This window comes from Ammospiza caudacuta, chromosome 4, assembly GCF_027887145.1.
Source record: "Ammospiza caudacuta isolate bAmmCau1 chromosome 4, bAmmCau1.pri, whole genome shotgun sequence".
Classification (NCBI taxonomy): Eukaryota; Metazoa; Chordata; class Aves; order Passeriformes; family Passerellidae; genus Ammospiza; species Ammospiza caudacuta.
In genome coordinates this window covers 66,796,206-66,867,806 of record NC_080596.1, presented here as the reverse complement: position 1 = coordinate 66,867,806, position 71,601 = coordinate 66,796,206, and the positions used below count along the sequence as shown (strand labels likewise).

At 39.4% G+C, this 71,601-nt stretch overlaps 2 protein-coding genes across 4 annotated transcripts in view; one reads left to right on the top strand and one right to left on the bottom strand.

Moving 5' to 3' along the window:
• Positions 1-15,460: 15,460 nt before the first annotated feature.
• CCDC149 (coiled-coil domain containing 149) lies at positions 15,461-69,688 on the top strand. Of its 3 annotated transcripts, XM_058803571.1 has the most exons (14): positions 15,461-15,686; positions 23,814-23,975; positions 24,509-24,547; positions 37,467-37,574; positions 43,013-43,129; positions 44,501-44,673; positions 46,134-46,206; positions 47,542-47,626; positions 48,843-48,987; positions 55,409-55,485; positions 56,826-56,858; positions 60,476-60,583; positions 65,524-66,108; positions 66,792-69,688. In XM_058803571.1, exons 1-13 carry the CDS (start codon positions 15,639-15,641, stop codon positions 66,105-66,107), a joined length of 1,752 nt encoding a protein of 583 aa, XP_058659554.1. In that variant the 5' UTR covers positions 15,461-15,638; the 3' UTR covers position 66,108; positions 66,792-69,688. The 3 variants fall into 3 exon arrangements, with proteins under 3 accessions (XP_058659554.1, XP_058659557.1, XP_058659555.1); XM_058803574.1 differs by lacking the exon at positions 56,826-56,858 and having other exon boundaries at positions 65,527-66,108; XM_058803572.1 differs by lacking the exon at positions 56,826-56,858.
• Positions 69,689-70,378: 690 nt separating this feature from the next.
• The window catches only part of SOD3 (superoxide dismutase 3), a 1,481-nt gene continuing 258 nt past the window's right edge, over positions 70,379-71,601 (bottom strand). The window contains exon 2 of the mRNA XM_058803870.1: positions 70,379-71,295. Within this exon, the coding sequence (XP_058659853.1) occupies positions 70,554-71,279 (726 nt within the window). The 5' untranslated portion in view covers positions 71,280-71,295 and the 3' untranslated portion in view covers positions 70,379-70,553. The remainder of the gene's footprint in view (positions 71,296-71,601) is intronic.

Sequence of the window (71,601 nt, the reverse complement as noted above, 5' to 3'; positions counted from 1 at the left end):
AGCAACATGTTTTAGTTCATGTACATGAATGCACACGCTATGCTGGAGGACTAAAGGCAGGACAAAAAATACCACATAGGCTTCAAATACCTGGAAGCAATTTCACAACTTCAGAGAGCAGCCTCCTGCTCTGGGTCATGAGTGTGGCTGCTCCCTAGAGGTTAGACCACATCTTTTGTAGAGAATCTGATAAACTGAGTTCTACAGGTAAAAGTGAACTTGGAAGTAATTTAATCAGAATTATATTTTCTCCTTGCACTAATTTTTAGTGCTTTTTCCTTTATTTTATTTTTTTCCTGGAAAGTATATACTACCTCCAAACAGACTAGGTAGTATTATGTTCCTCTGAGAGCTCACTAAAATCGGGCCAGTTCTTAAGAAATTATTGGCAGCAGGTAACACTTCCAAATTATTTATTTCCATAGCATTTTCCATAGCAAAAAATAATTTTGAGTGTTTTTTCTTTTCCTTAACAAAATGAGCTATTTTGATAGCAAAACTATTAAAAATTAGTACATATTCAAGTTTCTGTGAAAGCATTACAGCAAATCTACCACTGCATGTGTGTTCCTCCTCAGCTTGCAGAGCCATGCCAGCCTATTTGCTGTAAACAGTAACAGCATGTTCTAACTTCATACTGGGAAAAACAGAAAAAGCATTTTCAACAGCAGTCTGAGTAAGATTGTAAACAACATAACAAGCTGTGAAAAGACTAAAGTGATGCTCTCTTGCTGAAAAAAGACCTCTAAACACAGATGAGCAAGGTAAGGTTCCTGGGTACCAATATGGCTAGAGCAGATAAGGGCTGAATCTGCATTTCTCTGCTATGGAACTACACATACCTGTGAGATGCAAGGCATGCTTTTCATGGATATTCTGATTCAAACTAAACATTGTAACCCATTCTTATTAGAGGCAAGTAAGGTAATTTGGACTAGTCTCAGGTAATTAAGGTCTCTTGTTCAAGTGTTTCACTTGAATGTGTGAAATCCAAGGTTCAAGGGACCAAGGAAAAGTCTTCCTGTGTTTCAACATCTTGTTTTCATATGCCTCTAAACACTTGGAAAATGTGAGCTAGTAGAAACTCAGGATTCAGACACAGACAGAAAACCCCTCAATGTTGTGACTGTGGTGAGCAGATGACAGGGCAGCAGGGAAATATCAGATATTTTGATTGCCAATGGTGTTGATATCAAGACTGATTTCTCTTTACTGCAATCACTTTTAATAGAATTTTTAAAAAAATTCTGTACTAGTTATTTAGAGTCATAGCTAAGCTGTTAGTTTTTGTGGGGAATCTGGTGCTCGTGGTGATAGCACTGGACAGTCAACTATGTTTTCCTGAAAACACACTTGAATAAATCTTTATACCAACAGAGCTCTAGGATCAATCAAGCCTTCACATGCTGTCCAAATGAACCATATTTTCAGACCTTCTGGGCTTGATCCGAAAGAAAAACAGTGCTTCAAACACCTCAGATGTTTTGGGAGGTAAATTCAAAACTCTCACTCTAACATGGGGTCACCTTTAACAACTTTATTTATGGAAGAAAAATTCTCTCTGATCAAAAGAATGGTCCTGAAATCTATAATGGGATCTGATTTGTGTGGTTTGTTTTCTTCTGGGATTTTGAGACTGTTGGTTCTTATTTTTTCATGTGCTATTGATTTGTGTTCCCTGACAGAATAAGCACAAGATTCGTTTACATGAATAACCCCTGAGGCTTGAAATGCCCCAATACTCTAACAGAACACCTCATTTTTATTTATTTATTGTGGCAGTGTATTTTTCCCCACTGGTTACTAACTGCTCTCACCCTAACATTATGCCAGTATAAAACCTGGGAACTGATTTAAATCACTACCTTAAAAAGAAAAGACAAATGGTAGCTGTACTGGCAGGCATGAACCCAACGGGAGACGCATTAGGGGAGTTCTTTCCCACACGGCCTCTTGCTGGTGTGGTACCCATGGTCCAGGCCACACACACCAACACAGCCCTGCTGCCCACAAGATGTCTGTGGGAGAACATCTCAGGTGCAGCCTGCATGGGACAGGGCAGCTCTTTGCCTTTATGTAGATAAGCCGTAGGGTAAATGCTGTCCTGTGGACTGCTCAACTTAATGAAGTTTTTCCATCCTTTTATCATAATTTGCTTTCTCCTGTATCTTCTTCTACCACGCTGAGTTTTTGTTAAATCCAGAAAAAGTATGATATATGTGGAATGGATCCTTGGGCAGGGAATGTTTAACAGAACTGGTAATACTACTGCTGCTCACTTGGAGCCCAAAAATTATGAATCAGACCCTTGAAAATTCACAAAACCCTACCCTTGATTCGGTGCATAGTTTGCACTGTGTGCAGCTTGCTCTTCCATGCCAGGACCACTCCACATGGGCTGGGAGCTGAGTAGCTTTGTGTCCAGCATTCTCCTGAGAATCTGCTCTCCTCAGGTTTGCTGTACTGCTTTCTCCTGTTGCTTGGGAGGTGTTCAGTGCCTGCACTCAGACTTGCTTGCTGGCAGCTAATGCCCTAGTGCTTTGACTCTGCCACAGGAATGTGCTTTCAGGTCAGCTTGGTGTTGTCCAGGTTGTTTCTGCACCCTTTGTAAGTTGTTGAGAGGCTGATTCTTTTACCTGTCAGCCTCTGCTCGGCTGTGTTTTAGTCTCTAAAGGATTAAAACCACCATTATTCTCCCAGTTCCTCTGCATCATGCCTGTCCTTCATGCCTTGTGTGGCTTGCTGAGCAGGCATTCCCTGCTGAGCCACTCTGCAGCTGCACAGCAGCACCTCTGCCTGACCTGCTCCATGTGCTTGGACTGGCCACGCTTTGCCTCACATGCCTGAACACACCCTTGCTGCTGTGAAAAGAGGGCAGTCCAGCTCCCACAGCCAGAGCATAACACACCACCAATATGTTCATCCTGGTGTATGAAGGCAAGAAGCACCTCCTTGGCTTTACCCCAGGTAATAGCTTCCTTTGCTTTTTAGCCCTTTAATTTTCCTTTATTTCCTTGCTGGTGTTTTGGTTTGTTTTGTTTTGGTTTTTTGTTTTGTTTAGGTGGAGCCAGTATTTGTCTTCAAATACTGGTTCCCATTGTATTCTCAGATGGATGTTCAATGCACTTGGCTTAACTCAAGCCTATACCTTTTACATCCCTGGCTTTTTATGGTGGATATTCATCTTGTTTGGTCAATTCTTGTGTGTTGCTGGGCTTGTAAGGGCTTTTCAGGGATGAAGAGACAGACAAGAATCTTGACTCTATGATTAGAAGGCTGGATTTATTATTTTATGATATATATTACATTAAGACTATACTAAAAGGAATAGAGAGAAAAGATTAGAAGCTTGCTAAGCTAAGAATAGAAAAAGAAAAAATAAACAAAGGAGCTCTCTCTGATTCTGTCTCAGAGAGCTTGACTTCTGATTGGCCCTTAATTGTACACAAGCAACATGGGCCAATCACAGGTGCACCTGTTGCATTCCACAGCAGCAGATAACCATTGTTTACATTCTCTTTCTGGGGCTTCAGCCTTCCAGAAGAGGGAAAAAATCCTAAAGAAAGGATTTTTCACAAAAGATGTCTGTGACACTTGTGCTGGCTTTAGCTGACATTTTTTGAAGTCCTGCCTCATACGCCTGCCCCATTCTCACAGGGAGCAGAGTGAATTCTCTTTGAGAGCCATGGATTGATCTGCTGGACCCAGCTGTTGTGCATCTCTCCTGGGAAGGTGATGGTCCAACAGCACCCTGACAGACCCATGTTTGTCACACACACCCTGGTGAGCGTGGGGCTCAGTCTGCTGCCAGTTACTCCTGTGGTCTGACTTCATCCTTGGCTTGTGTTACTGGAGGTTCATGTAGGATGTGCTGTAATGCCTCACAAGTGCTCTGCAATGGCCTCTGATCCAGCTGCACATGTAGTTCATGCCCAAAAATAACTGTCAGACTTAAGCAAGAGACAGTGGTGCTCCCAGTCCTTGTTTGAGAGTGAGATTGGAACCATGGGTTGGCCAGTGGTGGATCTGGGGATTCAGGGAAAGCCTCTCCAGTCTGGAGTTTTATAGTTTTGAACTAGTTCCTCAGTCAGGCCCTGCTCAAAGGCAGGCAGACCCATAAAATAAAGTCAGATACAAAAAGGGCTCATCTAGAGTGAAAGAGCAGAAAGATAAATAAATACAAAGAGAGGGACAAAAGTACAGTGCAACAAAAACCACAGAGATTTAAAGTAGACACATTGTAAAGAGGGAGAGGATGGGAAAGGGAAGCTGAAATCTAGAAAATTACTCAGTAGGCTAGTAAAGAGCATGTTCTCAGATTTTAATTGCTCTAGAGTTAAGATAATTAGAGTTAAGATAAAGAAGGTGTACTTGCCACTTACATAACAAGCTTTCTTTTTTTTTTTTTTTTTTGGCTTTTCTCTTAGATCTTGCAGATCTAGGGATAATATTTTCTGTATTACTTGTGGGCTATCTCTATAGCACTCAATAGTATGTAACCATGCCACAGAATGCAAAAACTTTAATAATTCCTGTCTCAAAAAGAAGAATTGAAGCCTTGGCTTTTCTAAGGTCAACCAAAAAATTCTATTTCACTTCAGTGAGAATTCAGGATTTCATCTCAGTCATGAAGGTTGTTCAATATTGAGAGTTCTGTGAACTTCAGGTCATCACCAAAGCCAAACCTTGGGATTCAGGTGGTTTTTTCCCTCGAATCTAATGTAAATTGGCAGGAGTTTCTCCCACTGCTCATAAAGCAGAGAGGCTGTTCCAGGGTTAGTAAAAAATAAGCTGCAATTCTTCTTACTTTGAAGAAGAATTTTTCAGTGTAGTGTAGCAGGGGTAGGTTTCAAAAAGGTGACTAGAAAACAAGCATTTGTACACAGGACTTTCAATGAGGACGTTATCTCCTCTAATCCGAGAATTCTCTTTTTTCCTGGCTTGGGGGAGCAGCGCTTTACAGACAAACACAAAGGCAAAACAGCCATGTGCTCTGAATAACTTACATTCAAATTAGATTGACAACATAATGAGAGCTGAATAATGTTATATTTGGAAGTCATTGATAGAAATCATCCTCAGCTCGTATCTTGAGAGGATAGTAGGATGAGTGGTTATCTATGCCTCTGCTACTCTGCTTCTTCTTTCACAGTCATTTTCTTTCCTCATCTTGCCTGACACTCTTCAAAATAGCCTCTTTAAGACATGAAATTTATCGTTATTTAAAAAAAAAATCTTCCTAACTTTCTGGATGGACCCTTATAATGCTCTGATAATGTTTTAGAGTTGGTGTACTCAAATCCTCACTGATTTCCAGGATGGGTCTTAAATCACACATTATATACTCTTATCCACCAATACTCTGCTGGATTTACAGTTCCAGTTAAAGTTAGATCTGTGAAAGAAGATGACATCTCCTGCTCCCTATCTTTTTAAAATACCAAATCGATTTAAGGGTTTAACTTATTGTTATAGTTTATCCTGAACCTTCTGAATCAGTTCATTGTATTTTAGCTGTAGCTATATAAAATTCTATACACTGAAATTGTTTGGCCATACTGAGAATGTCTATGCCATGATCCATCACTGCCACTAACTGCCAGCAATTAAGAAATCCTCCTTTATTCTCCATTCATTTAAGTGAATCTCTAAAACTACTATTGAACACCAGGAGTACATCTTACTAGGTTTTAATTTTTTTCTTCTTCTTTTAAGGAGCACTTAATATTTACCTGAAAGGCATTTCATTGTTTAGTGTCTTCAGTAGCTGTCAAAAGAGACACTGGGAAGACCCAATGAAATACAGACTTGTAAGACTGACTGTAGTAGTGAGCAAGATAATGGAAACATTTATAAGGCAGATTACAATTCATTTAGGAATGTGATTTAATAAAGGGAAAGCTGCCTGGTTCTGCTAAAAGAGGATCATGTATAACAAATGTATTAGGGTCATTTCAAAGCACTGCTGAATTGATAAAGATGAAATCATTGACATAATTCATCCAGATTTCAGGAAAGTATTTGTTACAGACTGTACAGGAGATCAATTTACAAGGTCAGAAGGCAGAGCATAGGGGACAACTTTTGAAATGGAATACAAATTGGTTGAGGCTCAAGAAACAGATGGTGTCAGTAAAATGAAACAATTCAGGGTGTGATGAGGTCTGGATTTGCCTGAACACGAATGCCGGGTACCACACGATTCAGGTCCCAAATCATTTGTTGTGCTACGAATGTGGGCATGGGCAGGTCTGCACTGCCTTGGAATGAGGAGACTTGCAAACCACTCTGGGCTGATTGATTGAAAACAACCGTGAAAATGCAAATCATGGTGGAGAAACCCATGCAGTAAATGCACTTCTCAAGTCCTCTATGGACAGCAGAAAAATGCCTAAAATTCACAGGTGATTAACCACTTCTACCTGCTTTTTAACACCATCTGTGCACCTTGTTAAATACCAAATTGAAACAGATACATTTTCCTGGTATGTCAGAATCTACCCAACCACTAAAGCTGAAAAAAATTACATTGTGCTGTTAGTGAAACCCATGCACAATGCAGAATTGAAAGCACAGAGGTCACTCTCCATAAGCAAAATGTCCAGGCAAGTACCTTTACAACAGTCTTTGATTTCTTCTTACTGAGTGGATTTTTTTCTCCTTGTTTTATGAATAGACTGAGGAACAGCCTAGAATTAAGTACAAATATGACTGAGAACAGCAAGCTTAAAGGAGGGTCCTAAAATAGCAATATTCCAATAAAGACTCACTGTCTGTGTACACAGATTGGCTCAAACGTGAAATGAGGGACCATATAACTCAATACACTCTGTTAGATGCTATGTTATTGCTTCTTTTAAAGGAGAAAGGCTATACATCTTAAAGTTTTGAGGGGAATTAGGCACCTCGTAGCATTTAAAGTTCCACCACGGAACTTAGCTTCTAGCCTTGAAGTTGCTTGAACAGTTTGATGCTTTTGGACCACACCTCCAACAATGAAAGCGTTAATTAATTTTATTTATTCCACCCTTCAAATGTATTTCTAAAAACAAAGATACATCTACTTAATGTGAATATTTATTTAAACCTTGACGTCTGTGCCAAAACTTCACGCAGAAAACTCTTCATGCAGGAAATATTTTTGGCAAAAGCATGTAGAGTTTGACCTATTCAGCTGAGATCTCAGTGTCTTTGTCTCCTTATTTTTGGATACCACACCAAATTACTAGTACACACCCACAAAACAACTTCTTGTGCTCTGCTGGCAGGTTTCAGGAATCTCACTTTTAAAAGATAGTAGATGTAAACCAGTTGGCTAAAGAAAGTACCAGAGATATGCATGACATGTACAAATTGATTGAAATCCCGTTTTATCATTCATTTCAGTATGTTTGGCTTAAATTGTGATTCAGAAGGTGTTTCATAATTTTTATTTGTCTCTACAAGTTGCCTCTGGAGAACAAGGCAAGGGCCAGGGAGAGACATTTCAGCTTGTGAATTCTGCCCACTGCTGAATACAAGTCAGAGCCCTCAGCCACTACCTTATTTAGTTTTATGGAGTTCCTCTTGGTACCAACTGTTTGATGCCTCCACGATTTGTCAGAGTGAATAAGTAAACATAGCATCCACACATCACCTCTCACTAGGAGTAGGAGATTATATTTTAAATTGATTCAGTTACCAATAAGCATGAAGAAAAAAAAAACATTCTCAGTGAAAGTTAAAATAAAAAGCAACAAACCAAGAACAAAAAGGAAAAAAAAGGTGTGGAGGGATAGAATGCAAGAAAATAAAGATAGTGCAGAAGGTAGTCTCACACCCGAGGAGTTGCAGCTGCACTAATCACCAAAGATTAGGAACAGGCCTGTCCTTAATAGGCCACAGCTGTGTCCCATGAGTGCTACAAAAGAGTGGGTTAGCTGGGTGAGAAGAGGGTTGGAGTTTGTTGGCTGTACTGTGAAGAAGGAGTCAGTGTCTGTGAGGAGCTGCCCATGAGACATCACCAAGAAGATACAGGACTTTTGCAATAAGATGTCAACAAAAAGGTATGAAATTCAAAGGTAGATGAAGCAGTAATAAACAAATTAAATTCATAGATCTATTTTCACTGGAATGATAACTTAGTAAGCTCATAATCTAATCAGTTAAATGGATAAGTCAAGTGAAATTCTGGAGTCATGCTACAACTTTTATATCTCTAGATCTTGTCCAGAGCAGTTAAAGGGGAAGCATATACTTGCAAAATGCTCCTAAGCCATGGGTAGTGCTAGGTATAAGAGCACTTATCTGACATTGAACAATTAGAATTCACAAAGGAAAATATGCAGAAAATACTCTCTTCTCTCCATATGAGAGAGCAGCAGGGGCAAAGAAAAGAAGCAGTCACTTTAGAACAGCACCTACTCCAATGGTTCTTGTGGTAATTAGAAGGTTCTCTTTCTTTCTATTTGTTTCAAAATGGGAGTATATAAACAGACCCCTTAATTACTTGTTAAATCTGTTGTACTTTTATAACTAAGTATTTATGTGAAGAGAAGAAAGTTATATCCTTTCTACTACAGTCTTTTCTGGGATGAGAAATAAGGCTTCAGCTTCTTGATTCAACTGCTTTTACTAACTAGATGAGTTTCTAGGGAGGCAAGAAAATGCTCACCATGCTCACCAAACTTCACTAAAAAAAGGCTGAGGCCGAAGTCCCAAAAGTCTGTGTAATTTGAACATAAACCAGGTGAACTTAGCTCAGTGCCATTACCACTCAAAAACATCCAGTCAGGGTTTGATGGGAGATTTCCTCAGAAACCCAGAAAAATTTCACACCATAGCTGAGAAATTTTGGGTTTTTTTCCAGACAGACACTTTCAAATGAAAAATGATTTTGCTATGATATTCTTAGTAAGTTCTGTTTTAATTCCATTTTTTGCTCTTTGCCAGTGGGCTTTCTTTCTTTATTCTCTCTAAATTGACTAGAAAGGACAGGATCAAGCTGGCTGTACTTTGTGTCCCATCTTGTTCTTTGCTTACAGTCTGCTGAGTATTGACCACATATGTAAAGTGGCGGTCCTTGTGCTGAAGAGTCTGGCATGATCACAGCAATAAACATCACTACAATGGTCTGACAGCTTTCAGGGATTTGCTATACCCCACCAGTTGAAAATTGAACCTAGAGGTCTGAAAAATCATATGTCAGATTTGATGGCAGTACTGGGTCACTCTCCAATTTCGTAGTAGTAGAAAGTAGCGTGAATTTACCACCTGTTTTTTTAGTAAAATGAACTATTTTTTATGTTTTTCTAGTGCATTGAGAGGAAAATAAAATGCAGTACATGTTTGCTCAGCATCCATCAGTTGTGCCTGTCTGAGTCACTTGACAAAATATCTTCTCTGATCTTATACACAATTTTTATTACTTCAATAGCAAGAAAATTTTAAGGAAAATAATAATAATGCAGGAGGGCAGTGAGAGACTTTCAAGTCTCTCTTGAGAGACTGTCTTGACAGGAGGAATTTGATGCCTCTGGGAAAACAGAATTCATTTACACTAACTCTAGTCAACTGTAATGACAAGCCTTAAAACAGGCTCTGAGATGTTGTACTTGTTTTCTTTACCACTATCTTTTAGTTCCTACTGAGTTTTCCTTATTCTTATGGTATGGCAAGAGCCACAAATTCTGCTGGTGAACATAACTTGTTATTAAACACTGAATTGGTTATTTGCTATAACTAGGACAGACTACAGTGCCAAACTTTTCCAATACAGCCTGGATCAAACCTATTTAATTCTATAGATGTTTTTAGAGAACTTAGAGCCTTCTTGTCCAAGTTGGGTTTGATGCCACCCAGAGCAGAGCCTCATCCACAGCCTGGTGCTCCTGGGGGACTCCACTGAAGACTTGGTGTCAGGCTAAGTATGTCCACAAAAAGAGAGTGTTTGAACTGAACAGTTCCATGTAATGAGTGTTTGCTAGCAATTTTTAGGGGCTGGTTACCTGCTTTAACACCTGTGCCCACCATCCAACCCATTTTTTTGAGCATTTCCACTCTAGGTAAGCTAGGAAGAACCTAATCAGCTATTTTCCAATGAAGACTTTGGTATTTGAAGGCCAAAGGCTTCTCTAGACAGAAGTGTGCCTAAGAGCTAGACACTGCAATGTCATCAGGCTTTGGAGAAATCGGGCTTTAAAACAAAGTTATTCAAAGCACTTACATATAAAATATTACTACTAGAAAATCTCTACAACAGAACACTCTTGACTTTAGATTTTCAGTCATTCAGAAAATCTAAAAGTTAGGACAGTTCTCTTGTGTTTGTTCATTTCCAAAGGAATTTTGTTTCCAAATTTGCAGTCTCTCCTCTGCCCCACCCTTACGACTTCCCCTCAATTCTTTCCATGAGCATCCTGCCCACTACCTGCACTCCCTGCTCTTACCTGCTGCTTTGCCTTGGTTTTCCCCACTTCTTTGGCCAGACCTCAACACCAAGTTTCATCCTAGAGTTGGTTTGTGCAGATCATTGTCTGTTCCTGTCTCTTCCCCAAAATTCTCTTTTCTCCACTCTCTCTCTCTCTAGAAGAGAGATACTCTACTCTGAATCCCTGTATTCAGTTGCACCAACAGTCATAAGACAGCTTAAAATAAGCAAAAAATAACAAAGACTGCCTCCAATTTTAATGCTACAGGAAGCATTTAATTCACAAAGGAAAGCAATATATTGAAGGCCTGAAACCACTGAAAAGGAAAAGAGAAACACCATCATTTTAGTGATCTTTGTTGTTTGCCTAAGATGTGTCCTTCACGGACTTGACTGGCCACAAAAGGATTCAACACAAATTAATAACTGCTAAACTGCTTCTGATCTGCAGATCATATTGTCCTGCTGACAGATCATGCATGGTGAAGTAGAAGAGCTGATACAGGATAGTGAAACCAGCAATGAACCTGAGAAAATTGAGAAGGTGCAGCTGGAATATAAATGGACAAAAAGCAGCCTCTAAAAAAAGGAAAGGCAAAAGTAAAGGAAAGAGAACAAATATGGGAATGGACAAAAGCTAAGCAAACACAGTATGCTTCCTCTAAAATGTGTGCATGAACTTTTTAACATGTGGTTATAATCAGATTAGCAAGAACATGAAAAAGAATAATGCCAGTATAAATTAGCAAGAGTACTAAAATGAATGTTTGATCTTTGATAGGTTATATTCTCATTCAGAGGTATTTAAACCCTGATTAAATGGAACCCTGAAACATCCATGGAGAGTCAGATTGAATCATCCTTCAGGAGACAAGCACTACATGTTTTCATTACATTTCAATTATGTAGCCTGTCCAGATCTTAAGGATTTACACTGGGTTTTTACTCATGTATTTCCTTACAGTGGACATAGATATAATGATGGAGTTAGTACAGCAGACAAATGTTGACAAAAAGAGGCTGCAAAATTTGAAGCAATCCCTTCATTTGCTCACCCATGGATACAAACCCAGGCTATTTTCTTTCTTAATTTATAACAAAGATGCTGATTTCTGAAAGCTGTGTTTTAGGAATGTTGATTAAATCTCCTACAAATGAAAACTGTTGTTTAAATCTCTTACATGTGTTTACCTGAGTACTTGCATCAATGCAACACAGTAGCTTACATCTGATTCTGAATGTGTAATTTGTCCAGGCCAAAAAAAAGTTTTTTTCAGAAAGTTTGGAGCTTTCTTAATGAAATGTAGAAAATGCTTAGAGAAGTGGAGGGTAATCTGGTGAAAAGACAGATGAAATCAAGATACTAAGGGAAAGATTGATCACAAAGCAGAATTGCAGAGAAGGAAGATGAAACACTAGAAGCAGATAAGTTTATCTTGTGAATGTATAGAGGAAGAAAGCAGAGAAGATAACAGATCTAGAGACTAAGACAACGGGATGGTAGCTGAAGAGGAAGGTTGAGAGATGATTTTTTGTTTCAGGCATTCACTGTGTTCTTCTAATACCAGCAAGGCAATGGTGCAAAAGCAGTTACTGCAGCAGGCAGGAAAAGAAACAAGACACCCTGTTAGTTTTGCAATTAAAACAGCAAATTAGTACCCTGCAATTTTGCTTACTGGTTTTGTTTGAAACTTCAGTTTTCTTGGGCAAAGCAATCGCTACTCTCTTCAGTTTCCTAGTTATAAACTAGGGTGATAGTATTTCTCTTCTGTCATCTTCCTAACTTGGTTGCCTGAGTTACGACAGGACCCCTAGCTCAATCTGTTCCTGCCTAGAGGCTGCAGAAATAGCCTGCTTCCAACTGGGACCTACGCTGGGGTTTTGCACTAACCACGGGTAAGTAAGGCAGAGAGGAAAGAAAAGTAAAAGAAACTGACAAAAGTTTTGATATCAAGAACTGAAAGGGACTACTAAAAAAATACATATTTGGGTCCTTTTATTTTCTTTCTGATCCTATCAAATGTCCTCAAGGCACATTTCAGCTCATTTTTAATTTATTCCCTTGAATCTTACTTTTACTTCAAAAGAAAGTGGTTATTCTCATACAAGAGTTTGGGCTTTCTGAAAAACACCAGCTCTCATCAGCCTTTTGATAAAATCATAAGAGCTGAAAACATTGAGAGTTCCTTTTGTTTTAATAACCTTTCTTGAATATTTACTTCTCATTTGAATATTTGTCATCAATAAAAATTAAAACCTTGTGTTTGTGAGGAGTGTGAGCATATTTGGGATTAAAATGAGTGACATCCCTCAAAAATGAGGGCTTTTGAAGGGGTTATCTTTCTTAAAGCAGTGCTCTCTCTGCAAGAGTATTCTGAATCCACCATGCTACACAACCAAGAAAACAAAGGAGAGAAATTCTGTAAATGAGAAGCAGAACTGGGAAAAAGATTCTATTTCGTCCATCTTCACTAGCAGTTGTATAACTAACTATTAACAACACTAAGAAAATGTTTGAGTTTCTAATATAATTAATTAACAATTCTTTTAAGCAGTGGTTTAAATTATAGTTCTCATTAATTTGATTTTCATTATTTTCTATTTGCCTGTGCAAATAAGGGGCTGTTTTCAGAAACAGTTTGCTGAGAAGTCTGCAAGGAGATGCAGGATTGGAATATATCACACACGTGACAATATAAACCACAGAAAAATATGGACAAATAGCAAAGACCAATGTACCCTCTACAGCATTAAAGTTATAAAATGCCTACAGATGAGGAACAGCTAATATAGGAGAAAATGGTTCATAATTTGGAAAAAATATCTATGCTAATAATTTGCAGGTGACATGTATGGACTTTGCAAATGTTCCATATTAAAGCAAGCTGCTCTCCTGGACTTTTTTTTCCTTTTTAATATGGAGATAACTGTAGGTGGATAGCACATAAGTAAATAAAGGTAGTATAGAAAGTAATCTTACTCCCTAAAGAGTTGCAGCTGAGCCAATTATTAAGGCTTAGGAGCAGGCCTGACTTTATCAGGCCACAGCTGTAGCCAATTAGCAGAGTGTTATAAAAGAGTAGGTTGGTTGGCTGAGGGGAACTGGAGTCAATGGCTGCTGTGAGGACAAGGAAGAGTCAGCGCCTGGAGGAGCTGCCTGTGCGAAACATCAAGGAGGTATGAAACTAGGAATGTGGAACCCTTGCAATATAATGACAACAGATAACCACAGGCATTTATTAAAATTTATAGTCTTCCATTCAAAGATATTTCCTTTTGGATTTCAATATGGCCTATGTTTCTTTCTATATAAGCCATTAATTAAGCACCTGGAACAGAAATGTTCTCAGTGGCAAGGCTGAGGCATCACATGCTTAAAGGGATGAGAAGTTGTCAAATGGGTCTCTCCAAGCCATTTTAGAGAACAGAAGGACATTATGCCTAGACACCAAACCACAAACAAATCTTAACAATGGGTAAATTGTGGTAAGGAACAAGGCATCCATATTTTATCATGTTGTCTTGTGCTGTTTGTGGTGTTATTTAAAACAAAGAGTATTTGTGGGTTAAACTGCTCGAATTCTCCATGTGATTACACTTGGACTCTGCCTGGAAAATGTAAGTCCTGGGGATACTTGCTGTGTTAGGAGCACGATAATGATTGCACCTGATGTGGTCTGTGGGGATGTTGTACCCGTGGGAGCTGCGGAGGGCACGGCTGGAGCAGAGGCATCAGAAAGGGTGAGCAGTGTTATAAATAAGAAGCTTGACTAGGCCCATATTCAAGCAGCAATCAATTTATTATTTAATATGGTAAAGTACGAGCAATACAGCACTGGGTACAGTGGGGGAAGTTTTCCCTCCAACTGCACACCGATAATTCATGGTTACAGGTATTTATAGGGGTACCCATCAGTTTTTTCCAGCAGTTTCTATTTCCAATCTTTTACTCATCAGCAATTTTTATTCCAAATTATTACATCACAATTCTATACACTATTGTGATTTTAATTTCTCAGGATGTATCTCAAAGGAGTATCCCCAGATGGTGACGGTCCAGTTTCTGAAAGAAGGAAGACGAATCCCATCTGGTGGGGTCCAGCTCCCCAGATGTGTGTCCACCTTTTAATTGCAGAGACTATAAATCTCAGAGACTATAAATCTCATAACAGTGATGTCCAGCTTCCCTTTGGTCGAAATCATAAATCCTTAAGGTGATGTTCATCTTCCTTTCTCAAGCTGTTTTTCTCTGCTTCAATAAGGTGTGAGATAAGCACATTTCCTTTATATATATTCCAAAGCTATAGTTTCAAGGATACAAGTAATATTCTAAAATTATACTTCAAAAGGTTATTAGTGCAGAGCTTTTTATGGATTAAATGCAAGCAAAAAGCAACATCTTTAACACCTTAATTCCAATGCTCCTAAATCAACTAGGGTTAATTGCAAACAAACGATAGGTTCAAAGGCCTTTTTCCATGCTTTATTTTCCTCAGTTATTATTAGAATTCACAGCTCTCCCATTGTCGGGGTCCACACATTTCGCATTCACAAATACACACATCGCCTGTTTGTACCTGACACGAAACACAGCTTTGCATCTCCCAGCAGCGCTGTGTGCGCGCCGTGCTTGGGTTCCGGTGATGGAGGAGCGTCTGTGGTAACCGGGAAATAAAGGAGCCAGATCAAGTCCTGGGTCATGAGGTTATTTACACCTCAGTAAACTGAGCAACAGCGGAGATCTGTGCCCAAAGTGGGCAGTGTTCTACTATCATGTTTTGAAAAAGAGGTTCCCTTGTCCTCCCGCTGTGGTTTACAATACACACCCAACACAGGTGCTTACATAATTCTGTTACACACATATATAATACTAAAACCTCCCTGCTGCCGCTTCCCTCACGGACCAGTTCTCACAGAAGGCTGGCTGTCCAGGGCCTGGGATGGCAGCAGTGCCGAGCTGTCATGCAAGAGGCGCACGTAAGGAGAGGAGGACCCTTCTGTGGGACAGCACCCCAGACGCTCCCGCAGAGCCCTCGGCAGGTGCCGCTCGGGCCCCGCCGCTCTGCCCCGCGGCCCGGCGCCGCCGGCAGCTCGGCCGTGCGGTCCCGGCGGCGCTCGGGGGGCAGGGCGGGCCGGCAGAGGTGGCCGCAGTCCCCGCCTCTCCCGCGGCTTGCTCGGCGAAGGCCGGGCCGGGAGGAGCCGCTCACCGGCGCCGCGGCCCGCCGGAGCCATGGGCTCCCACCGCAGCGAGAGCGACTGGCAGGGGCTGCTGAGCGAGGTGAGGCGGCGGGGGGGCCGCGGGCCGGGGCGCCGGGCAGCGAGGAGGAGCGGCGGGCGGGCCCGGCTGCTCCCCGCGCCTCGAGGAAGTGCCGGGGCCAGGGGCACAGCCGCCGGCAGGGGACCCGGCCCTTGGGCGGCTGCGGCAGCGGGCGGGGGACGCCGAGCTGTGCCGGGCACGGCTGCGCCCTGTGGCCACGTCTGGCGCCGGCCCTGCCCTGCTCGGGCTGCCGCCGCGGCCCGGCGCTGCTGCGGAGCGCTGCAGGAAGGGCCTGTGAGCCGCTCCGTGTGTTAACGTGCTGGGGCTGCGGAGAGCGGCTTCAGGGCGCTGCTGCTGCGGCTGTGGCTGGTTTGGAAGCGTCGAGGATTCCCTGAGCTGCGGGGGCGGCCGAGGCCTCGGGCCCGGAGGAGCGGCGCAGCCCAGCCCAGCTGCGGCACCGGCCTCGGTGACCGGGCTGCCCCTGTGCCTTGTGTGCTTACTTCACTTCAATCACATATGAAGGGGTTGTGAGACCCATGGTGACATTTATACTCTGGGAGAAAAGAATGTAATAGCACCTGTCCAATAGCCTCAACAGGTGGAGGATTTTCCAGTTACACGAATAGAAACTTTATTGTCCACCGCATCCCCAGCATCCCCATTAAAACATCCAGAGCTTTTTTAGGTACATATTTTCACATAGGGTAAGTTAGCAAACTCAAAGCAACTTGAGGTCAGTATAACTTAAAGGAGTATTATTGAAGACAAATCTGTTTATTTGCCAAACTCATGAAGCAGGCTGGCATGCTGATTTTTACATTGCATTACTGCAAAACCAGTAATTTTGTACTTACAGCTAGCAGATTAAACTTCTGTGCAAATGGCATTGGCCTGAGTAAACCTGACTGAGTCTACCGTCCTACAGTATGATGCACACAGGTGAATTCCCTTGTTTTCAGGAGGGCTTTGCCTCCATTATGCTAACTGAGTGTAAGGCCTAAAGCCCTGACCTGTCAAAAAGATAAATATTTGAGTTTAGGGTGTTGAACCTGTCACTGCTCTTGGTGCTTTTCAGTGGGAGTTTGTATGGACCCAGATCTGTGCTAGCACAGTACATCCAGAAATGGAGACTGTCTGTGAATACAGGACTTCTAAGAACACAAAATGATCCAGGAGAAAGTGAAAAGTGCACTTTTAGTAGTATTCTGGTTGTGCAGTGTTGAATCTGACATCTCACTTATCCAATGGAGTTTTATTTGGGATGGGGGTGATTTCAGATGGGAGGCAAATCATGAGGTGTGTTCAGAGAAAATGTTGCTGTTTCCTGCTTTAAAATGTCATTTAGAATTACTTTGGAACTTTTTTACTTTTTATGTAGTTAAACCTAAAAACTCTATCGTAAAATTGAACACCTACTTCAATTTAGGGGCTTCTTGATTTTAGTAAAGTTTAATGACTGTGCTAAGCTGCATTCTTGTAGATACTTAAACATACATATAATTTCTTTTTTTCAGGAAAATTTAGAGGCATTGTGACTTATATTCCACCTTTCCTTACTTTCTCTCTGTTTCCACAGCAGGCTTACAGCCTGTTGTTCTGGGTGATGTCAAGATTTTCTTCTTTTGCCTTCCTTTTTCTTTGGTTGTTGTAATTCACTCCATGTGTTTTACCCATTAACTCCAAATCCTAATAGGTCTGTGAGAAAGTGGCTCTGACTTCTGAAGTAACTTGTGATAAGTTTTTGAATTTACCATATCCCTCAGTGGTACAGATTTTCTCAAGGCTTCCTAGCTTCAGTGTCTGCTGGGTAATTTTTTTCCCCTGTGTATTTCATAAAAATCTTGAAATGCTTACAAAGTACAAGGTAACACAGGCAAGAAAAGACATAATAGCTCTAAACAAACACTCTCCCATTGCAGGTGGTATACAGTTAAAACATAAGATGGGGTTAAAAATCTTGGTGTAAAAGACCAGAAGCTGATGGATTCAGACCTGTGGTCACATACAAATGTTTTCATTTGCATAAGCTAAATCTTCCAGGTTTGAAAGGTAGGAATAATTGGAATACTTGTCAAAGTAACTGTAACTTTTAAAACTATGGTGCTACAGGTGTTAAGAAAAGTGGTAAGGATGCGTGTTTGGTCCTCATGCACAAACACTTGTACACACAGCATTTATTTTTGTAGGCTGCCTTTTCATTTTTCATTAGAAAAGAAAATAAGAAAAGTTTTTGTCTGTTTTAGTCTTTTTCTGTATTTACCCTTCTTTTTCCTTTTGACTGTAGTTCCATTTCAGTGCCTTTTGCTCTCTACCTTTTCACATATATTTTTCTAGTTTTATTATGCTCACCACTTACTTCTTGCTTGTTCTTTTGCCTCCATATTTATGTATTTTTCCACTTAATTTACAGCCACATGTATTTCAGGCCTAGTGTGCACCTGGTACCCTGAACAATCTTTGCACCACGTGTACCTTGAGCATTCTTTAATGAATAGGATGACGTGGGTAGGAATACTGGGACAAAGCCAACTTAGCAAACACTGAAGGAGCATAAAAGAGTCATTCTTTCCATTGGTAATCTCACAAACTGGATGCAGAAGAACTCACTTGAGGAGCCAGAATCCACATTTTACCTGTTCTCTAGCTTATTTCATGTATTGGTGATGGATGTATGGAGATATATATCTATATACATATATGAAAGATTAATTACTCTGTTGAGTTACCGTATGATTTTTCTGCTTGGGCTCTTGGTTTTTATCTAACATTTTTGTCACTCAGTGACCCACGTTTAGAGTATTTAAAAGCTGGTGTAAAGTTGTAGGGTGAAGACTTGATCAGTAACTGCTGGTTTGATGCAAGAGACTGAGCTGTAGCAGGAACTTTCCTGCTGGTGGCCCAAGTCCTCCATAAACCAGATCTTCATAAATATCAAATTACTATCCCAAGAGTACATTCCATTCCTCATCCCCATCCCTGGAGTTGTTCAAGGCCAGTTTGGATGGGATTCTGAGCAACCTGGACTAGTTGGAGGTGTCCCTGCCCATGGCAGCAGACAGCACTAGAATTAAATCCAATGTCAAAATGCTTCTCTTTCATTGTCACCTCCCACACATTAGAATGTTTAGTGTATGCTGTTTACAGCTACTCATGTGTGACTGTGCCTCCTACAGCTAGTTTGCAGAGATGTACTTTCTGTTTAATTTTTCATTCACAAGAGGCTGTTGCTTGGTTATTGACTGTGCATGGTCTTCAGCAGCACAGGAGGTGATATGCTTCTCTCTTGAGCTCCCTTGCCTAGTAATTTTGGATTTACCAAACTGTTGAGCAGATACCTAGCCTGCTTGTAATTGGCAGAGCACACCTTTCCCATTGGTTCCACAATTTTTTATGTGGGCAAGAGAGAAGAGGAAGGAAAACTCATGAGATTTTCATGTTTGTATTCTCTCAGTAACATTCTGTGATGTTTCCTTCTCAAACAAAGCATGAAATGTAATTTGCCAAATCTCTATGAGGTTTTGGTGCCACTAGTTTAACAGCTTTACTTAATGTGCACAAACACAGGGGCTGTAGGGAAGAACAAAGTGGAGCAGATACTCTAGGGTCTCTGCTTGGTTGGGTTGGCATTGTAATGCCTTTGACATTTGGAAAATGAAATGAAAATACTAAAAGAGCTTGCATTGTGATTTACTGTGCTCCAAAATTCTCTAGAGCTGTGGGAGGTGCTGTGAAGACCTACATGCTGGACTTTTGGGCAACAAAACAAGTGTTTGCTTTTCATGTGTCCATGTTTCAGGTTGGTCTAAGAGACCTGCAGGGATGTTGTGAAACTAACAGAGAAATTAATAATGTTTGATGCACAGCATACAAAACTTCTGAGGGCTGGGCCACATCACACAGTAGTGTTAACTGCTAAATTGTGGTATTCCTGAATGGCTGGTGAAGATGGTGTGGGGTAGCATTGCCATCAAGACAGACATGGTGTTCTGAGGAGCTGCTTGTATCACTTGTGTCATCAGGAAATGATACCAGTCTGCATTGTGTTTCAGCAGCTGGGAGGCAGCCAGGCAAGCTAGAGCTGGGCAGCAGGAAAAGCAGAGTTGATACGATGGGATAAAACCAAGGTCACTGCATTATTTCAGGTTTTATCAGAGATAAATCGCATCAGGAAGTGAATGGCAATCAAATGGCCAGTAATTTCTCTAGGTCTGAGTGCTTGACTCTTTCAGATAAGCTAACAGTTTAATCTGAAGTCAAGGGGAACAACGTACAGAAACACAGTCAACAAACATCCCAAACAGTGAGATTGCAGTGCATTTTGGGACCCTTCGGTTTCTACAACAGAATTGTCTCCAAGACTACAGTCAGGAGAAATTTGATAAAACTTAGGGCAGTTTGGTAGCAGTTGGATCTCTTGTTAAAGGTGGTGAGTAGACTTTCTCAGAGAGCATGGTAGATTGTAGGCTTCAAGGCCCAATGTAATGTAGTAGCCTTGAGGACCCAAGGCCCTCAAGTGTCAAGAGAAGACAGAATATGATCCACAGTGATTCCAAAGCATAGGCTGGAGATAGTATCTCTGCTTCTACTCTCAGAAAATTAGATGTTTTCCATGACATTAATTGTCATTAAATACCAAAATATAGGCCAGTAATTTGTACAAATTTTTTTAAAAAGTCTGATAGAAATTCAATGTGTTTGTTGGTTTAAAAAAAGAAAGTCTAAAACCTTGACCGTGTCCCAGCTTCATCAGATTATTAGACCATGTCTACAGCGTCATTAATGAGATCTACCCAGATTTGTGACTAAAAATAGCCATGGACAAATAGTAAGTGTTCGATGTAGAGGGTCACCTTGCAGCAGTTACACTCTGCTGTAATGTCAGTCTCTTTTTACTCAATTTCACTAAAGTAGTCATCTGGCTGTAAAGCAGTTCAGGCAGTAATGTAGGATGTCATATATATCCCTTTAATTATTATGTTCTTCCTTGTAGCAATTATAATTTACTTTATTGCAGATAACAGCACATTGGTAGATAAAAGCCACTAGACAGATATGAAAAGTTGTACATTGTAACTTTTAGATTGAATGTATAGCAGCTGGTTCTCATTTAACTTGTTTTTTTAAATTCATAGATTATTTTCTACCAATAATTAAAAAGAAACAAAATACAGTAAGAATATTTCATAGTAAGTATGGTGCATAACAGAATTCACTTGTTTGTCTCACTGATAACACCTGAGATGTGGGCTTTCCTTCAGTTGCAGGGGAAGAAGTCTCTGCATGAGTAAATGCCAAAAGCCTCTACTGAATACTTTTTTTCAGACTTTTTGAGAAAATTTGCCTTATTGCTTTCATTGCTCCAAAACAACTTGTCACTCTCCTGTGTTCTTTTTGACAGCATATCAATTTTGTGGCATTTATTTGTCTATATAAGGGAAACTGCTGATGGGACTCAGTTATTTCCCTGACTAGAACCATTTCTGGTATACAGCTGTTAGGTCATTTTATGGCCATTATTGCTACACTGTTTTTTAACATTCAGAAAGAAATATATTGAATAACCTCTTTGACGTCCGTCTTTGTGAAATTTGGTTTTCCTTCAGTAATGGTAATGGCAACTGCAAACATAGCCCTGTTTAATAATCAGATTCTACAGAAATGCTCTGGCTTTATTGTTTCTTGTACCGTAAGCCCATGGAAGCAAATTATTATGTTATAACTGATTTTATTCTATTTATTTGAGAAAGTCCATATGTGTAAAAGGCAAAAATTACTTCAAAAAATATTTTATGTGGTCATTTTTGTTGTAAATTCCAAACAGTACATTGAGGAGAGATGCCAACATCATCAGTATGTAGTTCATCTAGTTAAAACAGATTTTAAACAAGGAGGCCATCTTTATTCCTTTTCATTCAGACCCTGAACATTACTGTCCCCACAATCTGTTTATGATTCATTATCCTCAGGCTAACAGGTAATGGGGAATTCCCCAGCCCCTGCCAGTGCTGCTGTAAAAGGTGAAGCCTTCTCGTATGCTCAGAGTGTGTCTTTTGTAGAGGGCTGTGACTCATGGCACAAGCAAGATGTGTTTGCTGCTAGGTCTGTATTTCCTGCTGGGTGAGCACTGGGTTTTACAGTGTAATCCACATGCTCTGGTTCACTCCTGACTCTCAGACACGGTTTCATCCAGCAGCACTTGAGGCAAGGCTTGCAGGCACCTGCAGGACTGGAGGTGTGTAAGGCAGTTTGGCTTCTTTCCACTCACACTGCGTGCGTGGTATAGGGTGCTCCACTCCACACAGGTGTTGGCTGGATGGGCCAGTTTCATTCTTCATGGGATTCTTCCTGGTAAAGGAACAGGACAGGCTAGTTGGTTCAGGGATTTGGCTGTTGGGTTGGGGTTTTTTTAAGTGATTGTGAGGTTTGCTTTTACTCATTTTTGTTTGCAACTACTCTATCAGATTGTTAATATTTAAAAACAATTTAGCAAAGGCTTGCTTTAGAACTACTTAGACGGGATGAAAAGGGAAATAAAGAAGAGAGATTGACAAATATTTCACTGTAAGGGAAGGCATTACTTTATCAAGTTTGAAGCAGTTTACTATAATCACTTACTGACAATATTAAAGCTTAGCTTCTCATACCTTTCAGTCCTTTATCAGGGGATTTGACATTTGTGTAAGGTATCAGTAAGGACATAAGTACATAGGTACACTTGCCTTTGTTGATGCCAAGGCGTCATAATCCAGAAAATTTATGGCAGGATTTCAACTTCAGTATTGCCAGAAATAAAATTAATCCAAGGTGGAAGTGTCCTTTTTGAGAGTTCAAATCCTTCTTGGAATTGCTTTTCTCATTTCCTTCCCACTTTTTTGCAACTAAGCATTTACCATTTTTGGAAAAGGTTGTCTTTACTAGTATACCAAACTCACTTTTTCCTTTCTCATTGATGTGAAATTGAGGTTAACAAAGTTAATTCCAAGCAAGGAATACATACAATACCTACAAAGAATGATTTTTGTCCCGAAGAGCAGCACTGACTTGAACAGTATGGAAGTGCTGATGTTGTTGCTTTGTGCAAGAGCCCATAATGACAAAGTATTCTTGTCAGAGGATATAATGAATCTGTAAATTGTTTTCATGACTGCTATGGTATTTGGTCTCTTGCAGACCACATTCAGAAAGTAGAGCCAGGTCATATGTCAGTATCATCAGAAATGGAAATAGACACTTTGGCATGGGCAGTGACAAGTCATGGGTAATAAGAATCTGTTGATCAAACATCATGTTAAGTGAAAAAAGCTACCTGAAAGTTCTGACAGGTAACATTGAGGATGACATACATGTTACTCTTCCTTTCAATGTGGAAAGGCAATGAGGCAGATCAGACTAATGCAGAACAGCTAAGATTTGTGTATTCTGCTTTGCTTAGTACATGACCCCTTCACATGAGAAGTGATGGCTGCAGGGGAAGACTCATCTCTGCCTTCCCTCCCCTTTTAGGTGTTCTTGCATTCCTGCATTATTTCCCATTTTTTTGCCTCAAATGAACATGTGCCTGTAGTATCACAACATAATTAAGTTTCTTTACGTGTAGTGTTAGGGCACCTCACTGTAATTGTTTCATAGTCAAGGCAAATTTTGGTTCTCATTCCTGCAGCCCCTTCTGCTATAACATAGCTCCATTTCAGTGTCCAGCTGGGAGGCTGAGTACACTGCTGGTAGTGGGGAGAAGGATGGCAGTGGAAAGTGAAGCAGGAATGAGTGGTTGCTGCCTGGGGGCTGGATATTGTGAACACATGTAGAAAAGGGATTTTGCAAATGCTTCTTCCTTCTAGCAGCCTTGTTAGGGCTGCTGGGCAAATTGCAAGGTTCCTCATGCTATTGCATATAAGAAAAAGAATGAGAAACTCAAATTGATAAATATTTCTAGTGGTCAGGTGAACATATAGCCTTACAGATGGATTTCAAGCTTTCTATCTGGGATATCTTCCCCATGATTGTCATTTATAAGTCAAGACAACTTGTGGCAGACTTTGATCTTGTGCAATCTTCCAGCTTTTCACAGAAGAACTTGAGCCTCTTGTATTCAGTACTGGCTTGGGTAGAAATGGCTTGTTACATGTATGGGTTTTTTCTCTTCTGCAGTACCTGGTGTGCAAAAGGAAACTTGAAAGTAAGAAGGAGGCATTGCTCATCCTTTCCAAAGAGCTGGACACCTGTCAGCAAGAAAGAGACCAGTACAAACTGATGGCCAACCAGCTGCGGGAGCGACACCAGTCTCTGAAAAAGAAGTATCGGGAGCTGATTGTAGGTTGTTCTTTATGAGGACTGTATAACTGGGGGACAAAGGTGAACCTCAAAAAAAAATTGGAAAGAAGTCCATAATGGCTGCTGTAAAAATGCTTAGGTACTTGTTTGCAGTAGTCCTGCAGTTGCACAGCCCCGATGGTATTATTACTCATTTGTTCTGCAGAGATGGGGCAGTGCTTGTTATATAGGACAGAGAAACGCAGTGCATGCTCTGAGGAAATTCGTTTCAGTGATAATTCCATTTAAAAATTGACTGTGGTATTATTATTCCACAGCAACTTAATGTACCAGTATGAAAATTAATGCGACACAAATTTGTAATGAACTGCTGTTCTAGAAATGTAAACAAATCTTCAACTTTAGAAATGTTTTTATGTTAAAGTTAGTATTGCTAGTATTAATCAGCAGTATTTAAAAAAAATTGATAACATTTTAGTTAAAATACATGTTCTACAATTAGATTTGCAGAATTAATATAGTTTCTGATTTCAGGAATAACCTGGCAAAAAAATATATCTGTTTATTTGTAGGATGGGGATCCATCGCTTCCACCTGAAAAGAGGAAACAGGTAGGAATTTATTTTCAATTGATGTTATTTATCTGCTACAAAAATATATTTGTAAAAAAATAGATATTAATTCAGAGATCTGGTTAAAAAGCAAGCATTTCTGAATATTGAAAAGCTCAGTCTTTAAATTATGGAATTCTGCTTTTGTCTACACATTTCACTGTGAAATACCTGAACTATAGAATGTATGGCTATTGCTTTTGTGTTCACCTGAGACTGAAATCGGTCAGTGTACAGAGACTTGAGGTTGTTCTCCTTTCTGTTTATTCCTCCATATTGAGTCCTAAAATGGATTTGTGACTGGACTTCTCATACTTAAAAGTAAGCTGGAAATGCATTGTCTGCTTTCCATAATTGTTAATTTATTGTTGTGAGGGCTGTTTTCCATTAAGTATTCTCCCAGGCCACTTGGCTCTATGAGTTAAAGTGGTAAAACAATGATAATTGCATTTTATTATTCCCCTGAAAAACTTTTTGCTTGCTCGCATGCATTTTTGTTCCTGGATATCTACATAGTGTGTCCCTGTTGCAGAATGTTGGTTGTCACATCTTAAAATTATCTTAATTTTTAGAGAAAAATGGCACCCAAAACTCAGTGCCTGGAGCAGGGAGATGAGGACAACCTAAAAGAACAAAATTGTTGCTGTAATTGCTAGTTTTGGAAGTCTTTTAACTATGTTTAAAACATGGTTATTGCATTCTTTTAATGGATCAGAAGTTTTACTCATAACCCTTTCCCTGAGAGTTTGCATGTAGTTCTTGCTATTTGCTTAAAATTTTACGGCTTAGGGTTTTGGTTGCTTTAAACTAAACTTCCAGAGGCAATATAATTACTCCTTCAGGCACTTAAACAAATAGCTGCCAAGAAGTCAGTGCCTCAGTGTAGAATCATTTAACTTCCTCATTATTTAGCATAATTTATTTGCAATTCTGTTATTTCAACAGAATTCTAATAAAACTTTATGACCAGATACAAGTTTGTGCATTCTGAGTGTTGCTGAGAAATATCCAGTTGAAAGAAAAAAACCAAAGCAGTGTATGGATCATTACAGAAGGATAAGTAGGAAGGGAGATTTGCCGTCCCATAGCTCTTCTAATTCACCTTTCATCTTTCAAAACAAATAAAACTGACACTTGTTTCTAAAATACTAGCCAAATTCAGTCTAAATTCAGAAGCTGTGATTGTATTAAGTTTTGGCAATTTGTCTTAAGTGCCTTGAAAACCTTTAATAGTCTACCTAGGAGTCATTTTTTTTTCCTGGGGAAGGTAGGTATTCATGCTAGATAGCAGAGGAAGGAAGGAAGTGTCGGAAGGAAGGAAGGAAGTGTCGGATGGAAGTGTCGGAAGGAAGGAAGTGTCGGAAGGAAGGAAGTGTCGGAAGGAAGGAAGTGTCGGAAGGAAGGAAGGAAGGAAGGAAGGAAGGAAGGAAGGAAGGAAGGAAGGAAGGAAGGAAGGAAGTGTCGGAAGGAAGTGTCGGAAGGAAGGAAGGAAGTGTCGGAAGGAAGGAAGTGTCGGAAGGAAGGAAGTGTCGGAAGGAAGTGTCGGAAGGAAGTGTCGGAAGGAAGGAAGGAAGGAAGGAAGGAAGGAAGGAAGGAAGGAAGGAAGGAAGGAAGGAAGTGTCGGAAGGAAGTGTCGGAAGGAAGGAAGGAAGGAAGGAAGGAAGGAAGGAAGGAAGGAAGGAAGGAAGTGTCGGAAGGAAGTGTCGGAAGGAAGGAAGGAAGTGTCGGAAGGAAGGAAGTGTCGGAAGGAAGGAAGGAAGGAAGGAAGGAAGGAAGGAAGGAAGGAAGGAAGGAAGGAAGGAAGGAAGGAAGGAAGGAAGTGTCGGAAGGAAGGAAGGAAGGAAGGAAGTGTCGGAAGGAAGGAAGGAAGTGTCGGAAGGAAGGAAGTGTCGGAAGGAAGGAAGTGTCGGAAGGAAGGAAGGAAGGAAGGAAGGAAGGAAGGAAGGAAGGAAGGAAGGAAGGAAGGAAGGAAGGAAGGAAGAAAGTGTCGGAAGGAAGGAAGGAAGGAAGGAAGGAAGTGTCGGAAGGAAGGAAGGAAGTGTCGGAAGGAAGGAAGGAAGTGTCGGAAGGAAGGAAGGAAGGAAGGAAGTGTCAGAAGGAAGTGTCGGAAGGAAGTGTCGGAAGGAAGGAAGTGTCGGAAGGAAGGAAGGAAGGAAGGAAGGAAGGAAGGAAGTGTCGGAAGGAAGGAAGGAAGTGTCGGAAGGAAGTGTCGGAAGGAAGTGTCGGAAGGAAGTGTCGGAAGGAAGGAAGGAAGGAAGGAAGGAAGGAAGGAAGGAAGGAAGGAAGGAAGTGTCGGAAGGAAGGAAGGAAGGAAGGAAGGAAGGAAGGAAGGAAGGAAGGAAGGAAGTGTCGGAAGGAAGTGTCGGAAGGAAGGAAGTGTCGGAAGGAAGTGTCGGAAGGAAGTGTCGGAAGGAAGTGTCGGAAGGAAGGAAGGAAGGAAGGAAGGAAGGAAGTGTCGGAAGGAAGTGTCGGAAGGAAGGAAGGAAGTGTCGGAAGGAAGTGTCGGAAGGAAGTGTCGGAAGGAAGGAAGGAAGTGTCGGAAGGAAGGAAGGAAGGAAGGAAGGAAGGAAGGAAGGAAGGAAGGAAGGAAGGAAGGAAGGAAGGAAGGAAGTGTCGGAAGGAAGGAAGGAAGGAAGTGTCGGAAGGAAGGAAGGAAGTGTCGGAAGGAAGGAAGTGTCGGAAGGAAGGAAGGAAGGAAGGAAGGAAGGAAGGAAGGAAGGAAGGAAGGAAGGAAGGAAGGAAGGAAGAAAGTGTCGGAAGGAAGGAAGGAAGGAAGGAAGGAAGGAAGGAAGGAAGGAAGGAAGGAAGTGTCGGAAGGAAGGAAGGAAGTGTCGGAAGGAAGGAAGGAAGGAAGTGTCAGAAGGAAGTGTCGGAAGGAAGTGTCGGAAGGAAGGAAGTGTCGGAAGGAAGTGTCGGAAGGAAGGAAGGAAGGAAGGAAGGAAGGAAGGAAGGAAGGAAGGAAGGAAGGAAGAGTCGGAAGGAAGGAAGGAAGTGTCGGAAGGAAGTGTCGGAAGGAAGTGTCGGAAGGAAGGAAGGAAGGAAGGAAGGAAGGAAGGAAGGAAGGAAGGAAGTGTCGGAAGGAAGGAAGTGTCGGAAGGAAGGAAGGAAGGAAGGAAGGAAGGAAGGAAGGAAGGAAGGAAGGAAGGAAGGAAGGAAGGAAGGAAGGAAGGAAGTGTCGGAAGGAAGGAAGTGTCGGAAGGAAGTGTCGGAAGGAAGGAAGGAAGGAAGTGTCGGAAGGAAGTGTCGGAAGGAAGTGTCGGAAGGAAGTGTCGGAAGGAAGTGTCGGAAGGAAGTGTCGGAAGGAAGGAAGGAAGGAAGGAAGGAAGGAAGGAAGGAAGGAAGGAAGGAAGGAAGGAAGGAAATGGGGTCATTGATAGGTTCCCCCCAGCACAATATACATTTTGGGTTGTGCAGTAGTAGACTGTTAGTGTATTTCTTGAGTTTCTATTTTCCTGAGAAATGTGTCTGTGGTATACAAGGTGGATAACCTAGAGTAGTTAGTGTAACCTTTCTGAAGAAGAGTATAGTTTTGCTTTGAGAAATGCATTAGAGAATAATAAAAGAAAGTTATGAATATTTTTCCATTATCACCATACAAACATTTCTTAGCATTTTTTTGTCTAAGAAGGAGGGAAGTTCTCTCTTGCTTTTGTACTTCTTCCATTCCCTTTTTTCCTGGAACCCTAGAAGCCTGCTGGGAGAAGTTTGTGACCTCAGTCACTTTATGAAAGGAGACCCTGATCCTCAAATGAATTCCACACAACACAAAAGTGCATACTGTTTTCATGGTCAGAAATAAGATGAAAACACTATATACTTAACAGTTTGCTATCTGTTGCATTGGTTTGCCACAACTGAGAAATTACTGCTTATTATTGAAATTCCAGTCTAGAACCTTAAATGTAATAGGTGGGTTGGAATTGCTACTGTCTTCTCCTTATCTTCATTTTTCCCCTTTATTATTGATTATGTTTGGTGACTGTTTAAAATGTTTTGTTTTCCACCATGCCTTCTCATCCTGTTTTCCAGCACAGAATTTTCATGGTTTTTATGGAAATATCATGTAACCAGGCATTTTCTGTCAGCAAGCAGCTAACTCAAAATCTGGTTTTGTAAAATTGTTATTTAAAGGTATCTTAACATGCAGTGTTCTGTAGTGTTTTCCTGCTCAAAGCTGTGTTTGCATCTCGGATCTATTCCAAATGAAACAATTCTATGATACTATGATTATTCTATCCAAAGATTGCTCTGTGTGTGTCACATTCTGCCAACCAGCAGAAGCAGAAAATGAGAAACAGTGCTAGGGAAATCTCTATTTCTACTGTAGATGTTTCACCATTAGTTGTTCACAGCTTGAGAGCTGTCAGTATTTTCCTGGCCCCTCATGCCTATGTGGTTGAAGGTAGTTTTATAATGTCTTATGGTGTCAGGTGTAGAGTAATTTTTGGATAAGTAACAGAGGGGTGAAATGTTTCAGGACAGTACTAATTAGGAAGAGTGTGTTTTATGTTAAAATTAGTTTAGGCATGTTTGTAATGGTTTAATCCCAGCCAGCAGCCAAGGCCCATGCAGCCTCACCAGGGTGATCAAAAAGAGACTCAGAAGGGTAAAAGCTACAGAACTTGTGGGTCAAGATAAAGACAATTTTATAGGAAAAGCTAAAAGCTGCTAACACAAGCAAAGCAAAACAAAACAAAGAATTCTTTCATGACTTCCATGGGCAGGCATGGTGTTCACCCAACCCTGGGAGAGCAGGGCCCTTTCAAGCATAATGAATACTTGGGAAGACAAATGCCATCACGCCAAACACCCCCCTCCATCCCCTTTCCTCTTTCTTCCCCCCACTTTATACGCTGAGCGTGATGTCACATGGTGTGGCCATGGTCCCTTTGGTTGGTTTGGGTCACCTGTCCTGGCTGTGTCTCCTCCCAACCTCCCATGTACCCCCAGCTTCCTTGCCAGCACAGCAGTACAAAAAGCAGAAAAGGCCTTGGCTCTGTGTAAATCCTGCTCACCAAGAACAAAAGCATCTCCATAGTATCGGCCCTATGTTCAGCTCAAATCTAAAGCATAGCCCCATATCAGCCACTGTGAAGAAAATTAACTCTACTCCAGCTGAAGCCAGCACAATGGTGAACACTTCCCGTTTTGAAAGACATGTTAAAATATTTCTCTGTATACATAGCATCTGCTGAGCATCCTATATAAATAGAAATTCTACCATTCTGCAGTTCTGCAGTGGTATGTATTTATATGCATTATCTGTGATACAGGACATTTTAATGGAAATTTACTAGGTATCTGTTGGCCAGTCTTGCTGCACTCTTTTTACAACTTAAAGAAAAAAATGTAGTTTGGATTTATAGCTTAGTATATACTGCATGTTATTTTCAACTACATTGCTTAAATTTTCAGTATAGCTTCAGTTTGGGAGAAGCTTTGCCATTAAAATAACAAATCAGTGAATCCTTCAACCTTCTATATGAAATGGAAGTTCTTTTAATACAAATGAGATCCTTTGAATAAACAAAGATAAAGTAAAATGCATGGTTAGGAAAACAACTGTGTGGGGTCACAGTCCTAAATATGCTTTCCTTAATTTGGTCTCAGTGAGATCACTCAGTTGGATATAGTGGGTTTGCGCTGGGGCTGTGTGTCAAGAGTAAAGTTGCAATGCATATGTCACTGGGGAGGTCTTAGTGTATATTTTAAGTGTATAAGGAATCAAATTTTTTAAGTATATAAGGAATCAAATTCAATGGAACTGAACGCCGCGAGACCACAGAAGAGTTAAAGTGGGAAGACAGCTCTTGAGGTCAACCAGTCCAATCTTCTTGCTCAAACACGACCACCTAGAGCAGGTTGCCCATTTTCAGTATGGTTTTGATTCTCTGTGACTCCACAGCCTCTCCGGGCAATCTGTTCCAGTGTTTGAGCACTCTCACAGAAAAAAGGGTGAGGGGGCAAGACCCTTCCTCACCTTCTTGCTGTCCTTTCTAAGGAGCCTGCATCCCTTCATTACAGCACTCCAGTTGTGTGAGCTATGCCACTGATTCTCCATGATCCCAGAGTCTGTAACCTTGTAACTGCACACAGTGTTCAAACTCCTCTTCTTTATTCCCCCTGCTGCATGTGTTAGAGACCTTGGAGGGGCATCAGAGTGTGCTGGTTCTGTGGTACAGTCTTAGAGCTTTCCTACAGGTTTGTTCTATGGTAGTCTCCTTCTGTACATGCCTGTGGTCAAAGGAATTGCACTTCAGCTCAGTTGCTTTGTGAGTTGCTAAGTCCTTTCTCTTCCCATTATCCCAGTCTCTTGCCTTGCCCACCCTATCCTAAGCTTCCTTATTCCCTCCCACATAATTTCGAGAGTAAAGCTCTCCAGCCTACTGGCAAAGGTACTTTTGTCTCATGTAGTCAAATGGATCCTGCGTCTCCCAAGCAGCTGCTGAGCCTTAGAGAGGATCCCATGGTCATAGATAACCATATTTGAGGCTCCTAATACCGAGTCCCATAATGTAAGGGTGATGTATTCCTGGTACAGAACACAGCTTGATGGTTAATCTTCCTACCAGCCAAAAAGGCCCACCAGAGAACCTGAAGGTCACAGCTCTTAATGCTGTTACAGTTATCCATGGATATCCCAAGGTGATTCATTCAAACCAACATTCTGACTGCTTCAAGGGCCCTTGGTATCACAGCAGCATGGTACCCACTCACTGAGATGTTGGCCAGACAGCTTGTCTCCTGCTAATGAATGTGTCCGTGGGCATGACATTTTTGGGCAGGCATAACATCAGAAAGAGCAGAGGTTCCAGACAGGATTATGCTGTGACATACCACAAATGGACCCATTTTGATCCATTTCACTTCTGGCTTCTAGCTCAATGTACTCAGCTCTCACAATTCACTTCTGAAACAAACTTCAGGGATTACCTTATGACTGTTCATGACATGATCATAAATAATGGCTAATGTGGCTATTTCTTGTAAATTAATGAATTCACTAAGTTTTGGTAGCCTTGTGTTAAGGTGCAAACGCTGCGTTCAGAGTCCTATGAGATAAAATCTGGGGATAAAATACACTACAGGGTAAGGAATAATTTTGTATTTATCTCACAGTGGTGCTGTGAAGATTAATGTGATTTCTTCCTCTCTACAAGGTGCTTGAAGATGAAAAACATTATGCATGTGCCAAATGTGGACCGGTGCACTTTGCTTTGGTTTGTAGGTGCATGTGTTTGACTCCCCTAGCATGAGGTAGCAGTTGGAAAACAGTGACATTGTTTGTCCTTGCAACACACAGAAAACAATATTCCCATGGATTTCAAAATGTGCCAGCTCCAAGAGCATAGCCAGTTGATAGATTTTTGTTTCTGGACTCTGAGATCTTCTATTCTATTGGTCGGGGCAGGTGGTAGTATGTAAAACCTAGAACTTGTCAGCCACACTAGGAGTCATGCTTTGTGAAGTGACACCTTTGTTTCTTCAACAAATAGGTTTTGCACTAACACAGAATTATAGAATCATTTAGATTGCAAGAGATCTCTAAGATGATCGAGTCCAACCATTAACCCAATGCTGCCAAGGCCACCAGTGAAGTCTAGGAGAGAAGAAATGCTCATTCTAATAGATGTGGTAGTCCCTCAGGCCTGATGTGTACAATTTCTCTGGTTGCTGTGTCTTACCTTAATGGAATAGAGAGACACTTCTGCACACCTCTGAACCTGAGTACTCTCAACAAATATTCTGTCAATTAATTACAACACCCAAATGTTTAAGGGATTTTGATTATTTTTATGCATTATCTCAAAGTTTAGGATATCTTCAGAAGTTCAAAATATTTAGGAGAGGATTTTCTTCTCATCTTCTATGTTAAGTGACTGCTTGACAAAGCTTTGATTTTTTATGTTGTTTTTCAGCATGAAAATATGACCCATATTAAGTGTATTCTGGTTTGTATACCCAGGATCTGTAATTTTAAAAGTCTTCTCTAGTTTTTCATCTTAAAGAGAAAAATACAATAATTTTGGGATTTTATTGCAAGGAAGCTAGTCCTAAGGGCAATCATCAGTTCCCATATCTTGGAGTGAACAGTGGTAGTTGGTAAGTAAAACAGGTTTTTCTGTATTAATTCAGCTATTGCAATCAGATTAATTCATTGGAGGAGAAACTGCACTTAAATTTGTGATCACACCCATCAAGTGTGCTGAATGTTTCATCAAACCTTTTTCTGTCAGACCTATAATTCAGTGTTCTTCTTTGTTTGTGGGTGTGGCAGGAACAAACGTAAAAGACTGTAAATTGCAGAATAGGAATGTTTGTATTTAAATACTTCTAAACTGTAAAGGTATGTTGGAAATTTCCCCTTCTTCCCCCTTCCCATATTACTTTTTCAGGGAGTACCCTAAAGGCAAAAAGTTAAATTTTTTTATTCCCTTTTTTAAGTGTTGGATAAGATTTATGTGCAAAAGAATTGAGAGCTGTGTTAAAGAGTGTCACTATCCATCATTTTTAAAGTGCAGTGAAGAAAACTAACTCTGTGTGTATGTGTAGCTAGATTTGCCAAATGATTAAAGGAGCCAAACTCCAGTGCAGTGCATAATGTCAGGGATGACTATTTGGAGTTACGTGTTTTCTCATCAGGCCATTGGTCACTAGTGAGCAGAGGTCAGTTGCTGCCGGACAGGTATTTACTGGCTTATGTTAATAAGTGTTTCTAGACATTTTTGTCAGTATTTTTTGACCCTCATCTGTAGCTAAAGTTCTTTTCCACCTTGTGTCCCCAAAAATGTTCTTGTAAATTTTAACAAAGCCTAAGTCGAAAATGAGGAGGTCTGTAGTCCCATCCCACTGAAGCATTGACTTTCTGGTCTGTTCTGATCTATCATGCTTTTTTTTTTTTCTTTATGTAATAAAGGTACATGCTTCCCACTTGGCACTCTCAGAGCCATCTTATTCTCCTTTTTTCTTAGCTTCTGATGGGATTGTTGGCTGTGGTTGCATATGCATTTGGTCAGAGGAAAAGGAATATGGGCACAATGTATTATTAGCACTGCAGTGGGAATTTAGACAGTGCTCACATCATGTGCCACTGAGAAGGTGGTTGGGCACTTGAACAGGTTTCTCTGGGAAGTGGCCACAGCACCAGCCTGCCAGAGTTCAGGCAGCATCTGGCCAACACTCAAAGGATGTGCCTTCCTTCTGGGGCAGTCCTGTGAGGTACAGGCAGTTGGACTTGCTGATCCTTATCAATATGAATCCCTTCCAGCTATTCTTTGAGTCTGTGATACATGCAAGCTTCCCATAACAGATGCATATAAAACCAATAGCTTGTTGTGCTGCAGAGGCTCCAGAGAACCTGCCAGAAATGGAATGTGGCTGGAGCTCTGGAAGCTTGTCTGATACTGGCCAGCTACAGAGAGGGGGCTGAAGCAATACTTGTTATTTTGTATTAGAAACAGCTGCATTGAGAAGAGGGTAGGAGAAACAGTTTCCACTCCTGCAGAGGGAAGACAAAATGAGGCAGCAGAAAGATACCTCTGCATCTTTCCCTTCTTTATTCATGCCTCAGAAACCTCTCTTCATCAGTACTTTAGAGTTAGTTTTATGTAGTGTGAGTGAAAGAAGTACAGTCTTTCACAGTTTCAGGAGTCTTTTAAAGATTTCACCTGAAATCAAAAGAAACTCTTGAAGAAATTGACTTTAGAGAAGTTGAATTTGGCTAATTTACAGGGAGTTGTTCTCTGTTACATGGGTAAATGATATGAATTTTATTGTCTGTTGAAGTAACTAATCTTGGATTTCTGAGTGAATTCTGTGTTTGTTCTATGAATATTGAAAAGAAATTGCCAAATGGAAAAATGAATTGCCATCGCCTTTGCATAAATTTCTCCACTTTCCTCAAAAAATATGTGCTTGCAGGTACACTAAGGCAGTCCTCCATTGTTAGTTTTATCATCTTTCAAGCATATGGTATGTTTTTCTATTTATGCCAAAGAAATGGTACCAAGTCCAGGTTATCTATCAATATATCCTCTTGGCTGGCTGTTCTTAAGCCTAATAGAGCACTTTGAAAAATCAAATGTTTCTCCATCTATCCATATTTAACCAAGAGCTTTAATAAGGTCTTGCTAAAACCTTTGAAACTCGTAACAGTCTAAATTATACATTGTATGGAACCCCTTAGCCAGGGAAATGAGTAATTGCTGGAGACTACTTCTGTGACATAGCTTGGTTGTTTCAGTTTAATAGAAGTACAATACAAGGCTTGCAGGAGGGAGCAAATCTGTACTTAGCTCATTGTAATGCTCTTGGCATGGTCAAAAAAAGCTGGTTTATTTTGGTGTCTAAAAGTCTTTGTTTCAAGTTTCTTCCAAAACCTCTGTCGTGAGTATAAAGGTTTTTATCACGTTAAGTCGTTTATATGGCTGACAAATAAAATTCAGCATAGAATTGCAACCCCAGAGAAATGGTTTTAAAGGAAATAAATCTGAGCAGGAAGATTTAGTATAGGCATGGTAATGCCTTTCCTGCCGTTACTGTGAGCCAGGTTTTAACTACAGACTGCTGAAATCCTGGTGTTACAGTTGTAAACACTGATTAGTGAGATTGAGTTCTTTCCAGGTGTTGAAATTACATGTGCTATTGCAGTGTTAAGAGTTGTGCCAATTCATCATAAAAAGGAGCTTTATAAATAGAGGTATTTCAGAGAGGTTTGTGCAAATCATATTCCTTTTTACTAATGCAGGCTTTATTGAAAGTCAACTTTCTTTAAAAAAATAAAAAATTGCATCTAAGCAGTAGCCATAGATACTTCAGTTTAAATACAATTTCCTGCAAACATGGGTTCTTTGTTTTCTTTCTTTTAAACGGCCATTAAGAAGTACTTTTCAAAACCATTGATTGAATGTGTTCTGAAGCTCCTTGATTCATTCATCCTGTGAATGACTATTATCCAGTTTGTTTAAGAGGTAGGAAAAAGATCTGTCCACCAAAGCATACATGAGGAATCTTTTGTATTGCTTGAATGGTTGTTGTCTTGAAAATAAAATTAGAAGGAGCTTAATTTTAGTCCTGTATTGGCTATAAATTGGCTATTTATAGGGGTTCTTTTGCTATTACACTCTTTCCCAAAATTATTTATTGCAGTCCCAAGGTTTGTTAGTAGTTAAAAAATGCTTTAATTTCTTCCAAAATGGTGTGAAATTTTACTTTCTTCTGAACTTTTGGTCTCAAAGCATCAGAAGTACAGAAGCTAAAAGTAGCAGTGACTTTAGGCTTCTTGTTCATCAGGTAGGATGTTGTCAGTTTCTTGAGTTATTTTTTCTGTTTAAAAGTTTGAAGCTATTACTAATTTAGACCAATTGGAATTTGGAGTTATCTTCTTCAGTAGTAATATACAAAAGTTCTACTTGATGGTACCTTAATAGTCTAATCCTGCAAATGGTTGTATGAATGCACAGCTATGTTCCTTACTATTCACATTCATACATTCTTCTTAATAGTTCTCTTAAATGTAAAGCAGGATATGTAGAAATAGCAGTTGTTAGTGAACAAGGAGCAGGATTGCAGTAATGGCTATCAGATACCTTATTGATTTGACAGTGTATGAATTGTAAAGATAAAATTCATGAAAACATCCTATGAGACTCAAGTGGTAGTAGAATCACTGGGTAAAAGAGTCAGATTGAAAAAGAGAGATGTCAGAATAAAAAAATGGGGGAGTTGAAAGAAAAGCACAGCAGGTAGGGAATCTGGAACTAAACCTAAAATACCAAAAGAGAGCTAGGAACAGTCACTTGATGAATTACAGTCAGTTAATGCATTGGCCTCAAATGCAGGGAGTATGTGTAAGGGTGGCTCAGAGATACTGACTGATACATGAGGCTTTACTAAGTCATACTTAGAAGATCCAAAATTCTTTTTAAATTTCTTTTCATATTCTTGAGCTATTTGGCAATGGATGACACACTGAGCTGTCCATAGGCAATGTCTTGAAATGTTGCACCTTAGCCACTATGATTCTAACTCTCTTAGAAAAGCTGTCACTGGTAGGCTTTTCCTGTGTTGAGTCAATGTTTGTGTATTTATGAGACGTTTTTAGGGTAAAAATTGAATAAATTTACCTGTACTATTTGCTCATTTTCAGGGAGCATATATAGGAAAAGAGCAGATTGCATTTATTTTTTGGTTAGTGATCAAACTGCTGTAATTAAATTGTAAGATCATAAACCAGACAGCTTGCCCTGCTAACTTAGTAGGTTAATGTGAATGACTGCTTTTAACTTGGATTATTGGGTGGGGAGCAGTGGCTGGGTTTTAAACTCCAGCTTTCACCTCTCTTTTTCCAGAATCTAGGTGGTACCTAACAACAAAAATCAGGTCATATTTGAAGTTTTGCAGTAGTAGGTATCCATGGTATAGCTCCATACAGGGTCAGGGACTTTGGCTGACAGCCTCTTTACTGGCTGGAAATCTGCTCTAGATGCTATTAAGGACTTTCATTGTATCATAATTCTTTCTCAGCTGTGCCTTTTGTCTAATTATATGCAAGTTTAAAACTATTATTTTGGTAGCTTTGTATAAATATTGTCACAGTATTCTGAATTGAATTCTTCCCACCAGCCACGATACTGGAACCAGCATAGAGGTTTTCACTTCGTCTCATTTGGGGTTTGTGTGCTGTTCTGGGAGTCTGTATGCACTCATGCTGTATGTATTTTCTGCTATATAGAAAGATAAAGGAACCCAGGTGACTTTTCTTGTTATCTCTGTAATGAAGCATGAAGTCTGGGTACCACCAACAATAAAAGTAAAGATTGTTGGCGGATAAGGAGTAATTCAAGGGTTTCTTTTCAAGCACTACTTACACTTCTCTCCACAGACACTGACTTCTGACTGATGTTTATTCCTTTTCTAGGCAAATCTTGCTCAACTATTGAGTGAGGCTCAAGATCGAAATAAACATCTTGGAGAAGAGATTGGAGAGCTTCAGCAGAGACTGGGAGAAGTACAAGGGGACAATAAGGTATTACAAACTGCCAGTAAATGGCATGGAATGTGTTAACTGGGCTAGAGTTTTGCATTTACTTCTTAGGAAAACAAATAAAATAATGGGTTACAGAACTTCTAGAATACTTTTATAATACAAGAGAGCTTAGATCAGTGTAACTACAGAAGCTGTAAAGGATACCAGTGAGTGCATCTTACTATGTATTTTTGTATGTTGCTTTTGCTCTGTTGTCCTTAACACAATGTATTTTGTATTTAGCCTTGCTTTAATGCTTTCTATGTTCCTTTCTTTTTTGGAAAAAAAAACCCCTGTATTTTATTATTGGTCTTTCCTCTTACAAATAAGTACAGATAAGCATGAGTTCTACGTGTGATAATTTCCAGGTTTTTGTACTGAACTGCAAAATTTTAGTAGATGCCGAAGGAGCGTAATTTTTCTCTTAAAAAAATCTGGAGTAGTTGATCAGAAACATGTATAGTGAGCTTTCTATTAAGCCCTCATCCCGTTACCCTTACATAACCAATTTATTTCATTGCTAAATTTAGCAAGTTATATGGAACATTGCTCAAAATCTGCCATTTGGTATTAATCAAACTCCTGTTGTCTCCATTAATTGAAATATTTAAAGTCAAGCCAAATGTGTGTAACACTCACAGCTGGAGCTTTATGCAAAAGTACATTCAGAGATCAAACTAGTGAGAAGTTGAATTGGAGAGTCAAGGTGGTTAACAAAGTAAAAAATTGAAACAAATAATGATAGCTTCCCTCCCTCAACTACCATTTTAAAATTATGGCATTTTAAAATTTAAATAAAAATTACGGCTTTTAATTATTCAGATGGGATTTGTCTTTTCTCATTTAAGTTTATTTTATTTATTTTCTTTTAAACATAAGTATATTGTGATAATGCAAGTTTTTTCACTGTTTGTCACAAAGACCTCCCTTCAAGGTCTTCATAGAGCGGGGAAAGGTTCAAGTGAAACCTGATTTTGTAGTATACATAGCAGTCAGCAAAACTTGCTCAACTCTTCAAAGACCAGATTTTTGACTGTTTATTTTCATTTGCATGTTACTGTTTTAGAAGTCAGTGCCTTTCAGTTCTCCAGTACCAATATTATGCCCCACAGCCTTTCCCAAGCCAGTCCTGAACAGATAGCAAGGGCTTGTAAGTACAAACAGAAAACAAAGGTAGGAAAACTGCAACACATTTAAATATCAAGGTTATGTACCTCTTGTAGTTCCTTGTGACAATATATGATCTTGGTAACACAGAGCCTCCTTCTTTGTGCCTGAACTGGCACTGTTTAGATTCACCTTTGTGGGTTAACATGGTATTAGCTAGTTATGTTCGTGACATCTGTATTCTCAGCTTGAATTTAAATTCATGATCCTCAAAATGAATGGAAAAGTACAAAAGGGGTTATTCTGCCCAGTGTGCCTTTCTCTGAAAGGCACAAAATAGTGCATCACTAAATACAGAGTGGGAGGAAAGAGCTGCATCAGACACAGATTAATTTAGACTAGGATTTTCATTTTTGGAGCACATTCTTCACTCTCCGAGTAAATGAGAAATAGAGCTTATTTTAGTGTCAGGTTGCTGGTTTTCAAAGTGCCTAAAAAAGCATTGCCATCTCTCTGAGGGATTTAACACTCTCCTCCTGTGTCAGATTTCTCTCCCTACAAGCTTCAGTGATAAAGTTCTAGGCTTGTTCACAAAGCCATTCTCTTCTGCTCATCAGTTCTTCTGTACTGGCAGCTGGGCTACCTCTGGCACTGGAGTCCAGATAATGCATGGTATATACAAAAACAACAAAAAAACCCATAATAATTTGCTTGTTCTTACATTTTTTCCCCTGCATTCTTCTCACTGCTTTTTCCAAAGTGAGGGAGGGCATCCTGCCCAGCTGGTCTACGTCAGCCTTACTTCTGGCAAGAGATGAACAAACAGCTGCTTTTGCAGCAAGTGAAGCTGCTTATGGATGAACAATTCTGCCTGTGTCTGAGCAGGGGTGACTCATGCAGGCTTTGTCACTGAGTGGCAAGAGCTTTGCAGGACTAAAAAAGAAAAAAAACACCCTCTTTAAATATCACACATTAGTTCTATTGATAAAGAAATGTTTTGATGGCTTGGCTTGTTTTTCACCACTTTAATGTTTCCTACAAGTAGGATACAGTCACTTGGATTAGCTGGAAAACCTTGAGCCGGAGATCTTTTACTTGTTGAAATCATGTTAAACACATCATCAGGCAATAACAAATTACTTGCATTTGGTTTAACTGGAATAATTTTTTCCTCTCATTTCAAGTAAAATTTTGTTGGCGCAAATAATAAAACTTGTTCAGACTGTCTCTGGAAGGATTTGTTGCTGCAGTTTGAAAAATACAGCAATAGTTAGACTGCAGCATTCTAGTGACAGATATCTAAGGCTATTCATTTTTATGATTGATCACAATCTCACAAGTTCTGACACATGAAAACTCTTCTATCTTTATGGTAGTTATTTGTAAATCTTTTTCCTTCCTAATGCTGTGGCAGCAATGCTCGGAAACAATTACTAAAACATATAAGGAAATAGTTAAAATATTTCATTCTCTCATGTGAAGGAGTAAAAATGGAAAGCTTAAGAGAAACTGGAGACTTCTGCAAGACAAGATGACTCAGTTGCCTTTACCTGAATGCCTACCCACGCAAAGAATTGCTGTTGTAAGCTGCCAGGAGCAATGCTGAGCGAGAGCAAGGTGCTTGGGAACAATGGCTGCGGTGTTACTGTCAGCTCCTTATTGCCAGGCAGACAATCCTTCATGCAGCAACAGGGAGAAGTGTTAAATGGGGTGTGTGTGTTTGGGCACAGCTGGGACTTCAGGTAGCACATTTGCAAGTTCTGGTCCACATTTTAAGATTTTGTAAGATAACGTGGTGAAGACAATTGCTGTGACTGTGGCTAAACACAATGGTTTCTGCCTTCCATGGAGAATTGGTTGTGCTTGTTTCCCTTTTCTTTCTGCATGTTTTATTGATAATCAGGAGTGTCCAGCTTTGGTGCAGGCATTGTTTATGGACTCCTACCCTGCACAGCGCCTATCCCAGTGATGCTGTTTTTAGGCGTTGTGGGGCTGATATAGTGTTGCTATTTTGTAAATAATTATTGTAGCTGAAAGTGATGCAAAAAGAAGCTGTGATATTAAAATAAAAAGAGTGCTTGCAGCAGTGGACTGTTTTAGTTAAGAATTTATAGGTTCTTGACAAACAGGAGTTTTCTCTGGGAAGGTGCCATTAATTTAAATCTGTTCAGCTGTGAATACTGTTTGCTGAATCCTGAGGGGTAGTGTTAACCTAAATGAAGTTGAGTGGTCTTTTCCTCAGTGATTTCTGAATGACAGAAACAAAAATACTAGCAGCTAGAGGGCAGGTGTATAAAGTTTATAACAAAGCATTAATATATAAAATAAACCCTTAAACCTCTGGCATAATAGTGTCTCTTTGGGTCACAGCATTTTCAGGGAAGAATTTTATAGCAGGTGGTGCTGCCTCATGAGACATTCGCAATGCAGAATTAAACGACTTGGCCTGTTCTGCCCTGTCAACTCTCTGATTGGCCAACTGTCTGGAAGAAGCACTCTGTTGTTTTATGGATTGATGTTTTACTGTATTTTGTGTATGTTAATAATACTGCTTTTACGGGATCTGTTTGGAATTTTGAAGCATTCTTTTTATAAGACTTCATGGTTTTGGGTTTTTTTGCCTCAAAATTGGTAGTAAATAAAGAGTTCTCCTTTTATTGATAGTGTGTTTGACCTTGCAGGTTCTAATTGCTTGCAGTTTTATTTTATGCCTCACCCCCTGCTGGGCTGGAGGAGAGTTGGTCATAGAGCATGAGTGACAGCTTTGGTCCAGTTCCCAGCCTGGTGCCAAGTGTTAGGCAGAAGTTTTGCTCTGCTGCAGGCTTTGGAGACATTAATAAAGTGTGATTCCTCTATTCGTTTCCAGGTTTTTTGAACAAGATTGAAACCTGAAAATGTTATTACATTTGTTTTTTGTGGTCTTTATCACCAGAGAGAAATTCTAGAAATTAAATTAATTTATCTGAATTAAATGACATAACATGACCACACCTTTTGTTCATCAGCACTTTAGCTTTTAAAAAAATCCAATAGCTATGAAGCCATTCTAGGGTTTGCTAGTTGCCTTTTTGACTTGTTTTGATAAAGAAATTAATAGGAGTTATATCTCTTAGTATCCACTCAGCCTTACTATCTCTGCAGTAGTTTGCACTTCACCTGTGGGGATAGTGAAGCATAGTTTGCCAAAACCAGTTACTTTGCAGCCACAACTTCCTCTGAACAAATGAACTTCTTATCAGCACACATTGTACTAGCTTCAGTGACTTGCACTGAACTGGAGCTGAAATAAGCAGGGAGGATGATTTTGGTAGTCTGTCTTGCATCAGCAGGATTTTAATTGGCACATTGTAGCTATGGTGACTGGCATCCCATAAATACCAAAGATAGATTTTAATGTACAATCTTCTACTTCAGAAGATTGATTTTTTTTCCTAACTCTGCAATATAATGGTGTGCATTAATTCCTTGGTGCAGTCAAAGATGCAGGGAAAGTCAGACTGGTTATTGTGGTGGGTTTCCCTGGTCTCTGTGGAGCTCCTAAAGATGAGGCCTAGTTGTACTGAGTATAAACAACTCTAAATGCTGAATGCTGTGTAGATTGGTATTTAATACTCCATGGTCCTTGAAAGGTCGTTGCTTTTTGCTTTGGATATTAAATGTAAATGTATATTAATTCAAGTCAGACTGTTTTCAGCAGTCACAAGCTCAGAAGTTCATTAGCTGCTTGAGCATTTTGGCCAAATCTCTTTGTTGTTGGCCCATTTTTTTGCTTTTGACATGAATTAGCTTTTGTGAGTTGACTAAAAAATAATGCATAAGTGAATGTATTAGCAGCTGTTAATACAGATTCTGCAGTGATGTAGCACAGGAGGGGTTTTAAGTAGTGTCAGTAAAATGAAGCTGGACAAGCCACTTTGTTCCTTTTTATTAACTGGAAAGACTTCTCTGCTGCAGAGAATTTTAATATGTACATATTTACTAAGAGGCTTTCTCATAATTCTCTAGTTCTAGTCTGAGTGGAATTAATTCCTGTCACTCCTAAAAACATTGACCACATTCTTGGTCCTTCATAATTTGTAAACTCTGGTGACTGTTGTTGCGGGGTCCGATTGAATTCCTGTGGATGCTTTGACTGTTCAACTGGATTTTTTCACTAAAAACTGGATTTGACCCTCAGCTCAGAAGCCTCCCTCTGATTTAAATAATAGCAGCTGTTTGGCCTGGAAGAGCTGAAATCTAAAGCTGGCAGCTTTACTCTTTCTAATACAGATATACTCTGTGGCTGCAGCCTATGTTTTCTTGCTTACCAGATTCTGTTTTTGTCCTGGCAGCTCCTTCGAATGACCATAGCAAAGCAGAGGCTGGGGGATGATGAAGTTGGGGCTCGCCACTTTGCGGCACATGAGCGGGAGGACCTCGTTCAGCAGCTGGAGAAGGCTCGAGAGCAGGTAGCAATTAAATGGACATACAGTGTCATGTTTTCCAGAGCTATTGGAGTAGTAACTAAATCATTTCTGTTCTGTATGAAGGGCTGTGAGCTGATTGATGCTGGAAGTAGTGGTTAGAGTGAATTCCTAATCTCTGGAATTTTTTCTCTAGACTATTGATTCTCCTTTTTTTTTTTTTTTTAATGTCCAGCAACAATTTGTGACAATTGGATATTGTCAATGAATGTCAATAAAAGGTACCCTTTAGTGAAGGCTCTTACAAATATTCAACACAGTGTACAGTGGCTGATGTACCTCCTAAAGATACCCTCTGAACCAAATTTTCTGTTAAAGTGTTGTTAGTGAACTCTTCCTCCTGCCTCCAAGCTATTTCTTCTTGTCTTCTGCAGAATTCTCAATCAGACCTATTTCCCTTCCTCAAGTCTGTATGAATACTCTTTACCATGCAGCATCAGACTTTTTCCCTAACACTGATACATACATTTCTGGACAATTTTGCAGCTCTGCATTATCAGTTTTTCCCACACTTATTCCTACCAGTGTCAGTTCCAACTTAAATTAGCCATTCTGTGATCAGGAATTTCTAGTTTTTCAGTCTTCCTTCAATTCCACTGTACCTTACTGGAAAGGCTGTTGGTCTTCTTCCAGTGTGATCCTCCCTGCTAACTCTCTTACCAAGCTTGTGTTCTTTCTGTTCATCACCCAGCCTCTTTTAAATGGTGGTCTGTTGTCCTTTCTGGCTTATCTATGTTTTCTAGGATGTGCATGGAGACTTCTGTCCCTGCAGGCTTTTCTCACACTCAGTTTTGCCTCCTTGGAAGTTTGAAGCTCTTTGTCCTTGAATATCTTTCACACTGGACTTCACTCTTTTGCTTAATAGCACAGCTCATCCTGTTGCCTCCATGATTGCTTATTTTTGTACTTTTTCAGTTCTTACTTTATGGAACCTCATTGCTCAAGTCCCATGATTAGTGCAAATTCCCATTTGCAGGCTTTTTGACAAGGCTTGTTGACTTAATTCCTGGAGTCCTGGAAATTATATGATAAAACCACCTTAATATGTTTGTAGAGCAGAATTACAGTAGAGATTGAGATTTCTTTTGCTTTGTAGAGCAGAATTACAGTAGAGATTGAGATTTCTTATATATTTATTGTTTTCTAGAAATTTTTTCAAACTAATCTAACTGGTAAAGTTACTTAACTCCAAGTTAATGAAATTGAGGAAAAATACCTGGTGTTATGAGCTTTGAAAATACTTTTGACTGTCCAAAATCAATACTGTTCAAACATGTGCTTGTTGCTGTTTTCAGGCTGGGTCCTATGTTAGCTGTTGTTTAAACTCTTACTGATACAGCTCTCCTTTCTTCTCAGATTGAGACCCTGAGATATGATCTTCAGGCTGCGCTGGATGAGCTACAGGATGTGAAAGAGGAACGCTCTGTTTACCAAGACAAGTCTGACAGACTGAACCAAGAGCTGAATCATGTCTTAGGAGGACATGAAAACAGGATCATTGACATAGATGCTCTCTGCATGGAGAACAGGTGAGTGCATTACTGTTTCCCTAGAAAAACAGTGTGCTGTTGTAATAGGAGTATCAGGAAGTCAGTCACAACAAAACTTTAAAGAAAATATATCCAAGTATGAAAGTTAAGAGATTTTGGAAATTTGTTTTGCCTGTTTTGTTTATACTGTAACTAAGCATTAAATAATATTGAGAAATCTAGGCTACAGGAAATTACCAATGTTGTATTTGGCTACAGAGATGCTAGTGATGTTCCCAAATAAAGCTAAACAAGGAAAAAGAAGACCTTTTTATTCCCATCACTGTATGGCACCAAAACCAAGAATATTAAAATTTCTGTATTCAGAAACTCCCAGTGAGCTGTAGTGGACTAATCTTGAATTGGAAACAGGGACTTTGAGTACCCTCAGTTACAGCTACAGACATAATTTTCTCCACAGGGAGAGGTTGTCAGCATGGAATGATTTGCCAACAAAAGTTGCTGGTGAAATCACCCATGTAGATTTTCTTGCTGGTTTCTTGGGAAAAGAATGTGTTTTATGGTCTCTGTTAGGGATGACAGGGAGGAGTCACTGACAGAGCCATAGCAGGTATCTCCCTTAATGTCAACAATTACCTTAAAGTGGAATAGAACTTGTAAGACAGCTTCCATTTTACAAAATTTATGCTTTAGGCAAGAAAGTGTAGTACCAAAGGCATTACTTCTTCTCTGCAACTTCAGGGGTTTTTCTCTGTTTTGTGTGGCCTACAGAGTTCTGTATCAATTTAAGCCACCTGCTCCCCTGACAGTGATGTGAGTTTTTTCCTGTGAAATAATTAAATTGTCATAAACCCTAATACAGCTGCAGTTGTAGTACATGAAAGAAAATGCTATATAAACCCTTTATTCATAAAAAAGACATTTTCCTACTTGGAAATAACTGTCTCATCCAAGTGCATAAACTCTAATAGGAAGAACTGCGCTGTTTCATTTAACTGTGTACCATTTTTCAGCTATATTGTTAAATTTTCTACTTTGTGATTGCTAATGAGAAGTGCCAAGTAAGTGATGGATATTGCAATGCAGAAGTTCTGCATAGCTGAGTCTTGTGCTGACATATATACAAATCTTCATGTGTCCATCTCACACACCTTCGAGTACAGAGGGCACGCATAAATGCTTCCTGACTATTTCCTCTAGACATAAATATATTCTTTTAGCTTTCTTCCCCAGAAACCTGACGACCAATACAAAATAGTTGTGCAGCATGCTTGACAAATCTAACAGAAGGGCAGCTCCTGCTCTGATGCAATTTGTTTCCCTGCTTTAAGTTTTATGGGGTCAAGAACAGTAAGATTTTGTTATTTCATCCCTCAGAGAACTGCAGAGGGAAAAGAACTCTCACTAGTTCAAAGAGAGGACATGCCAAATAGTAAAGAAGACTGCTTGAGGCAGTATTTGAAGGTTCCATGAAGTAAAGGATTACATTTCTTTTTCAGGTATCTTCAAGAGAGATTAAAACAACTTCAAGAGGAAGTCAACCTTCTGAAGTCTAGTATTACTAAATATAAGGTAAGATCTTCTCAGTGTATCATTTAAACTGTACTTCTTTGTTAATTGAAGTTATTCTTCATTTTCATGTTAAATGTGTTTGAAGAACAAATTTGTTCTTGAAAGAAAAGTCCACCATTGACATTCTGACAATATTAGCATGTATACATATTACATGCTCACTCTTCCTTGTAGGCTTCTTAGCTGAGGGTAGTACAAAGGGATTCCTGTTAGGAGTATTTTGAAAAATTAATGAAATACCTGTTTTTTAAGTTCTGTGGGGGAGCCATCAGTCTGCTGGGGGGCAGATGATCAGCCTTCCAGCCAGCTGCTAGGCGAAAAGTAGCAGATCATGCAGTGGTGAATAACTGCAGCCATGTTGGTGTCACAAAAAGATCATGTCTCCCTGTTCTGTGGTGGCTGTGCTCTCTCTTCATGTAGCTTAATGGTAACTAAGCTTTCATTGTTCTTCTTCTCCTGAGTTAAAGTATATGCTGTTTTACATAAAACCCTCAGGACTGATTTTTGCCCTTCCCAGAAGCTGTGCACTCTTCTTTCCTTCTGCAAGTCATTTTGGGGAGTGGGAGGGGAGGGCTGCTTGTCAGGCCATGAGAAGGGTAATCTTAGGATTGTCAATAGGACTTCTTCATTTAGGTCACTATAAAGTAGTTTGTGCACACTATAAAGTATGCACAAAAACACAGCTTTGCTTATGTTTTTTGTGCATAAGCAAAGCTCCTCAAAGTACCAACTTCATTTCAGTGTCTGTTCCTGCTTGCAGCTTGGGTCTCTTGGAATGTGAGTTTATTGGTGAGAACTGAGCATCTTGGTGGTCCAGTGGGTTTCACAGAACTGTAATTGAAAGGTCTGGACTTCTGTAGCAGGACCATTCTGCTTCTAATTGCTGAAAGTCAGTATTTGGTGCTAAAAGGCCTTATAGAAACTCTGATAGAAGAATTGGAACTTTCCCTTTGAAACCTATCTAAAGAAATGCTGGGAAAAGTTTGATTTTGTTTCCAGTTGATGTTGTCTACAGCATACTGCAGTATCTTCACTGGCAGTCAGCTGATTATTAAAAAATAGGCAAGTCTTAACTATACATTGGGGGGAGTGGGTGGGAGAGACTGCAGTAAAGTGATTATGATGAGACACATGAGTCTTTGTAACATTCCAAAGACTTTAGGCTAGAGAATAATAATCTGAGAGAGTTACACCCCCATAGTTTATTATAGGTCTAAGGTCTAGGCCTTGCAGAGCTGCTCTGAGACCAAAACCCAAAGTTCCAGAGCCTTTCTTCCTAATGACAGGATTTGTTGGCTACTGTTTTTCTAAATAAGATATTTGTTGTTTCCCTAGAATGCACTAGAGAGACGAAAAAATTCAAAGGCTCATAGTAGATCCAGTAGCAGTGCTCTGACTGGAGTCCTTTCTGCAAAGCAAGGTATTGCATAAATGCAGCATGGTGTTGCATATCTCCCTGAATTCCTTTCATCTCACCTCTTTATTTTCTAACCCTTTCCTTACCAACCAAACCAAAAGCTCTCTTCTCTGTTTATAACTATGTGCTAATTCTGTCCTCTTCTCAGTTGACTTTACAATATAAAATTTGCCTCTGGATTACTGCTTCTTCTTTTGTTAATTCTTTTGCCATTTATTCTCTCCCCCATTAGTTTTATCAAATATTTCTTTACTCTCTAGACCCTGACAAATCACTTCTTTATTCATCTCTTTGCTCTGCTAACAATGGCAGTCACAATTCGCATTCCAATGAAGAGTAACTGGGTGGTGGAGGAGGGGCACTAAGTCAGGTTTTCTGCTGCTATTCTTGGAAGCTTTTACATTCAGATGTTTTACAAGAAATCTTTGTGTCCCATGTTTCTTCATGGGGAGCAAAATAATCTCTTTTCCCTGTTTCAAAGAAAATTCCAAGATTAGGAAAGAAAGCGAATGAGAAAATTCTTTGAAGCAAACAGTGTATCTTGCCACCCTATTGTTTAAATGTAGGTATATTCATACACACACATGAGATCAGTAGTAAGTGTCATGCTAAGTTGAAACTAATTTTTCTGGTTTTGACTTCTCTTTTCTCCTCTTCTCCATGTACTTGCATTCATATATATATATGTAAAGAAGCAGAGCCAGATTCTAGTTACAGGTTTTAATGATACTAGTGAACTTCCTGATTTGGCTTGAAGGTACAGACTCTGTGTTGCAGAGGAAGAGTTCATGGGTGACTGTATTTTCACACCAGTCTTAAATAACCTGAAAGATGTAATTGTTCTAAAAACTAGTATAAAATATTCTTTGGAGGTTTAAGTTTTAATGACCAGTTGTTACCAATTAGTAGGCCTGTAAAATAATTATTTTGTATATTTCTGAACACAAAGAATTTTCCAAAAGCAGAATCAAGTTAATGTAAGATGTGTCTGCCTATACTTGTTCTGGCTATTGCTGTGAATAACAATCAACTTGGAAAGCCATCATACTTATGCCAGCTAGAAATTACAGTTGTGATCTTTTGGCTTTGTTTTTTAATTGAAAGAAAAATATATGTATTCACTTAAGTAATTGGAATAGTTCCTTGATGCTAAGTAAATGTTTGTGTTGCGTTTCTGTGCATGAGAAACCAAAACTCATTTGTGTTTTTAACATTATAGTCCAAGAGTTGTTGTCGGAGGATCATGGATGTAGCCTACCAGCCACACCACAATCCATTTCAGATCTCAAATCACTGGCCACTGCATTACTGGAAACCATCCATGAAAAAAACATGGTCATACAACACCAAAGACAAACTAACAAGTAGGTGGCATGACTTCTAAGTAAAATATCAAGCTGTGGGAAAGTTAGTTTGGGGAAATATTAAGGGAAATGGGAAGGAAGATTCATTTTCGCAGAAAATTCATCATCATGGTTGAGTGGTGGATTCTTTAGTTTTTAAGACCAGATTTGTGATTTGAGAAAAATTACATTTTCATCTTAAATTCTAGGGTTGACCTAGAGAGACCTGTCTGCCTCTGCTAGGCAATGATTGGTTTGCTGTTTAGGTTATTACAAACTGTAATAACTCAAAGCAGACTTCTGGCAGGAAGGTCTGTAGGAACAGCTAAAGAAAAGCTTCTGGGAGGAAGGACACCCTTGAACTGGAGAGAAGATAGGTGGTAATTGTTTGTCAGTGTAGGAAATTTCTAATATGCTCTGTTGGGTTTTTAAGTGTGGCTCCCAGAAAAGAGTCTGAAAGGGTTGATGCAACATTTGACAAATGCTCAGTGGCCTATATCATACACATGATACCTGTTGCTCCTATAGTTACTTTGCTAAAAGTTGAAGGAGATAAACACAGTTTGATTGCTACTAAATGGGGTTTTTTAAAAATCTGAACTGAACTTTAAAGGAGAATTTGTTTACTCTTAGCTGTTCTGCTCATCAGTAGAATTCTTTGTGGCTTGTACAGTTCCTATCATGGCATACTATAAAAAAATTTGACACATTTTGTGACATTCTGATATTATTGTCCTTATGCAGCGTATAAAAATCAGAGCTAGGAAGTGTTCCTTGATTTTGTGCTCAATTTCACCCCCTCTTTTTTGTTGGTGAGTTTTTTGTTTTGTTTTCCTAATTTTTTTAACCCTGAGTCACTGCTGGTAATCAGAGGTTATTCAGGCTTCTCAAAAGCACATCAGGACCAGATGCCAGCAACAGCCAGACATCTTTCCTGAGAAGTAGTACTGAAGTAAACTGTATTACACTAGAATGGATTATTCACTTTGATAACTTAGATACTAGGCAGACTCCATTGCATAATTCTGAGTGATGTGGCAACAGAAGTGGAGGAGCAGTTAATAGCCACTTTTAATATTTCTGACACATCAAATGGCTAATCAGCTAAAAGGAGACTAAAGTGGTGAAAATGCAGCCCAGATGTAACTGATGGCAGCTCAGTCAATTCCTGTCCTGTGATACAAGAGGAGTTGCTGCACAGAGCAGTGCTAAGGAAGGGCTAACAGCTGCTTACTCCCTTCTTACTGCTAATGTAGCATCAGAAGGAAGACATCCAGAGAACAACTTTTGTTGTTCCAGGTGTAACCAACCCTTGCCTCTTACATCCTGATACTGTATCAGTGTAATACCCAGTGGTTTATTTTGCATAATTTTTCTTTTTTTGCAAACTTCTTAGTTTTGTATTCCTCTTTGGTGATATGCAGGGTCTTGCATCTCTCAAATATTATTGCAATGATTGTTTTCTGATACTCCTCTTTCTGCTTTCAACTACTGAGTATGGGTTGTCTTGAGATAATCCCCAGAAGGAGATATGATCCCTATGTCTGTGTGCCCCACTGGTCACATAAAGCCATCAGGGTATAGACTGGATAAATGCCAACTACTGTTCTATGGCCAACAGAAGATCAGCTCTTAGAGAGAAGTGACAGTCCATATCAGTCCAGGGTCAGGAGTGTTCTCAGAATTAAAGTGTTATATTCCATTCAGGATGGTTCAGGGAAAAAAAAAAAAACAGATAAATCATGATCAGATTGAGTGAAGAGCCTCAAAAACATTCCTTTGTGGTATTCTCATGCTTTTTGTCACTTTTGACTTTAGGTGGATTAAAGAAAATGTTAAGGAGCTAGGAGGAATGGGAGCCACTACAAGTGGAAACACCTAAGACGTAAAAATGTAATGTGAAAAAGGGAAATGCAGGTAGGACATAAAGGAAGAACATCCTTTTTTGAGATGCAAATAAATGAGGGCACTTATTTGCCATATAAAAAGTTAAAAATCTGCTGACTTGTGAAAATGGGAAAGAAACTGCCCACCTGTTGGAGAAAGTTAGATGTGAGTGCATGATCAGTGTACAAGTTAAACAGACAGGGTTGTAAACTGGTACCAGTAGAAGATGCATTCTTTTGTTGAAGACATTTCTCCATTCAAAATAGGAAGTTGAGAAGGATGTGAGGCTAGAGAGAATTGTAGTGATAAAAAGTTTTACATAAATCACAAGGCAGCGGTCTTTCCCTGTGCAAGGAGCATATTTGGAGGACACATTTACTGTTTCAGATTGTTGTTTGAAGAAAGTGAGATTTATTGGGTAAAGAACATGAGATTTTGGGGTGGTTGTTTCTTTTCATGGAGAAAATTGTGCATTTGATATTTGATGGGTGAATGACCTGGTAGTGATTGTCTCACTATCAGTAAATGAGATTTTTCAGACCACATGACCTTACCTTCCCCCATACAGTTAACCTACTCTCAGGTCTAGACCTCTTTGGTAGCTTGCAGTCTGAGAGTTGGCTATATAAGTTTACAATAGCAGAATGGTGGGTTTGCTTTCTGAATAACTGAAGCAATAACAAGACAGCAGATTTTTTAGTGTAGATTGGAATTTGAATGTTCTGCTGAAGTTTACTTTCTGTTCTTCCACTGTTGTTAAAAAAATCCATTGCCACTTGTTCTTGGAGAAGACACACTACTGTTATTGCCACTCTTCTAAAGAAGTGGCGTGATAGAAGGAACTGTGGGAGGTTGTGCCTAGGGACAAGCAGGCTAAATCTAGCCTTTATTTTTTATCCCCAGTTTTCAGAAAGAAAGAAGTTGTTGTGGAAAAAAACAGATTGTTTTTCCAAGGTGGTTGGTAGCTACTAATGCTAAGTTCAAGTAACGTCCTGTGTTTTTCTTCACAAGCCCATTAGCTTAATTTGAAAAGACAGTTGTAAATTAATTCTCTACGCAGTAGTGTGCTGCGAGATTAAACAGTTCCATAAATGCAAAACCAAATTGTCCTAACTCTGCTTAGCAAATGGATAAACATCCTTTTTTATTCTACCAGCGATAAACCATTTATTAGCTGTTCTTTTTAGTGCAATTTGTTCCTGAAATTGCCAGCACTTGTGCAAGCTGGATCAGCGTAAAAGCTGCTGTGGTGGTTAGATATATTGCACTAATTTTAACATTTCTAACTTGGGCAAGTTCAGTCATGTCCAAAATTACAAAAAGGATTGTGTCAGTCTGTAACTTGAGCACATGTTTCCATGAGAGGTGCAGAGCCAGATATGGGACTGTGACAGTCCTATTTACAGGCATTTAGTGATGGTATTTGTATGAGGGTGTATGTCTTCTACAGCAAGAGCTAAATTAAAGCCAGGTGAAGGGAGCAGGTGAGACCATTGCTACTGTTGCACAAACAACAGATTTCTGTAAAACCTTATCCTGGAGGGAGGTTTATGCTAACTCCCTTGTTGCATTAGGCACAGGACCAGAGAACAACGGAAATAGCTATCACCTGTGTCTGTGACATAATCCTTGTGTTTTAGTTGAAGGATCTGGTTCATTGTGTCTAGAGATAAAAAAAGAGATTAGGGAATTGGGTGCTACCAGCCCATGCAGTCCCTTTAAAAATACCCACCAGGTAGGCCTGCCCAGGCCACCACAGCTCTGTCTTCCCACAGCATCTATGGAGGTGGCAAATTAACTGGACATCTCAGGGGAAAGGAAGGAATGTGATAAACCACATTGTGTTCAGAATAGCTTACACATTTATCTTTCAAAAATTTATTGCTATAAGAACTTGCAGCATTTTTTAGGTTTTATTTCTCCCCTACCTGTCTTAGGATAATGGGTTTTTTTAAGCAAGCTAGAATGATACTCATCTCTGAATGTATTTTGGTCTCTTCCTGAATGAAAGGAGTGGGGTTAAATATTGTCCTCTACTGTTGCCAAGCATTGTTCTGAGAGACAAAATGATCCTTCTATATGAGAACCTGCAACAAAAGTTAAAAAAATCTTTTCAGTGCCTTTTCAGAGGATTTGGTAGGTATTATCAGGATATATTCTCTCCAAAACCATTAGAACTAATGTGGTACAGCTGATAAATAAATAAATTATAAATAATTACAATTATTTATATAATTATAAAAATAATTGGAATTAATTATATTTACAAATATAGTTATAAAATTATAATTATATTATAATATACAATATATTAATTATAATATATAATATATAATATTATACAGTATTAAATTATAACTATATCATATAGAAAATAATTTAAATATATAATTATATAATGTATTATATATTATGTAATATATAATGTATTAATTATAATACATAATATATTATAATTATAAATAAATTATAAAATTTGAGAGAATCAAGAGAAAAGTGACTTTGCTGTTGTTACCTGAATAACAAGAGCAGTAACAATAACTTCTTACAGAGGGCTGAGATACAGGTGGTATGGCTAGCTGGCAGGAAGGGCAGCATCCTCCCCATTTTCTGCCCTGGAACTTGTGGTGAACTACTTATGAAAATAATAAGGATTAGATGTGTTAAACTTCTGACTCTTTTGTGGTGACAATCTTTAGCCAAATCAACATTGTTTTGTCAGCTCCCTGCCAGAACTGACATGATGTGGAAGAAGTCTTACATCAAGTCTCTCTGTTCCCCTCTCAGCCTGGGGAACTCCGTGTTCTTTAGCTGACCCTTGGTGAGGCCTTAGGCAGGAAGGTGGGAAGGGGCTCCAAGTGTGCAAGGCAGAATTTCCTGAAAGCTGCTCCAGTGCCTTTTGCTGTCAGCTGGTGTGTTGTACTGCAGAGCCCAACTGCAGTATGGGGTTCTGAAACTGCAGTATGGGGTTATGAAACTGCAGTATGGGGTTTCAGGGTTATGAAAATAGTGTTATTAAGGCTGAGTTTCTCTTACCGGATGGAAGCATTCTGAAAGTGAAATCTAGACCTGAATAATTTTGCTTTTAATTGAAGAAGACAGCAGTAAATCTATCATATAACCTTTTTAACCTACTGAAATACTGAGTTTCAATGGGGAAATAAACATAACTGCTTTGTATTTTCTCCTCTGCTTTTGAATGTGATGAAATGTTCTTTTTAGTTGACACACACCCTTGTACCTCTCAGTGCTTTCTTTGATGTTTATTATAAGCTTTCTCTTTCTGTTTTACATTCTGTCTCTCATCTTGATATTTCTGTAATCTTTAAAATACTTATAGGTTTTTATTGTGTCATTGCAAAGCCCTCGCAGTAGAGATTTCAAAAATGCTTAGTCCTTGTTAATCAATTTTCCTGGCCTCCGTGATATTTGCTGGGTGTGCTGTTCTTCACGTCCTTCCCAGAATCTGCCATCTTGTCAGCACTGACATTCCCAGTGTGCTCAAATGTCTGCACAGAAAGCCCTTGCTGAGGAGCTCTCAGTGCAGTATTACACAGCTCTGGGATGCACAAAGGATACTATTGCCTTGCTGGGCTGGGATATGCTGCTTCTCAGCATTCAGTTCAAATTTAACTGATTTATCCTGTTGCTGTAATTTGATGAGTAAAACTTGCCCTCCATAATCTCTGCTGTCATGTTTAGAATTGCTGCCTTGTCTACGTTTCTCAGTCTAGTGAGTATTGTTTGGGATTTATTTAAAGATTTTGCAGACTTGCTGTGCCTGTGAAACACTTGCAAAAATTCATTGGAGAAACAAGCCTTCTTTTCAAGATAGAAATCTCTCATTTGATCTGGGGAGAGAATTAAGACTAAAAGTTAAATCCTGCAGGAGAGCTAACTGCAAATAGTATTTGTGTATGAAGTCAGATACAAAAGAAGACATGACCCGAGAAATACAGTGAATACTGAGTGGGTGATAAAGGCACTAAAGAGCTTGAAGCTTTTTAGTAAAGTAGAAAGCAGTTCAATGCTAAAAAAGAAAAATAAATAATTTGTAATAGAAAAAATTTTCCTTACCATTTTAAGCAATCTTAGTGATAGAAAATATCCCCTGAATAAAGGACTATCAAAAATGTGTGTCTTGGAACTTCAGAGTTAATCTGGATGCTCTGTCTTGAGTTTCCTATATTTTGTCTGTGTAGCTTTTACCTTCTGGTTTTAGCTATAAAGAAAATAAAGTGATACTTGCAGGCAAGAAGATAGAAATATTGTGAGTAGCATTTCTTTTTCTTTACTGCAAAGATTGAATGTCCAGTACGTCCTAGGCCTTTTGCTTTTTTAAAAGCATGGTATAGATTAGACAAATATATTTAATATTCTTTTAACTCTGGGAGAGGTTGTCCATTGCTGTTAGTGAAAAGAGATGACTGTATACAGGTTTACTGCATATTGTATACAGATTTACGAGTTAAGTGGCAGTTTAAAAATTCAACTGTAGTCATATAAGTAATTGGGCTTTGGTTGCCTTGGTATAACAACTATTCTTTTTCCAAAGAATTCTAGGTAATCGAGTGGCAGAACTAGAAAAGAAATTAAGAACTTTGGAAATTGCTGGCTTGTGGAGTCTTCCAGGTTAGTAAAATTTCAAGCAAATAGCTTGCATTATTTAGTTTTCAAGGGGATGTTTGCATTTAAGAGAAGTTTGGCTGTGATTTTTTTTATGACAGTTACCTGGTGAATGTTCTATTCAGCACATTTGCAAAATTAGAAATGTCTAATTAATGTTAAGTGGAAAGCAAAGATCACTAGACTTTGAAAACTCTTAAGTCAAATATGTATTGAAATAACATGAAAAGTGCTAAAAAACCAGTTTAAATATTGAAGTAATCAAATTATTTCCATAGACAGCAGGCAAAAAAAAAGTGAACTTTTTTTTATTTAAACATTGCATAAAATGATGCACAGGTCATTGGTTATTATGTTTTTCAGCCAATTTTATTAATTAATTTTGTACTTCTTTTAACCATGGATTTTGTTTTTTACTGTTTTTAAATGCTTTTCTGTAGAATCATAAACTCCAAGAAATTGGAAATGTAAATGGTTCTAAATTTTCTAGTCCATCTCTCCAGAACAGGCTTATTCCCTATAGTCCCTTAAGTATTGTATTTGGTTTTAAATTACTCAAGTAATGGGAGATTAATCTGCTTCCTAATAGACATCGTTGTTAGGAAAATGTGCAATATTTAATTTACATTTACTTTTTTGCTTCTTTTCTTCCCATTGCACCTAATTGTGTCTTCTGTAACCACTGTAAATTATGCTACTTTGTAGGTGGTGTTTGCATCATTAGGCTTTGTTGTTTACAGATTCCTGTCAGTGCTAGTAAGAGGGGGAAAGAGTGGTTTAGGCTTCTGGTTTTTTGGCTCTGGTTTTTCCACCTAACCTGTACATCTAGAAGGAAACACTTGACAGAGCTGAAGAGCCCTTGTAACAAACTTTTGCTGTTCGGCTGTTTGGGCTGATGTGGTGTGTTTCTGCTTCAGCTTGCCTGTTTGGGCTTTCTCAGTCCTGCTTGACTGTTTCCAGAACTGGATGGATTTCTCCACAGTTAGTCACTAACATGTGTAGTGTGCTTAGTGCAGTTGTGCCTCCCCACATTCTCCAAGAGATGAAGGTGAAATGTTTGTCTAAGACTTTGCTAATGCAGTTTAGTACATTACTACAAACATGTCTTTCAAACTCACTGCTTCAAGGCACTGTAGGGGTTTGTTTGTTTAGTTTTGTTTTTCAAGACTAGTGTGCCATAAAAATTTTACACTAATAAATGCAGCACTTCTCATGTTTGCAAAATGTATTTTAAAAAATGGAAGTGGGAACTTCTTGCACCGTATTGATCTATGTAGGTAAAGCATCAAATTAATGTTTATACAATAACAACTGTCTCTTTCCTTCCTTTCTTTTGCTGCCTGAAGGCCTGAGCTACAATGTCTCAGTGGGATTTGGGAGTAGGTTCTGCTTAACGTATTTATTTAGTAACTGATCCTAGCAGTACGTTAAATATTGTCATTGCATGTAAATAAATGGAAATGTTATCTGAACATTTTTATATCCAGCAGATTTAGATGTTCAGTCAATTGAGTTAGATGACCACAGGAGAAACAGAGGCTGCTCTACATGAAAGTTCATTTGCGTTATGAAAAATAGTAAGAGGGGATGATCTTAAATATTTTTAAAGGACTTTTACACTGGATTGTGAGTTCTGTTGAGCCCTGACGTTTTCTTGATTTTTTGCTTGCCTTTTAAATCAGGAGTGCACTTTTGTTTCCAAGTGCACTCTAATCCTGGGGTGGTCAAAAAGGGCATTGCAACACCTGGTGGGTCACCAGTTTTCTTTTCAGACCATGTAAAGCTTCCACTCCATAAAACAGCAGTGTGTAACAATTAGTGTGGGAATACCACAGTGGATTCTGCAGCTGAATATTGGCTTGGGTGAGGAGCAGAACATGGAGAGTATCTCATCTAGTCAGTCTTAAATCCAGAGTGAAAAAATGTTATTTGATTGTGAGTGGAATTTTTTGTCACTGGGGAAGAAAAGCAAATAAAAACTGATGTTCATTCAAGTGCTGAAATAAATGCACATTACAAATTGCAGGATTTTAATCTGAAGTTAATGTTCCTACTTAGTCATCATTGTTTGTATAACATTTATAACATACACTGTCACCGTGATAATAATATCTTCCAAGTGCTGCTTATATACTTGATCCTATTGAAGAAAGATCTTGAATGCCTCTGTTTTTTTGTTAGGTGACATATTTGTCATCTGCTTTTTGAGAAAGCCATGAATGAACTATGGGGAAGCTAATCAATAGGAAGTGCATATTTAGTTTTTGAGAAGGTAAAATTTCATTCCCTCTGAAAGTTCTGCCTACCAGACTTTATATTGCCCTGCTTAGAAAATGGGCTTTAGTTAAGTGAATCTCTTGTGAGGTTTGATTTCATTGCTGAAAAGAAAGCAAGTTTGGGCATAGATTTGCCTTTGATTTTCTTTTTATAATCCTGTTTCCCTAAAGAAGGAAGCAGAGAATGTGATGTTCACAGAAGCATTTAATTCTTTGCTTTGTCTTGGCTACATTGTGGTTGAAATATGCACACAAATAAGTTAAATGTATTCAATGACAGTACATAATAAACTCCATTTAATTCTTTTCGCAGTCTGATGTCACTAGACATTCAGATGGGTAATTCTGTATTTTTTAAAAATCTGTCATTTCCTGAAAATTCCAGATTTCCACTGAAAAAAAAGTGTAAGAGCCAACCATGACTCAGCCTTCTTCTGTGTGGGATGATAAGAGAGTTTCAATGCTGCCTCTTGCCCTGCAGTAATCAGCACAGAGCCGAGGCAGGGTAGAATTAAAGGGCTCTGCAGCTGCTCTGGCTGTAGCCAGTTACAGTGCATAGGGTGCAGCAGAGGTTATAAGAAAATACCCAACCCTGGAGGAGAAAATGAAAAATTTATTATTACTGAAAACTTATATGTATTTTGAGATCTGTATACTTTCACTATAGTCCTTGAAAAATTCATTAGAGGAACATGAAGCTATAGAAGTTATGAAATTGAGCTTACACAGCAGCTAGTTGAAATTCTTTTTGTGTAATCCAGCTTCAGATCATGATTCACAGAATGCAGTGTAGCAGTCCCCCTATGTGCCTCCTTCATGAATGGATGTGAATCGCTGTTAATAAATAAATATTCATCAGACTCTTTGGGTCACATCTATTGTTAAGATGTGTGGATACTGAGCTTAGCTTTATTTTCTGTAACCAGGCTGGTTTTCAAAGAAAAATGGGAAAGTAAATGTGTTTACTTTGTAAATGCTGGCTGGAAAGTCAAGAAGTATCTTTTGTGAAGCTTGTCTTGCAATCTTCAGGGACTTCAGCTCAGGCTTTACTTTTTTTATTAAGTAAATTTTAAAGTTTCTGCTTTCTACTTTCGTATTAAAACCGCCACCCATTTTTTTTATTCATCATCTTTTTACTTCTTCCATTGGATTCTTTTGTATTTTTTTTGGATATGTGGCTGCTTCTGACTGTGTGAATATCTGTTGAGTATTTTCATACCACAAGTTCCCTGTATAATTTGGTTCTTACAACACAAAATTCCTTCACTTTTACAAAAAGCACGTTCATCTAGGAGCTTTTGCATTTTGAAATATTGGTTGGATTTGTTTTGCATTTTTTATGTTTTTAATTAATTATGTCTTACAGTGGGAGGGTTGTCCTCTTTGCTGTTAGTTAATGCTGGTGAAGGCAGAATTCTGATGCATACTTGATGGGGGATCAAATTTCCACAAGATCCATGCTTCAAAAGCATTAATTGCATTCATACAGCTGCAGTGTATTGCCCAACATGGCGAGGGTATAAAAGACCATTGCTACCTTCAGGATCAAGGTATTTGCAGCCAGTGCCCGTAAAAGGAATGAGGGATTGGAGTGGTCCAGTTAGACTCCATGGGAACAGCTTGACTTTCATTATTCCTTAGTATGCACCAGAACTTTCTCAGGGCTGGATTTATTCCAGGTATCTCCTGACCTGGTGTTCTCCTGAAAGTCTTTGTCTTGGATGGGTGATTAGATTTAGGATGTTGCCTTAAGGTGAAACGTACTAACAGATTTAGAGGGGCGAAGTGGCTGTTACATAAATGTCGTTCTCATGGAGATAAATAGAGCAGTGTCTTGCTGCCTCCCCAGCCATTACTTATCAGTTGGCACTTGTTCTGGAGGCCACACAAACACCACGCTTAGCTGATCTTGCACATTTCCTGCCGTTTCCCCTCGAGGTTTAAGGTAGTGTCAGTCACTAAAAACATGAGCATCCTGAATAGTGGAGGACTTCCTAAAGGATCTGCAGGTGTTGCTTTCTGCATTGCTAAAATACGTAAACACTAAGCATCTACAGCAGAGTCCTCAGATGAAGGGTTTCTTGTATTATTTTCTCTGCAAAAGAGCTGGAAAATTGCCTTTTTCCATTTGGTTTAAAACTAAAATGCTCAGAAATGTTTTGGGAATTTTCAGATTAAAATCCCTCCTGTTTCCCAGCAATGTGTACTTGTTTACTCCCTCAGTTCTTAATTATGTGAAGTTTATAGGATTTTTTTTAAGGAAGCATTGCAGGATAATATGTAAATCTGAAGCATAAAGCTACATAATGATGAACCTGCCTGTATCACATGAAACAGAATAATAGAGAGTAAAGAGTCAGTGCTGAACATTTGCTGGTAATAGCATGCAAGTGATCCATTACTTTGGTATGATCTGATTATTACTATTTTTAATTGAATTCTAATTGCTGATTCAATTTGCTGCATACAGCACCTGGTCTTTCAAAATCTGGCCTTTACTCAGTACTGCAGATAAAAACATGCAGCTTTTCTGCCTTTGCCTTGCATATTGTGGCTCCAGTACAGAGTATTTTTTTTTTTCATGCTGTGAAAGGATAATTTGAGATGCTTTTCCTGTTCTGTACTTTCCAATATCATTGTTAAAAATTTGTGGGGAACATGACTGATGCACAGTGGTTGTAATCGGTGAGCCGGCAGCTCTAACAGTGTGGTTGTTGCAGGTGGGAAGGACACGATAACATTCAGTGACCCAGCCCTGCCTGTGATACAGCGCTCCAGGTCACCCTTGTCAGCCTTTGCTGAAAAGCCTCAGAGAACTGAAGGACAAGGTGAGCACCTGGGACGTGAGAACATGATGAGAGCTGAGCACTCATTTCTTTCCAAATAAAATGTAATAAATTTTCATGCTGGGATAGCAGAAGGCAAAGTTTCAGTGATCACAGAGATTGAATACATCATCCACAGGTAAAACAGATAGTTGGTCCCAGTACAAATAGCAAAGAAATGACTGAAAAGTTACTATTGAATGGATTGCTAAGGCTAGGGATCAGGCCTTACACTGCAGAGAATTTTCCTGCCCGGTAACATGACACTGTGGGAAGTTATTCATGCCATCTGTGTTGCAGTTAACTGATTCCTGCATTTTTCCCCTCAGTTAAAATGCACAGTAGGAAGCAGTCTGTGGAACTGGTTTAGCACTTTCCTGCATTATAGGTGATGTCTAGATGAATGGCTTCCTGATTGCACATGGTAAATTGAAATACCCAACTCATTTTCCCAGAGAAATTCACTGCTTTTTTCATAGTCTTACATGTGTTTTGTTAAAAATCCTTCTTCAGTTGCAAGCTTTAATATCTCTCCAAAGTCAAGCTTAGCTGTATTTGGCAGTTGCTGATGACCTTGATTTGTTTTTCCTTAGTTTTTCATAATGGATGGGAGATGGATTATTTTATTTGCTTATTGGCATTTGGATCAAGTCTTTAATGGGCATAACATTATGATGTGCCCAGATCTTTCTCAGCTAACCATGAAGCTTCATAAACAATTTATTTGTTAGTCCTGAAACTAAATAGATTCTGGCTTAATTTTGACTTTATAGCCCATGTCATTATCTGATAAAATGTGGCAGCAAGGCTGATCTTTTTTTATAATCTTGACCAGCTGATATTTTTGCTAAAAATAAGAAGTGAAACTGTAATGAATGGTTCTCTGGTGAGTAATAATAACTCATAAATATTCATTCTTTTACCTACTTAAATGTTGATTTTTAATTAAATTGGCAGTTATTGAAAGTATTTACTTGGTGGCATTATGTTCTTTTCTTTCCATATTTGTCCTAGGTGAGGGTGACATTACAGTTGTGATTACAGGCTGGTCAGACAGGGAGTCTGATCTGTCTGTCACATCTCATCAGACCCTCTTGCTGTTGCTTTGTAGCACTGCCAAACCTTAACTCTGGGCTGAAGCTTTCCATGTTGTGTTTTCTACACCAGCTATTTTTTTTCAGATAGCCAAAAAATTTATTTTTGTGTGTGTGTGTTAAATACTGATGACCATGATGACCATGTGGGGTTTTTGATGGGATTTTTTTTGTCTTTTGTACATTTGAATTTGGGTTGGTTTTTTTCCAATATGCAAGCATTTCCTGTATCTACAATTATAGGAATTTGAAATCTAGGGAAAAGGTTTCCAGCCTGAGGAAGCAGTCTGGAGTTTCCACCTCATTCTACATGATTCACTTACAAATCTCATCTGCTAAAAATGAACAAGTTATTTTGTTGAGCTTAATTTGTGCCACCAGTGCTGGTAAAACTCTGTATGCACCATTCCTTTGAGATAAAGTAAACTTCGAGGGAAAAAATCCTGGAGCAAAGTGGGAAGAAAGGCCAAGATCAGGACTTGAGTAGATGGGGCTTGGCAAAGTCCATGGAAGTCTGAGTGAGGAGGGGCTTGCATGTGGCTGAGCAGAGGTCAGAGCACAGGAGGGAGAAGTCAGAACATTGGCAGTGAAAGCAGGATGTGATTAAAAATATATCAAAGGTGGATGAGAAATGGGCATAGTAGGCATAGAGACTGGATAAACAAGGGGATATGGAGCAGGAACAGAAAGATAAGCATGGGAGGAGAAGAGCAGAAGTAAACAGCCTTGGCTAGGAAAGGACAGACCAGGATTAGACCTGTGGCAATCTAAGGGAGAATCAGATCCCAGTAGGTCATCTCCTTCTTTTCTCCTCTCCATCCCATGACCATAATGAGAAACAAGCTTAATCATAGAAATTCTGTCATCATACTGGAGCAGGTTAAGAAATTACTGTTCTGCCTACACTAACAGCTTGGGTTTCCCCTTACCTATGTCCCAGTATAGCTGATAATGTGCAGTGAGAGCTGAGACAAAAGTTACCCCTGTGATAATTAAATCGGGCCAACTTTTTGATGGCATAAATGAGCACATATCTACAACCAGCTGTGCAGGGGACACCATAGTTTCTAGCAGTAGGTGACACAACACCTGCTGCTCCAGATGTTCCAGATGCTTTTTCTGAAGGATGTTTGGGGCTGCCATTTTCCCTTCAAAGCCTGTGTTTTCAGCTGTAGGGCATATCCCTGTGCTTGAAGTCACACAACTCCTCTGCAGTCAGTATCTGTGTGGGAATGGTACCCAAGTATGTTTTGTACCACTCTGCACAGAGAATGACTGCTCTTGAGGTTTAGGAACTTGGTGCATATTGCAATTTTTCATCTATACCATGTACCTCCAAAATCTGGGGGACCATGACAACTGGGAAGAAAACAGGAGTGTGTTCATCCACCATCATTCATCAAACTCTTGGTTAAAGTATTACTGAAATAAAAACAAAACCACTGTTATTTTTCTATTAATTGAATGATCAGTTGAGTGAAAACAGTTGATAACCACAATAACAATGAAATTCTTACTTATTGTTATGTATTAGATCTCATGTCACATTGGTCAGTTATAGCCTTTTAAAGAATAGCATTTGGTGTCTGTTTGACTCAAGAAATCTTCTTAGCTTTTGAACAAACACTTACTCTTCATCAGAACTTTTTATAATGCATCAAGTGTTGCTCTAGCTAGATCTGTAGATAATCAGAGGGCTTTTGCAGGCTTTTTTTATCCAGTCTATCTGCTTACCCTGGTCTCATCAAAGCCTCCTTTAATCTGCACTTGTTATCATTGTTTCAGTTAAGCTGGGAGGTGGATGTCTGTAGGATCTACTGTGCAGTTCCTGTGTGAACATGCATAATGACAGAGTGGAATCATATGAATTAAAGCCTGTCTTGTGCCACGAAATCTCCCTTTATCCACTGCACAGGATGGATGGTGTCATGGGATGGATTGTACCTGAGCATCTCAGCTGCTAATGAAAAGCTGCTCAGGGATTTTCCCTCCATTGTTGAATGCCTTGTCCCTGCTGTGCTGCCTGGGTGCTGTTCCAGGCATTCCCTGAAGAAAGCAGTGCTGTTCTTCTATGAACTTTTCTCTGGGGATTTAGTTCTTTGAGACAATGTATCTTCAGAAGATTGCAGCAAGGTGATAGCTTGGTGGTTTTCTACTGTAAGAGGGAGGAAACTGAGGCATGCAAAGAGGAAGGCAGAGTCCCTGCTAATTTGGAGTGCTAGTTGGAGGTACATATATTTTGGCTCATTTGGAGCACTTTGATGTACAGCACAAGCAGAGCAGTACTGCACATCAAGCTCCTAGTTTTCCAGCTGACTTCTCAGATAATGAGGCTTAGATCCAGTGGGTGATCACCTTTTGAAAGTTAATTTATCCCTTTTCCACAGACTTAAATTCCAGCTCTTCAGAGTTCATTCCTAGCCTTGTTGATGGCAGTGTCTGTTCCCCTGGTGCCAGCCCTGGTCTCATTCACGCAGTAGCTCCCAAATTCTAAGTGAGGCAGATATGATAGAGACAGTAGGCTGGTCCTCGGCAGCCAGGCAGTCCCATTCTTGTGTGAAGCAGGATTCCTGTGAGAGAAATGGAGTAAATTCTTAAATACTCAAATGTAATGCGTCTGCACAACAAGAGTAATTTTAAGCTCTCAAGGCAGACTTATTTTTGGCATTTCCTAATTTTTCTCACTTTAATTTGCAAGTTTATTTTTAATGAGGCTTTCTGTCCTTTAATGGACACATTAAAGGACACTTTTCACAAACCCTTGTGTTTGTTTTCACATTGATTTTTTTCTCTATTTTGACTCTTTTTTCAGTGTTTGCATTTTAGTATCATGTTATACTTAAAATTCTTGTGCTGCTGCTTCATTTTATGCTGTTACCCTAATCAAAATAATCTTTTATGTTTGGAGGAATGTTAGAGGATCAATAACAAAACTTCATTATTGGATGAAAACCTGTGAAAAGCTCCAAAGAAATGGAGCTCATGTTAACCCCTGAAACTGGTAGTGAGGGGGGGATTGATGGTAAGCTGTGCCAAAAATTTCCATAGCTAAGTGCCTTGTTTGGAGTTGATATTCCTCTAGGAAAGTTTTCCTGACTGTTGAAAGCGAAGGGAGACGACCCATCTTGTTGTTGATCAGCATCGACTCCGATTTATTGATCAAATCAGTCACCTTTTATAATCGTGTTAATTAACTTCGTGCATATTGCAAAATCCAAGCTCACGATAGGTTACAGAGAAAACTCTAACCCCTCCTTTTGTTTACAATACCCGTGGTTGTTTATTGAAACCAAAATTAGTGTTCTCACTGTGATATGAAAAGTTCTCAAAACCTTCATATCTGTTCCCAGAGCAGCTATCTGTTCCCAGAGAGCCCAAGGACAGAATGTTTTGCCTGTTATGAGAAGACTGTCTGAGAATCCTGCTGTTTATAGAAAAGGTGTCTGAGAACCTAGTTATTTACAAAATCCAGCCTGGGAACTGCTGCTTTGCAGCTACCTTTTACTTTCCCATCAGCTGTATACCTTCATGGCCTCTTTAAGCCATGCTTGAACCAGGCTCTCCACACCTGACCTTGCTGTTCTACAGTATGGTACTGTCTGACTTTCAGAATTGTTGGTATTAGGGAAAGAGAGGTTCCAAAACAGGGCCAGGTCCAACAAGAAACTTAGTGTTGATTGTTTATTGTCTAAGAAATATGCCTGGGAGGGATGGGGAAGCACTCTTAAAAATTCCTTACTGAGATAAACATTTCTGTGGTCCAACACTGGTAGTAATATTCTTCAGATCAGATATATAACAAATGCCTCCAAATGATTTGAGTATCCTGCTGTTCCATTTCTCTTTCAGCAGAACAGAAGGGAGAACATGATGAAACTTACACTGTTGCAAGTGAATCTCTGTCTCCAGAGGGAACAAACTTAAATAACAGAATCCAAAATAAACATTTTTACCCTTCATTACCCCAGCTACCTTCTGAGGAAGAAGACATAAACAAGCTTGGAAGTCAGATAATTAAACTGACAGTTGCAGAACTGGAAGGGAAAAGAGGAGGCGCTCCTGTGGGGGAGCAGAACGTGGGAGTTGAAGCAGAGCTTAATGATTCATCAGAGGCAGAGTTCCCACTTTCCAGCCCTGATCCATCTGACCCCACAGATCCCTCAAACTCTGAGAATGAACGAACTGGTGAAACTGAGGCCCTGAAAGACAATGACAAAACCTTAGAGAGGGATTGTGAAATTCCAAATGAAAGAGAGGATCAAAACAGCAGCAACATGGATGTGGTGCATGGTGAGGATGCTGGAAGGCATGGAGGGCTCAGTGTTCAAACTGCAGACACAAATAACAGCTTTGAGGAGCTCTCTGAATCTGAAAACAAGAAACCATCTGATGCTGCTGAAAACCGTGAATATTTGGATAACAGTTTGGCTTGAGGTATGAAATCCAGGCCCTCGAGCATCTCACTGTAATCCTTGTGCAGTGTCTGTGCTGCTGCAGATATGATCAGTAAAATATTGTGCTGTAGAGTTGATTATTTTATACTGAACTGTTAATAATTCTTTTAAAAATGTTTTTCTGTTAGTTCTGGCTGTAATGTACCAAAACCATAAATTACCTACGGGAAAGAATTAGTGATGAGGTTTAGTCATGTTGACTTTCTGTAATGATTTGAAGTTTCTATATAGATTGATGTAATTTACATTAGTGTAGGAAAGAGGCCAGTGATAATGATTTATCTTGTTATCACTAGGCTCCTGAAACATGTATGGTCCTAGTGCTGGACTGTATATTAATGTGGAGAAATGTCTCTCAAGGATGAAAAATTTGGAGTGATAAATTGAGAAGCATCTTAAGGCTGCGAGCTTTTGCTTCTTTCTCAGACTGTGTTCTGCTTCTCTTTACATATAGTGACTGTCAGTACAGCCATAGCATAAGATCACTGTTCCCTTACAGGAAGGTTCTGAAAACCATCTATGTATGGTTTATATAGTGTATATAATTCTCTCATTTCAAACCTTTGTATATATGGTTTATATGGTGTATATAGTTCTCTCATTACAAACCTTTGTACCTTTGTATTTTCTCAGCTGTACAAAATTTTTCCTTTCTTCTCCCAGCTCATCTCGTGAAAATGAAGCAAGTTATTTCACCAGATACTGAGAGCCCAATTTAATGAAGCTCTGAAGGAAACATCATCAGAGAAGCCAGAAGTCTTACTGTAAGAAACAGCAATGCTGTTCTAAAGCAGAGAAAAAGCAAGAGGAGAAGCAGTGATGTCCTGTCCAGCTTACTTGGCTGTCAGTTTCTGGAACTGCATTCCTCTACTCACAGGAGCTGGAATGGGCCCATGGGCTTGGTTAATGGGTGATAGGTTTCAGCCTACTCCATATGTGCTCTCCTTTCTAAAGGAATTTTGTGTCTTTTTCATTTTCTTATTACTTGGAATTAAGGGTAACTCTTCCTTTCCTCCTCATTTCACCAGTCTGTGGTGTGATAGAAGGATTATTTGCATTGTTGCCACTTTTTAAAACTTCTCTTGAAGAGGTTTAGTCATAGAAAAACATTCCTATAATAACTGGGGGAAAAGGGAGCTGCTGTGTCATTCCCTAGCTTGGCCCTGATGCTGGAGTTGTGCCACTCTGCTTCTAGGAGAGCAGCAACGAGGGAATGCTTAACACTGAAGTTAGCAGCTGTTGGGGAAGGGGAGGCAGGTCTTTCCTCTCCTGTTTGTAGCATAAGGAACTGTCTCTGCAGCTGTGGAACTTCTGAGGGCCAGCAGCCATCAAGGCAGTTTTTCTGCTGGCTTGGGACCTAATTGTCTGTAAATGTTCATTTCTCACTCCTAGAACTTGAAACCAATCAGAGAGAATTAAAGCAAATTTAATAAAATACTACTAATAAAAAGGGAAATCCCTCCCAGACTGAGTACTTCCTTGACAAATAACTGCCAGCTGCAAGTTTTTACAGCCCACTTGTCAGCTACTGCATAAGAGAGTTTATATTAGCAGTACTGACAAACTCTTCTATATGTGTAAGATGAGGTAGCAGGTGCTGCCATAATCAAGGTGTCAGAGCCCATGAACGGTTTGTATTCAGCAGGAGAAAGGCTGTATGTAAATTGTTACATACAAATATAAGGAGTGATAGTTGGAAGGTGAAAAATGTGGCTTGTCTCTGTTCTCATGTGTTTTCCCCAGCAGGTGCATTTGTGTAACCCTTTCAGTGTCTGTCTGCAGGATGCAAAGCCATACTTAGAGTGCTCTTCAAATATGTGTACTTTGTCTTTAAGGGTGATTGGACATTGCAGCATTCCACTGATGTTAAGCAGCAGTCCTTAGGAACAAAAGTTATATAAACAGTTAAGCGAATTAGGGACATGAAACAGTAAAATGTTTTTATTTTGTTATCTTGCTCCCCATTAAAATTCCTCATTACCTGAAAAAACCCCAAGAGTTTAAATATTTGAAGGAGTGTTAAGATGTTCCCAGTAATTCTAACTGACTGCATTACTGACTCATTTTTGTAACAGTCAGAAGAAAAATAGCTGTAGAAACTAAAATCTCCAGTAGAATGTGCAGGATTTTTTCCTGTAATGCCTGAATGTCCCATGAAGTAGCATTTTGTTTGAGATGTATTTTTTCCCCTTCACAGACTGAACCTGCACAGAGCTAAATACCAATGCATTCAGAACTGAGGCAAGCAAAGCAGAAGGTCGAGATTCCATGTGTTGAGCTCAGAAACATTGAGGGTCTTTTACTATTTCCCTGCCCTGTGTCTTTCCTGACCCAGAGATGTGAGAATGAGTATTTTGCTCACAGTCCCTTAACAGCCAGTTAATGCTGTTAGTTAATTAAGAGCTTGGTGTAAGGTTGAAGCAGTGCTGGATCAACAGCTTGTTAGTGCCTCATGCTGATTCTTTTCAATTATGTTTTTTCTGTGAAACCATACTGATGTACAACCCAGCAATTAGGGAATCTTGGTACATGTCCTCACACCATTCTCCCTCTTAGATGTAAATTTTGTATTCACTAAATGTAATCACTAAATTCCAGTAAGATACGTAGATCTCTGAAAACCTCATTTCCAGTGTGATGCCACTGCTACAATACTGGCCCTCTCCTTTCTCTTCTAGCAAATGTGTATTCCAGCTACATTTTTACCTTTCTCCCAGGAACACAAGACTTCAAAGCAAGGAGACTTGTACAAGTAAGACATTGTTGCTGCACTAGGTGATAAGTAATTAAATATTCTTGTCAGTATCTTCCTCGGATATTGCTTTAATTGATGTCATTGTGCTAATATAACAATGGGTTTTTTTCCCAGTAAATTTAACTTGTGGTTTTTCGTGGACTCAACTCTACCTTAGATTTGGTGGGGTTGGTTTTGTTTTTTGTTTTTTAAGACCTGTGTTCCCTTTTTCTCCTACTTTAGAAGTGCAGAAATCACAACCAGACATGTAAGCCTTCTTGGTGTTGGGCTTTGGGGAAGCAAACTAGGGAGGGAATTTTGTAGCAGGAGTATGGAGAAGCTGCATTTCACAAACTCATTTTAAGGAGGTTGTTGTACCTAAAGGTCAAGTCATGCATTATGCGTGAGAAGGATTTCATTTGAAAGTAGGATAATGCGGTTATTGAAAAAATAATGTTAACTGAATTTGTAAAATAAGTGTGTGAAAATGACAGATTAAGAAGCATCTTTTAGAATGCTGCTTCTTTTCTAAGTGAGACTATTTTTAAGCATATGGGAATTTGTATAATAAAGACAGTGGAATTTCTTTAATCCCTATGAGCTCAGGAATGTATTTCAAAATCTTAACTGAGATTAAGTTGAAAATCTGCTGCATTTATAAAAGATAGCATTTTGTTTACCAGCTTCTGTTTTGTAGTTTGCTTTCTAAATTATGCAGTTTAATTTATTTGCAAACTAGTCTTTTGTTGCTGCTTGGATTAATAGCACAATGTGGTTAAACTATATTAATAAATTTTGTCATCTTTAATAAAAATATTTACTGATACACTTGTTCTACCTGCTTGTTTCCTTTTCTCTTCTTAGTATTAGATGAATGATAGCCATGGGGTGGTGTTTTAATATTCTGAGTTGTATTAAATTTAAGAAGTAAAGCCTTATTGAGTGATAGTTTTAAATATGAAAATTATCTTACTTAAATCTTTTCACTTTCATTTCTCCCAGCCCAAACTGACTTTGTTCCTACAGTTTTGTATGAAGTAAAATACTCAGTATTTTTTTGCTTTGAAAATAATATTTCTCCCTGATCTGCTAACTTTATCATCATTACCTAAGCAGCTTTATAACTTCTGTATATAACTTTGGTACTAACAGGCACAGACTGGAGACTTACAGAAGCAGAACAACATGATGGATCTCAAGTTCAACACAGAAATTTCTGTACTTTCCCTTATTTCTAGGGGAAGTCACTACCAAGGTCCTGCAACACAACACCCAACACTGTTAACAGCGTGGAGACCTTTCTGCTTTCAAGTTGGCATCTAACTACAGAAGAGTGTCGAATGAGAGGCAAATTCTTACTTTTTTCCTTTAGCATCTAACAATCCCTTAAAAGGCCCCTGCAGTGCACAGATTCTTTAGCCCACACACCCTATCCATCTGTACTCTTCTTACATGCATTCAGCTTCCACACTGCACAAAAGTGAATCTTTGCTCCTTCAAGAAAACACTCACAATGTTGAGCTGATGCTGGTTTTATTGATGGCTTACATAAAGGAAGCTCTACAAAAGTGATATACATTTCATAGAGGAGCAAGCAAATAGGGATCCTTTAGCCGTATATCTTGGTGGGCAACAGCACAGGCTGAGTTACTTTGTGCTGTCCAGGCTGTAGCTGGCACTTTGGACTTCACCTAAGCCTGGCTATATGTTCTTCTGTTGAGCCCTCTCTTCTTCTTGTCCATAACCTCAGGCAGCTTCTCTTCCCACAAGTTCTTGTTGCTTATCCCAATCACACAGCAAGCCAGACGTTTCCCAGCATTTCCATTTTCCAAACTGGCCTTATTATTGCCCTTGCCCATGTCATCTTCCTGCTCGTGGATCACAACAGATCTGCCCATGATGGAATATGGACCAAAGACTGTGGCAGAGAGGTTTGTTTTGTATTTTCTGATTTTGCCTTCTTTAGGAAGGAAGTTGCCAAAATCTCCTGGGTGCCGAGGGTGGTTCACTCTGAAAGGGTTATAGTGTCCCCCTGTAGAATCACAGCCATTGCTGAGGTCTCCAAGCTCATGGATGTGTATAGCTCTGCTGGATTGGTTGTTATCCAGTGGAAACCCATCCAAGTAAAATAAGGCTTCCAGTCTTCCATATGAGTAACTCTGCCTGAATAAGACTTGTCCAGTCACTTGTGGCTTGTCAGCATCTATTTTGGAGCTGGGCTTCATTTCACAAGTGGCATAAATCATCCCATTGGTGTCATTGCCGCCTGTTACCGGATAGAGCAAATTCTGCCAGAGGTCGTTCACTTGTTTCTGTATTTCATACAGTGACTCCTGGCGTGGGTCAGTTTCCTTGTCTGTCATGACACCAGAGGCAGACAGGGTGAGCCCAGTGACCAGAGAAAGAATCAGAAACATCTTGGCAATTTCGAGCCTGCAAAAGATACAGGGAGATACAAAGAATTCACACACAGCCAGCGGGGAGCTGAGTGAAACAGCTGGAGCAGGGTCCCAGGGGACTGCTGCTTGCTAAACCTGTCCAATGTGATGAACTGAAACTCAATCAGAATGCATACATGTATTTAAACACACAAATGGCACCCATGCCTAAAAGAAATTCTAGTGATTACATATTTTAAATTAGATCTTGATCTCAAACACTACATCTGTTTCCCTGCAGGAAGCAAGCAAGCCAAAATGTTTTAAAATCTATTTCTGACTTTGTATTTTTGTGTTGTAG

Coding starts and splice junctions, on each gene's coding strand:
- CCDC149 (XM_058803571.1), top strand. CDS start 15,639: ATGGGCTCCCACCGCAGCGAGAGCGACTGGCAGGGGCTGCTGAGCGAG. Junction 15,687..23,813: donor GGCAGGGGCTGCTGAGCGAG/GTGAGGCGGCGG, acceptor TCTCTTCTGCAG/TACCTGGTGTGCAAAAGGAA. Junction 56,859..60,475: donor TGTCTCAGTGGGATTTGGGA/GTAGGTTCTGCT, acceptor TGGTTGTTGCAG/GTGGGAAGGACACGATAACA.